Source organism: Ambystoma mexicanum, chromosome 1q, assembly GCF_040938575.1.
Source record: "Ambystoma mexicanum isolate Mex_15411 chromosome 1q, UKY_AmexF1_1, whole genome shotgun sequence".
NCBI classification, from domain to species: Eukaryota; Metazoa; Chordata; class Amphibia; order Caudata; family Ambystomatidae; genus Ambystoma; species Ambystoma mexicanum.
Genome location: NC_090922.1, coordinates 1140620336 through 1140692424, shown reverse-complemented (window position 1 = coordinate 1140692424; position 72089 = coordinate 1140620336).

The window sequence follows — 72089 nt, the reverse complement described above, 5'->3', positions numbered from 1 at the left end:
GGTTTGGTACTTCAGCAGATGTGCTTTTAAACTTTGCTATTTCTTTTTTGTACGTAATAGAAGGTTTCCATCTGCAAGGTTGTCGCTTCTCTGTTCTAAAGTTACTGGATTTTGTAAGTGCTCTATTTGCTTTGGATGTGGTCTATTTTTTCTAGGAGTTCTTTGGCTGTGCCATGAAGGAGAATGTGATGTAAATGATCCATTGCTAAAGCAGGACTATATGCATAATATATTCCCTGAATGAGATTTCATATAGTAGAATGGTGTGCTGGTAACATTTTGATGTGTTGGAAGGTGCTTTTGTAAGCAGCCCCGGAAATGCAGGCTAATGAATGTCCTTGCAGTCCTGTGTATTTAGCACTGGAGTACATGGTTTGTGAAATTTCCTTTTTTCAATTTGTCTTTGGCTTTCACATACTGATTGAGGAATTGCTGTAAAGATTTGAAGGATTTTTTTCGTACGTTACACATTGAGGTACACAGCCATTTGTAGGCATGATAGATTGGTTTGGTGCAATCGAGAGTTGATTGTAAGTTTGTTGGGGATATTATTTTAATCAGCGTTTCTTCTGCCATAATGGTTACCTTTTCATACTCTGGCCACTGCTATGTATGGCAATTGGGTTTGTTTGCTCTTGTTTGTATTCCTCTTCATTGAAATATGTCTCTCTGCGGGTTGTGTGAATCTACTCTCCTGCACAGAAGTTTGCAAAGGTATCTACATTGATATTGCGCATGTTGCGTAGTACTTTTTGTAGTTTATTAATTCATTTTGTTAGTGGTTTCATTCTGTTTAAAATAATATAAACCATTTCCTTTTGAGGAACACTGCACTGTCTACGAGAGCTTCCAGGATCAGTTTTCTGCAGTAAGTTTGAAGGGGTGACCGTGATGTCTCCCCTGTTTTTATACGGTTCTGATGGACTCTATGTCGGAAGATTTTTTGTAAAATTCATTTTTTGGAATGCTTATCTGTGTCTATGTTGATATTGGTAGATGCAGTGGTAGCACTATTGTTAGTTGCATTCTCCTTAATACATTTCTTTTTAGTGTTACATTTTGGAAGAGTGGTCACACTTTTTTTCCTGCTATCTGGTTCCGTTTTGCTCAGTGAATGTATTAGCAGTTTTGTTTGAACTTTTCATAGAATGTCTGCTAGAGGCGATCGCTATGCTACATGCTTTGACTTTTATCTGCTCTATTCGTGCATTGTTTTCTACAGAGTTTCTTTTTGGTCGGCATTCTCTTGTGTCTGTTGGAGAAAAAAGGAAAATGTGGGTTTGGAATTTGTGCAATGTATTTGTGTGCACTGTGTATGAGAGTTTGAATATGAGGGTAGGCATACATAGAGGGGTGTGTGATTGTGTACAGGTATGTTACTTTTGTTTGTGAAGGTTGTACTGGTATGTGTGTGTGTGTTTCTGTGTGAAAAGTTTGATTCAGTGTGCCTGAGGAAGTACAGACATTATGATGTTTTCACAAAACTAGTGGGTGTTACCATACTGGTGTGCAGACGACAATACCAAGCGTGGACCTGCTAAGGTGCAATGGGTAAAACTGAAGCAACTGATGTTTGGTTGTATGGCATTTTCTAGGCTACAATACACAAACATTGCACTGTCTGAATAAAAGGCAGAACACTACTACAGTACTACACTATATTTGTTGGGCGTGAAGAGTAGGTTTCTTCTGGGTTTTATCTTCTACTGGAGATGTCACTGGCTTTAATGAGGCTGTTCTTCACTGCAATTGTGAAATAATGAATTTAGTGGGTATGGTTGTTAATGGCAAAGTAATTGCACTAGGCGAACACATTATTTAAGATTGTAGTTGGGTTTGTTGGCAGAAAAAGTTAGTGTGTGTTCAATTGTACAGCACTGCATTGGCATGGGGACTTGGGAGCATCAGCATTTTAGCTATGGCGCCGTGGTGTATTGGTAAGTATGCCCTATGGGGATGCCCTTTTGCAAGTGTGTGAGTTGCTGTTGTACTACTTGCTTTTGAAATGTATTAGTGCAAGTCTGTTACAGTGTTTTGAATTTGATTAACTTTCCCAAACACACATGCTTGCCACATGAGTGCAGAAATCTGTTCCTGTTGTTTCATTTATTTATCTAACTTTACAGATAGCACTTTTTCCATGTACGTATTTCTTTGCTTTCCTTCCAATGGTGCATTTTGTCAATTGTGCAATGTATGTAGTTGCCATGCTTTCATAACATACACACAGTTTCTCTTTTCTGTGTGTATTGTGGCCATAGGATCTGGCACTTGAACTTGCTGTGCAAATGTTCCCAATGTGTTTTTTTTTACAAAGAAATCACAGAGAGTGCTGCTAAAATTGAAATATGTGGTTTGAAGCTGTTATGGAATTGGGCATTAAAAGAACACGTTGAAAGCACACAGCAATGTAAGTAACTGCCACTTGATGTCAGGAGATGGGACAAATGATTATTGAGTAGGTTATACAGGGTAAGTGGCAGGTACGCTGTTCAAATGCATGCAATTTATGTACTTGCTATGTGTTGGTAATATACATGCACTTTTTGTTTTCTGTGTGCATTACAAAATATATGCATTCCTGTAGTTTGTGCTGAAACATGTAGATGTGGATGAATCTGGAAATAGAAATCTTGGAGAGTTTTACAATACTTTTGGATGCAGGTGCTTGGGAATCACAGGAGATCTGCAGTGTGATTGTTTAACTGTACATCTGCAGTGTTGAACTGAGCTGACAGAGTTAGGTGTAGAGAACTGGGATGTGATTGGTGGATGGATGTGTGACTGCCGAGCCCCTGGAGACCAACTACATTGGTGATGGTGCCCTATATAAATACCTTTAACATTAACATTAACATTAGCCAAAGAGGGAGTGCTGCAGGAGGGAGTGTGAGGTGGAAAGGGTAGAAGGACTGCCCCAGTGTTACGAGTTCTGCAACCACTGCAGTATTTCGTGGATCACATGTGCCACATCCGGGGCTTCTCAGCATGCTAGGCATGGAAATGGGACTGTGGGGATTAGCCAATCACAACTTCAGGTGATGCTTTACAAGAATGGAGGGTCATATTTTTCTATTCATTGCCGTGTTGATTGTCTGGGATTGGAGAAAGTCAGAGACTTAGTGTATGGATAGTGGGAGATTGCTTTGTGACTGATATTGAGAGGTATGCAGATGCAAAAGGTGTTGCTAGGGATCTTGGGTTTCCAAGCCAGCAGGCTTTTTGCTACAGTGTGTCTGGCCGCAATCTGCAGCCACTGCTTGCTCTATGCAGAGACATGGTATATTTGGTAGTTCTGATGTTTTGGTACTACACTGTGCAGTAGCACATTTGGGCTACATCAGTGTTCCAAGTTTGGTTTAGGTACTGAAGTTGTTGGTGGAGGAACTGATGCTGCTTTTCCCTAATGCAAAGGTGTTTTTCCTCCAAATTACCACCTAGAGCACAATGGAACAATCCCAATGTCCTTTGTCCTCAGCAAATGCTGGAAGGTGCATTGTTAATAATGGCATGGGTAAATGTTTGCACCCTTCTCAGATGGCTGTTTTCTCAAATGAGAACATTGATACCCTTAAACTGCACTATTTCATACCAGATGGCGTTTCTTTGTCCATCCTTGGAAATGCTCTTTTTTCCGTAATTTAAGGGATGCTGTACAGAAGTTGATGTAAGGCAGTAAGGAGGAAAAAAGAGAACCCCCCCACCCAAAAATAGAAAACAAAAGGTGTTTCTTTAGTAGCACCAAAAAAGGCTAAAAAAGGCTATTTTCAGAGCCACCACCACAGAGGAGCTATCCTACCCTGGGTTAAATTTCCCTGCCGCCTCCTTGAATTGGCAGATTTATCCCCGAACATTGCGTTAGGTCAGCGATCGCACTTGCCACATCCAGGCCTTTTGAGGGTGGCAGGCAGGGAAATGGGGCTGTGAAGGCCAGGGGATTGGCCAGTAAAATTTGCTGGGTGTGGTGTGCAAGGAAAGAGTGTAGCATGAAGGCCAGCGGATTAGCCAATAACGTTTGGTGGGTGTGGTGTGTAAGGAGAGAGTATGGCAGAAAGCCTGTGTACTGAGAGGAGTGCAGATGGCTATGGCTATGGCTATGTCTTTTAGGAGGCAGAGTGTCTGGATTTTGGTGGACTCTTGGATACATTTGTTGCAGGTGTATGTAGAGCATTGTGTGTGGCTGCACATCTTGGATTCCATCATGTGGATGTGCACTGGTCTGGAGTGCATGGTATGAAGTGGGTAGATTTGGTTACCCTTTGTGCCACTTAGGTGACACATCATCATCCAGCCATTATTATTATTCATTGTAGAGGAAATAGTTTAGGCCACGTTATTGGAATCTCACTGCAGTTTGCGATGAAGGAGGCACTTGGGGAAGTCCTTCCACAATGAAAACATTACATTTTGTAGCACCATGCTGGCAATCAGCTTTTTTTTGCAAACATCCAAAATGCTTTGCAGCCCTGTCTGCAACAATAGCAAGCATTTCTGCAGTAAGTGTTGACTTTTTCAAACCTCCCAAAAACAAAAAAAACACAAAAAGGCTCTTTTCAGAGCCAAGACACAATCCCGGAAAAGACTGTAATGCTTTTGATGGTGCCACCACCCGTTTTGTTTTTATATGTCCGTGGACTACTGTGCTGTCAGCAGACTTCACTTGCATCACAGGGGCCTGCACCATTTCATTGGCACTTCTATTTTTAAACCATGGAAAGTGACTCTGAAAAGAGCCTTTTATGTGTGTTTTCTTGTTTTATATTATTTTTGGTATTTTTTGAATGAGACACACAAGGAAATGAAGGGAAGGAAGGGTAGGGAAGGACCACAGGGATAAGAACGTTTAGGCCAAGAAAATGTCCGAATGAGTGATTTGGCCGATCTATGGCCGTTTGAAAATTCAGAACGCCAAAAATTTCGACCAGATAACGCATTTGGTGCTGGGGGCTGCATGGGTGTCCCCACACACTTGATCACTATATTGTATTCTGCAGTCCCCCAATCAAAAAATAAAAAGGCTGCAGGGGCTGCAGGGGTGTCCCCCGCAACACCCAGCTTACTATAATCTACAGTATAGTGAGTGGGGGGACTACTCCACAGCTGACCTGAACAAAAGTAAAGGAAAGCGCCCTGCAGTGCCGGTTCCCGATCACAGGAGTGAAAGGGCACAGGCATTGCAGGGACATGTGAGACGGAATGCAAGGTAAGTAAGGGGGTGGGGTATGGGGGTGTGTTGGGGGTTTGGGTAGGGGTGTGGATGTGGGTGTTGGTAGGGGTTTAGGCACATCAGGAATATTCAGAGGAGAAAAGAATGAAGATTATTTCAAACAAATTATCTTTGTTTGTTTCTCCCTCGAACATTTCGACCTCAGTAAAACAACCCCAAATCGATAAGAAGGGGCAGGTGGAGAGACAAAGATGTTGGGTGGGCTTCGTCGAGGTAGGGGGCACTTTCCATCATGATCCCGGACCGCAACCTCAAAAGCACTGAGGAATTGCTTACCCTTGCATGGTATTGCGTCGCAGTATACACACAAAATAGTGACCTTTGAAAGGTAAGGGTCTACTGCGGTGTGTATGGCCTGCGAGGCTGTGTGAGGATTCCGCTGCCCCACAGGAGTGTCCCTTGTGGTGACAGGAGCAGATGCCGAGGATGCTGCAGATGAAGTCAACCTACTAACCTGTTCGAAGGGGACGGCCCTTCAAACTACTGCCTTATAATTTGACCTTAGGTGTCACCGCATGGAGGTAGTCTCATAAATGTACTGCCAGGTTTGCCACAACTGAGTATCATGGGGCACGCATTGCACAAACCTTGGCCGCACTAGCCTTGGGTTTAGCACCAACAGTGATAAAAAGCCTCCACACCCAAGACTCACTTCAGCCATTGGTAGTGGGGATTTCCACTACCTCATCCTCTTCTTCTTCTTGTTCCCCCTCTGCATCACCACACCTGTTCCCCTCCCCAGGCCCTCCAGAAGATTGGGGTGGGGGTGATGGTGGTGGGGGTGGTACAGCAAATCCAGCAATAGCAATGGAAATCACAGCCACGTGCTGTGAGCAGCAATCCCGCTACAGCAATGCCATTCACAGCAATGGAAACCACAGCCAAGTGCCAATTACGGCTTACTGCTCTGAGCACCAATCCAGCAATAGCTATTCCAATGACAGTCAAGAGCTCTGTCCTGGAAATCCCAAAACAGAATGAGGAGCAGCACTGGGGTGTGGCCTTTTATAGGGGTGCTGGGGAGTGATTCACGGACATTCACGTGCTTTGTGGACACTTCAAACCCGAAGGTGGGCTCAAAAAGTCCCAAAAAGTGTCTACATCGTCAGGGGCATGGTCTGGGGCAAACCTATGCAAGGCTGAAGTTTCACAGTAAAACTCATTGGATTGGCCCAAACAGCATGTTGTTGCTGTTTGGGGGACCTGACGCTGTTCGCGAATAAGGACCAATGCTCAGCGTGGGTACGGTCACATGGTGACGTCGCGAACGTTCGCAAATGGGACGGCTATCCGTAGGACACCTATTGCGCGGGATCCATTGCACAAATCCGCCTAGGTGTCCTATGGACAGGGTTAGGCTCCCCAAACTAATAAAAAGTGTGACACATGTGCGGCAGACAGTTCTGAACAGACAAGGTGTTTGTCGGACTCAGGGGATCAGATGTGCATGCTCCCAGGTGTCCACCAGACATCGGTGGGCCCCCCAAACTAATCAAAGTACGTCACTACTTTGTGGACATGCTGGACAGGCACGGTGTCCGTAGGACCCAGGGGGTGTGATGCGAATGTGCCCAGGTATCCACCAGACATGTGTGGGCTCCCCGAAACTAATTAAAGTGCCAGTGCACAGTGTCTGTAGAACCCATGGGGTGCGATGTGCGTACACCCAGGTGTCCGCAGGACAGTGTGGGCTCCCCAAACTAATTAGAGGTACGTCACAACTTTGCAAATATGTATGGACAGGTGCAATGTCCTATGGGCACCTCCATTTTGATTGTGGACAGCCCGCACAGGCGCAGTGTCCATAGGACACCTTCATTTTGATTAATTGCAAACATCCCATCATTCCTGCGCTCCCCGGACTCCTAGCAGGTCTTTTAAAAGAGAAAACACACACACACAGCAACAATATATGCATAGAACTTAATTTATACACATAAATACACACAATTTGGAAAGGGAAGGGGTAGCAGAAATGGAAACATATACAGGGGAATTGGAGTTTTCCACAGGTTGGTCATCAGGGGAGGAAGGGATTGAGGTCTCATCATAATGGGGTTAATTACGAGTTGGGCAGTAAGGGTTAACGGTCACCAGTAATGATGCCGATGCTGGTAAACCCTTACCGCCCTATTCTGAGGTCCATTAGCGGGTCCCAGCAGGAACGGCTGGTCTGACCAGCCGTTCTCTGCAGGTCCCGTTAAGGGACCTTGGAGCTAATAATGGGCCCGCAATCTGCGGGCCCGTTATTAGCGCCTTCCCCATTCCCATTGAGCCATATGGGGGCTCAAATGGAATGTGTCATGGTTAACTGAATGGGGACTTACCGGGTCCACATAGGTCGGAATTTGCCGGTAAATCCCCATTCAGCCAGACGGGACCCTAATAGCGCCATGGCTACCTCCAAACTCGTAATGACCCCCAATGTCTTTGCCTACTGAAAATTTGTGCGGATGGTTGGCTGGGCCAGGGGGAAGGGGTACAGGTGCAGGTGAGGCAGTGATATTTAATATTGTCCTTTATATGCCTCTGTACAAATTCTTTGAAGTCACCAAAACTGTTCATCAATTGGTGTTTTTTTCCATCCAGGCTCAATAGTTTATTTTGAACACTGTTAGTTTGGGTTTGTATGTGCCCATGCACTTGTGGAGGAGCTGCTGCTTCTGGGCCATTCCCTTCATTTTCCGTATGTACTGATAAACAAAAAACATGTTTTAGGTACATTTGAAGCAATATTTATTAATTGTCTTACTTTTCAAACTGCACAAACCCCATTGGAGTTACTGTCTTCACTCATATCATCACGAGGAACATTCTCCGCAAGCCACTCCAGGGTGCTTGCCATTTCTGTGTAAAAAAAGAGAAATCATTTTTACTAGTATTGTACGCAGAACAAACTGCACCGGTACAGGGAAAAAATATAATGTACTTATCATTTTGTAGCACGGTAGACCTGTAGACCTATTTCATTTTTCCTTACAATTCACTTATGTGTTGGTCTTTAAAGATGTTTGGCTACCATAATGTGAAACAACCCCTGAGCCATTGGGCAGTGTGGATGCTACCCTATATCCTGGAACAGCCGCATAGTCTGCGGATCCTGTGGTTATCAGCAATGATCCAGGGGGTTAAGTATGTTGTATGGTACATGTATGCACATTAAGTGTATCCTGGTAAAAACCTATCAAATTCAGTGAAAAAGCATTGTTAAAGGAACATTATGGTCAAAAAATAAAACCAAAAAACCTCAGAAATGTGCCAGTTATGGTAAGCTAAGCAACCATAACTCATGGTACCACTGTGCACTGCTAAGACTAACACCCATAACATCATCCCATTAACAGGCAAGTTTGAAGAAGATGAACTAAATATCAATAGGATTTATGGCTTACTACAAAGATGGATATGTATTAATGGCCTCTCTCTTAATACTGGCAAAACAGAGCAGATGTTAGTAGGGATTGAAGCCAAAACCTGGAAATTGGAGGCAGAATATGCCCAACTTCAGATTGATGGTTGTACAATTAAAACCAAAAACAAGGTCAAGCCGCTGGGGGTTTATCTCGATCAAAGCATGAATCTCGTCGGCCTCTTACTATATCAAGCTTTTGACCCACATACGCCCTTCCATCTGAAAAGAGAGTCAGGAAACATTAGCAAGAATTGACTACTGCTGTAGTCTCCTCATTGATTTAGCCAAAACAGAGGTCAATAGACTGCAGGTTTTACAAAATAATGCAGTCAGAGTCATTATGGAAAGCAAGAAAAAGGACCATATATCTGAGGACAGAAGTAGTCTTTGTTGGCTTCCGATCAAAGACAGAATTTGTTTCCGTCTTATGTTGACCACTTTTAGGTGCCTAAGAAGTACTGCAGCAGTTTATCTTAAGGATTTATTGGTCATAAAATCTAATACACACAATCGTAGATCTGATAATTCATTTTAATTGAAAATCCTGTCTTGTACACTGGTGCAGGCTAAGAAGGGAGCATTTTACACTGCAGATCCAGCTGCATGGAGTAGCCATGCGCTAAGTCTTAGACAAGAACCATCCATTATGACCTTTAGGAAAAGACCACAGCTGAACTGGACTCACAATTGTGAAAACAATTATTGTGGTTTGGATAACTATGAGAGATGGCAGCCACCAGATCTCTGGCTTATATTTGCAGTTTAATCTGCCAACAGGATAACACACTCCGAGTTTTGTCTTTTTTGGAAGAGGAGTGCATATATTAAATGCATCCCATGTGCTGCAGAAATGTGTCACTGCAGTCGAAAAGCACCTATGACTCCCAAACTTTCTCGGTGCTCTCCAGATCAAGGTATTATTCAGCAGGGCACAGGAGGACACTATGCTTTTACCATGTAGTTTGTGAAAGGGAAATATGTTCAGCAGATTTCACTTCCTGAAATAGAATTACCCACATCATTGTATTAATTAATTAATAACAATGCCAAAAGTAAGGGCTTACACACCCTTGCCAGGTGGCACTTCCTCACAGTCTGGTAGTGTAGATACCTTGTAATATACATAGATTTACAAATAGTGCTTGACATAATTAACCATGCCACCGATTTTTGTGTTTGGTTTAAACTGCATTCTTTTCCACATCTAAAGATATAGAAGATAGTGATCATTGTAAAGAGGCTAATCTATGTGCTCATTGCCAATTGCAGGGTAAAACAAGGGTTTGTGTTGTAGGTAACGTAGGATGGGCTTGGGTTTATTTCACTAATAGGGTACAATTTCTACATGGAATAGGTTCTGAAGAAGATGGCATGCATCATTTTATTATGCCCCTGTAAGTCTAAACATTTTACCCATTAATTTTTCTCCACTCAATATTTTCATCATTTACATGGTGGTAAGGGGGTGCTGATTGTAAATTTACAAATTCACCTCCACCTTCCTGTCGGTTAAACAAGTGTAACCAAATTTACGCCAGCATGTGCAGTTTATGCTGGCGATAACGCTATAGATTTCGATAGAATTGGTCTGCATTTTTACACCAGCAAAAAGAAGATGGATTCCATAGGAATGTATGAATGGCAGGCAGTGTTTGCTCAATTTGCACTATGGAGTGCAAAATGGACTACTAAGGTAGGTTTAGCGTCCATTTTACACCTCTCGTTTGCTCTTCGATTTCAAATGATGAAAATTGTGTGTAAGGGACATATTTTCACCTAAGTGGAAATGTAACAGCCCACCCTCCCGCACACGTAATTTATAGGCAATTCAAAAATGAACTCCACAGCATTATTGCCTGCATGAATATTTCATGATAGCATTAATGCTGTCAAATTTGTATGTGGACAGGATGGGGAGGCAGAATGTTTCCAAATATATGCAAGGTCCAGAACTTTATTAACAGGAATACTTATACTCATCAGAACATCTATTAAGTACACGAGGAATGCTTGAGGATTCTCTTGGGCGTGTATTGTGAAGTACAACATTCTTGCACATGTATACACAAAGGTTAGTATGGTGGATACTGTTGGGAAGGAACTGGTCCTATCCCACCCCTCTAGCCACATGATAAGTGGGTAAGCCAAAAGGAGAAATAAAAACCACCCATATGATAACTGTAAAGAGCCTTATAACATAGAGAATTAGATGTATAGCATTGCCTATGTGCTCGCACTAACACTCCATTTTGTATCAAGCCTAGACACCATGTTGTACTAGTCCCAGAAACCACCACTCTGTGAGGCTGCAGCACTCGCACCCCTGACCTCTCCCACACCTCTCATCAACACATCCGGCCTGCTCCGCACGAGCCTTGTTCCCACAAAAGTACACCCGTTCCTTGCTATCTCAATGTTGCAAATACCAAGTATTGTTTCTCAAAGAATGTGCTGTGCGGAGAGGGTGAGACAGAAACAGGCCCCAGGACAAATGCCCATCCATCTCCACTAAACTGCCCGTGTCCCTTCAACCCCCACCCTGGCAGGCCACAGCCCACCTGGCCCCTCCAACCCAACCCCCAATTACTTTCTTGCTGATAACTAACCCCGGCCTTTCGCATTTCAGATCTCCCACCACAGCTCTAAACCTGTGCAGCAATATATTTTCCCAATAACAAAACACCTCTCTTCGTATCATGAGGCACCGGGGAAGGCAAGCAATAGATCAAACCCCCCTGGGGAAGCCTTGGGTGTGGGAACTGCAGTATTTACGTAGCCCTGAATGTGGAGTTCAGCATGCCTTTATATTATTCTCTTTCTTCACAAGATCCCCTTTCATATGATGCACAGGTACCTTCCATTGGTCATGAATTACCAGTTCCTGATGTTAAGCTTAGACAGTTAGAATTTATCACCCTTACGACTCGGCCTTCAACACGGAGATGAGCCCAGCTGACCCACGTGCACCAAGATCGACTGGGAAGCAGCAGCCAATTAGGACCTGGCATCTCATATAGAGCAGGCCCATCCATATGTCCCCTGCCAACCAGCCACATGACTTTTTCCCTATACTAAATCATCACTGATGATGAGTTTGCCCTTTTTAATGTGCTGCCTGTGCAATTTTTTGGCAGAGAGCTATTGGCCAGCAGAGTTCTTTGCTGGCATACCAATTTTATATAAACTTTGTTTTCCTTGCAAATTTCTCTCTTGGTCTTATTCCCTGACAGTGTATTATTGGGACACGGGTTTAAGGCTGGTGCCTTCTATACACTCTTATTTGCATCAGTATTACTTGTTGAACTTCTCTGCAGGTGAGCTAGTGCATTACATAACTGTGGACAGATCTGGAGACTGAGTTAAGGTTTCTGGTATTTATTATTATATTTGTTTTATGTTACACCCATGAGTTCTAATGATGCTTCATATTTCAAAGGGATGCCATTGTGTCTCAGAAAAGTGTACAAGTTCCCGAGAACCACATTGCAGCTATAGCCAGGAGATCGATGTCACACTCTTGTAGAAAATTCATGCATTTCGGAGGTATGCTTAGCAGCAGAACTGGTATTTAACATTCCTATATTTAGGAGTGATTTGGGTATGAGATATAACAAAGGAGACAGCAGAGCGGTGTGCTCCACATAAAATCTGGTTGGAGGCTCCCATATGGAGGCCTGGAATGTGTTATTCAGGGGGGCAAGAGGCACACTCCTCCCTATACTGTTCCTTATTTGTTTCGAAGGTGAGGTGTATGACCCAGGAGAGACTCAATTGTGTGGGAGGCAGAGAGAATAGGCATGAGGTTGGAATAAGTTAAATGGACAAGTAAGGGGTGATTGAATTGAAAGGCAGGTTATTTTTGTGGCTTCCTTAAGCTATAATTGTTCCATTGTTGTACATGGTCATTGTAAATCTCATGCCAGGACATGCTACACGCAAAATAGATCATGCCTTTGATAGCGCAGAAATCTGAGACAGTGAACTTGCCCTGAAGGGTGTGGAACCATGAATGAGGGCGATGTAATCATAGCTTTTGCATTTTTTAAAGATCCTCCTTTGTGGTGAAGATAGTAGTGTGATTTACTGTATAAAACAGTTTCTTAATGGGGATATGAAAGTGTTAATAATGAGTTAAGTTTGGATAGGAAACAGAGTAGACATGAGTGCAGTTCAAACATGGTATTTGGAGAATATGGGAAAACAAAGTTCCTGTAAAACAGTTCAGATATAAGAATGCAACCCAGAAGGTAAAATGGCATATGTTTTCACCAGCTACAGACACTTGCCAGCAGTATTATGCAAGAATACAAGTTGCAGGTTATACAACACACTGCTTAGAATGAGCAGAGCACAGGGCAAGTTGATTTCTTTCTGTTGGCTGAATGTCTCGTTTTACCAAGTTCTGCAGATATTTATTTTTCTTGCCATTTGTGATTTTGTTTATCTTGCCCAAAAGGCAACTTGGAATGTATCATACTTTCCCATACATTCTTCTTCTGTTTGCAAATGTTTGGATACATGTAGCAGGGTCATCTAGTAGAACTTGTTTTGCTGTACAGATTGGCAAGGTAGTTTTATAAGGTTCATTAAATTGGCTTCTACAATTGGCCTCCACAATTCTCGATCTACCTGCTGTTTCATCTAGAGAGGCATGTTCTTAATGTGTAATATGGCTTTAGAGACTGGGTGCAGGGTCATTCATTTGGGATGATGACCTACCACAACATAATAGTCTGAGGCAATGTTGAGGGCTATAAGTTGGGTAATTATCCCAACCATATTGGCCCTCTGGAGATCTATAAAGCTATTAGCACATAGTGGTAGTGGCAGTAAATGCTATGAGGTTTGGTGGTGAAGTAAAAATGTTCCTTCAATAGTGAGTAACTGTGCTCTAGGACCTTGAAGCGCTGTTTGTGCTAGATGGACATACAATGATACATCTTAGACCAAATAATCAGACAGACTCAATGAACACTACTTTATTATCAATTGAATAAAGCAGGGTCAACTGGCAGACATCAAACTGTTGATTGCACATTCACTACCAAACTTGATTACATGGAGGTCTTATCCCCCAACATGCGTCATCTATGATGTCATTCTACGTGGTAAAATACAAAACCTATCTAGGGAATGGATTGGTGAAGGGAACATATCTATGTGTATAACATATATGTTACTCGGTCATCCAGGCCTGGATGGCACAGGACAAACTTTGCCTTAACGATGATAAGACTGAGCTCTTACTTTTAGGATCAAATCATCGGCTCAACAAACTAGACCAAACCTACAAGTCCTTCATTATTGATGGCAATGACATTAAAGTCTCCAAAGATACTAAGACGCTAGGGGTCTATCTTGACTCCTCGCTTTCTCTGAACAGACAAATAAATGCAGTTAGGTCAGCTTTGGCCTATACCTGCAAACTTATGTCTGCCTGTAGACCCATCCTAAACTCCACCAACTGTATCACACTCGCCAGAACTCTTGTTATGGCCTAAATCGACTACTGTAGTGCTCTTTTCCTAGGGACCAGTCAGTCTAACCTTAATAAATTGCAAACTGTACAAAATAATGCCTTAAGGGCAGCCTTAAACATCCCGAGACGCTCTCATATTTCCTCTGTCAGATCGGACTTACGCTGGCTCCCGGTAAAACAGAGAATTGCCCTGAAAACCCTAGCTTTGACTCACAAATGTCTGAGCAACAATGCCCCACCTTACCTGTCCGCTCGCTTGTCACGCCACACCTCCACTCGACCTACCAGAGCAGCCCAAACTCACAGCCTCATCGTGCCTAGATGCAAACTCCAAAAAGCTGGTGGGGTGAGCTTCCCCGTCCTGGCATCCAAACTCTGGAACACCTTGCCCACACCTATCAGAATTGAACCATCATTCCACTCCTTCAAGAACAATGCTAAAACATGGCTGCTCTACCAAGACTCATGAGACCTTGACACAGTCCAGACTCCATGTGGGGTACAGGACTGAATATACATTTTCTCTCTGCTCTGTCCCTGTATTATACGCTGTTAATGGTACCCTTCACTACATGTATATATGCTGTATATTTTTGTAACTCACTGTAACTACTGCTTTTTGTAACATGTTTAAGAGTATGTACATGTATATATGCTGTATATTTTTGTAACTTCTGTAACTACTGCTTTTTGTAACATGTTTAAGAGTATGCGCCCGGTTGCCCCTGGGCCTGGTTTTTTGCGCTTTATAAATCAAATCAAATCAAATCAAATCAAATCAAAATATAAGGATTAGTGCATCATTAGCTACCCCTTATCTGTAGGGCACACCTTCAATTACCTCTAAATACATATAGTACTGAATATAGTGGACATAACAACAGCAGATTGGCTCCTGCAACATTATATGTTAGGTTGTCCACCAACCCCACTGATTGATTGGCATATTATCCCAAGCTTGGACTTTTGGCTCATTAGCAACATGTATGTGAAACGAAACCTAGATGTCCCATCAAACTACTCCCCATTTTCTCAATTAGTCAGTCATCTCTTATCGGCAGGACATCAGCCAAAGTCTTCTGTTTTGTATTTGACCTTGTGCCTGGTCACTGTCCTGGAACATTCTAGGGAGTGTGAACACACCACTAGCTTAGCTTATGGCTCTAGTGAATAGCTTTTGTTTTTGACTTCTGAGGGACATGGGAAGAGACCATGGATTTGTCTATTTCATCCTTACATTACTGCTATTTGATTCAATTTATGGAAGGTGCTGTTGCTCCTCTTCCCCTCTAGAGACTTGCTCACTCTATCTCATATGAACTTTATACACTTTATTTGACCAACATGTTGGCTCTCACAGATGTTTGTGTCTCCTTCCATCAATTGAAGAATGTCCCACATTCAAAGCTTATCAATGTGCTCCCTTTGCGCCCTGTGCTTTTCCTTTGAAAATAGCATTGTTCACACAAGGCTAACCTTGACTAATCGTCGGCTTTGCAAATAAACTGTTTTCATGTGTCTCCTAATTCTCACAGCCTTTCCTTTCTCTGAGGTAGCTTTGTAATGTTCAACGTGAGCCAGTGTGCATTTTCCTTATATCGCTGTCCTTGCCACATTATATATTGCCCTATACCAAGCTTCTTTACGTTGTCTTTCTACCTTGAATTACTCCATATTTACATGTATTGTTCAGGAAGTTCCTTTATTTCATTTAGATCCTCGTTTACTTAAAAGTTAGGTACATGTTACTCTTAGTGCTTCATTTACATCATTACTTAGTATTTTCATATCGTTTCAACATGGGTTCATATATCTCCTTTGTGGCATCACTTTGTCCTTTTCAGATTTCATCTTAACGTACGTCCATGATGTCCACAGATGTGTTCTGTCATCTTGGCAGGCGACAGTCTGACACATAGCATACTTCCATATGACATCATTCCACACTTTCAGTGAGAGGGTTAATTCTATTTGGCTGTTTGAGTGCATAACATCTATCATACACTGAATGTGGTATAGTAACAATTTAGGGGATCACATCTCTGGTTCTTCTCTGACTGTTCCAATAAGATGGTCGCAAGGGTTCGGGAACTGGCAGGATAGTGTCTACCTGCTCCAATACATAATGTAAATAGACAAACTCAGTTAGCAAATGAGGGGTGCTTTGCAATGTCAATATACCAAGTGTGTCTTCATAAATTAAGTATTTTAATTGCTAACTTGGTTAAACTAGTGTCCATTATGTGTCATGAAAAAGTAAACTCTAAATCTCTAAGTAAGTGCATGCATGTTCCAATGTTTTAGCTTTCTCTTTGATGTGTTAAATAGGATGTTGCCAGGAAAAAAAAGGTCCTCATAGAAAGGATGTGTTTTGTCGAAAGAAATTTTGCCTGGAAATTGCATTACTGCTCCATGTATACTTTTGAACACAACATTTTCCAAATGGAGTCAATATGTATTGACTGCACTCTAAACATTCTGATTGGGTGTGAGGAGATCAATAATGACCTCCCTGTGCTAATATTGAGTTATTTCACACAAAAACATGCTTTCCAAAGTAGTCAATTACAATACTTTTAAGACTGTCTTGACTGTTTGGATTTTGTGCAGTTGACATTCAATTTCTTGGAAAGACATTACTACTCTATTTCAAGATAAAGCTATACCATTGCTTACTCAGATTGTTTTCTCTGATCTACCATAGAGAGCTGTGGCTTTTAAACAGTGTGCCTCTTTGTACAAAATACATCATCTAAGGGGAGAATTTTTTGTCAAAGCTGAATACCTTTTGAGAAAGTGATCTCCGTTCTTTTCTACATATGCACGTGTGTATGCAATAGTAGGATTGTAATCATTAATATACTTGGAGGCTTTGCCTCTTTTGTTTTGTTTGCCTTTTAAAGAGACTGACCTGTTATGCTATGTCTGACAGCAGACATGAAACTATATACCTAACCATTGGATAATACAGGTTTGGGGGATTCAAAACGACATGTGATGTTTTATTTGCAATTGTTTCATTAGAGTTAGCAGAATTTACCACAGGTATGTCCTTGGAAACAGAAGAATTTTGTTCATATGTTTTTTTTTTATATCTTCTGATGGGATGACACATATAATGTATTTTTGCGTGAATTGGAAAACATTGTGATCAGTGTCCTGGGCAAATTTGAGAGAATATTTTATCTGCAGTATCATGTAAATATGTGGAGATCTACTTAATGTGTACTAATTTCTCCTAAAGCATGCTATACTTCTCCACGTGGATGGCAAACGTTGTTTCAGGAAAACTGCAACGTGGCAATACAACAATGGTGAAAGCCACTTGAAATATGCACTAGTCCTAGTGAACAGAGTTCCCCTGTAATTTTTAAATCTGTTCATTCTTTATTTTGTCATATGTTGAAAGTCATGTAAATATTCCTAAACATATTATTCTAAGAGCAACACGTGTCAGCATGATGTCAGAGCAAATATTCATGTGTGCCATGCGTATTTGCCAAGATATTAATACGCTTTTTTGTCCAATACTTACTCTTTGTCTTTTATCATTTGGAGTAGCTCACTTGCTGAAATGTTGAGAAAAATAAGTGTCAGTTTTGAGTATATGGGCAACATGGCATAAGGATGCAGGTTAACTTTAAAACAACATGAACAATGAACTCAATAGTTTGATGAAAGTTGGATCTTCGAAGTACATTATGAGAGAATGATACATTGATGCACTTATTTGCAAATGTCTCTCACTGTGTCTGCCTCCTCTTCCTGTACGTACAGGTAGTGGAAACTATGTGCTTCTTTCGTTTTTTAGCATATTCTTATGAGACAATCTATTGTTTGAAACATGGGGTACATTTCTAGAGCATCTTGCATGATGACTCATGAATACAATGGGTGGATTGTGTGGTGGTTATACTTGTCATCCATAATATTAGGACCTACGTGCTCATGTTGACCAGTTTGTTGAACGTCTTCATATATTTGAATGGCTTTGTTTATGTGATTGTCCATGTAGTATTTATTGTACACTTTGAAATATTGTGGTCCCCTTTTTTGTTAAAAACAGCTAGCCTTTGCTGTTTTTGTGTTGTCTTTTATTAGCATTACCGCTGAGCAACTTAGTTAACAATTGACTTAGTTGATGGCCTACTCATATAAGTTTAACATCTTCTTTGAGGTCCTGTGGTAAATATGCAAACACCCCTAAGGAAATACTTTGAGGCAGAAATGCCTCTAAGTTATTCAGATGGAGGCAATTTGTCATTGTTGGGTTGTGATGATGTGATAGCTTGGAAAGGGTGCATTGTTTTAATTATTCTCTCATGTCAGTTTAGTTGTTTGAGAGCTTTGTGAAGTGGGAACACATCTCAGTTTTTGTTGATGGCTTGAGAGGGCATCTGGCTGTCATCACGCTATTTATGGCAGTATGTGAACAATAATAATGGATTAATTAAATCATAATTATCTTCTGCTCTGAGGCCAATGTAAACCATTCAGGATATGTATCATTTTCTATTTGAAAAGAAATGTCTACAGATCATGGACTTTTCTTGTAGAATGTTCAACAACATATCACTAATTTTAGTTAATGTGATATAAAACCTTTGTCTTTTCTTTTTGATATGTAGCACAGATGAAGTTATTGTTTGCAAACTCGTGTTTTCACTGACAAACTCGCTCGAAACCCATCTCCCTCAACTCAACAAACTTCACTGCATTCTTCCTTCTCATATGACACAAAAAGCTGAGTGTTGCTTTTTCAAAGATTTCCGGATGGGCCATCTATAGGTAACATTCACAAGATTGCCCACACAACGGAATGCCTCAGCCCTTTTGGATACAATTAACCACTTCACTTAAGAACAGTGTACACCCACATTTCCTTAACATCGAAAGTCAAACCGTCCGCATCTTGACGCATACATGAGTTTGCCACCAACACATGCTTGATCAGATCCCTTGAAAAGCAGTGATGCAAGGACTGTACATGAGATAATCTCCCATCCCTCAGTTCCCTGTACACCCAGCAAAGACACATGAACCCAACAAATAAGCCAGCTTTCTACATTTCCACACTTGGTGCAACCTCTAACAAGAGTAAAGCCTTGTTCAAAGTAGTCAAACACAACACCAAGCCATGCCAGTCCCCAAGGAGCAGGCTTCAAAAGAGAAGTGTGACAAAATAAATATAATCTTCATTAAGAAAATTAATAAGATTGGACGTATCATCTGACTTTACCTGCCTCTCTGCTAAGGATCTCAAAGTCACACCCATTTACCCTAAACCTACTGCTTACATGGATGACTTCCTCTTGGTCACCCTCAATAACCAACTCACTGGCCCAGTGCTTGACATACTCCTCTTAATATGAACTTATCCCACATTGAAGTTGTATTCCCAGACACATTTAATACATGCCTCATATAACGCCTTCTCAAAATACACTTGCTCGAACCAGAAGACATAGCAAACTATAGACCTATCACAAGCCTACCGTTCATTGGGAAACATATCGAAAAAGTAGTGGTGACCCAGATACATGCTCATATCAACTAGCATGGCCTCCACCATGATTAACAGTGGGGTCTCTACCTCAAATTCAGAAATTAGACCACAACTATCCAAGTCATTGATGATGCACTTTGAATTTCTGACACAAGGTCTCATGCCACCTAAGCCTCTTAGATCTCTTAGCTGCTTCAACACAGTTGATCACCTAAAACTCCTCCCTCTCCTCAGACACAGGATGGGCTTTTCCAGAGCCATACTAAAATGGTTAGCCTCCTACCTATATGGCAGACCTGAGGCCGTATTGACAGTGTCATTCAGATCCAGCCCACTCCCAGTCACATGTGGGGTCCCTCAGGGTTGCATCCTCTCTCTAATCATCATCAATATTTACATGGAACCCTTGGGAACTCTCCTAAATGACCACAGCATAACCATCTATCAGTATGCTGAAAACAATCAGTACTACTTTAAGATCAGTGCCCTGAGGGCATTGCTCGCCTCCGTTGAAAGTGAGCAGTCACCCAAAATACAATACAAATCTCCCCAATGAGAGTCAATAACAGACACACCCCAGTAGGGAAGGAGACCAAAACCCAGTGCGGGTGAATTTAAGAGATAAGTTTATCCAAAATATAGGGCATACAGAGGACTCTGCATACTCCAAGATCGCTCAGCACACAATAGAAAAACATTCATATTCATTACAAAATCACATCATCGATGATGTAGAATATCGGGGGCACATGAGTTGTGGGGATTGTATGGTGAGGACTGGACATTATGTATTCTTTAGGCCCAGTGCTCCAGGATTGGCAGAGGTCCACGTGGTGCCAGTGTGGGGTGCACGGGTCAGCTGAGCTCTTCTGCGTGGAGCGCAGGGTCAGATGATGTCCAAGCTGTTACAATTTATGCAACTTAACAATGCCCTTTCGCCACACATACTCTGACATTTATTGGCATATCTCCATCCATTTAATATAGCTCACACTCATACATTATATACACTTAAAAGTGTTACTTTATAAATCAGGTGCTTTATCTTGAGGTTACATTTTAGGGCTATCTGCATCAACTCCTTTGTTAGATCTATTAGGGGACAGCTTAATAGTGTGTTAGTACAAGAGAGGATATATTATCACTTGGAATTTGAACTTTAGGGGTGAGCTGGAGTGGTACTTGATCAAGGGGAACACAACTGGCACATCAAACAGAACTTAGGGTTAGGGGGCCATGTCTCTGAACCTGGGAGTTTGCTGGTGCTGATTCAGAGTTATGGAGATGGAGGGTTTTTCCCAGGGCAGAGCTGCAGCCCAGTTCGCTCACAGGGCAGTGATGCAAAAGGAAAGACAAAGGATACAGCGTTCAAAGTATTACTTTTTACACTCAGCTGTCTGTGAGAATGAGCTTGCTGTGGAGGCACAGGGGACGAGGAGGGGGTTTTGGCTAGCTAACTGTGCGTGGACACAGAGGGAGAGGTGCAGGACTGCATGCCAGCACTTCTGCGTGGCCTACTAGAACTCTTACAAAATGGAGTCGGTGACCATCCAAAATGGAGTTGATTCTCTGTGTCGCCACAAGGCTGTCCTGAACTGTGGCCAGTGGCGCATGGCCAAAACAGACCTTTCCTCCCTTACATTCCCCCCTTTCATTACTTAAGTAATTAATATTGTAACTCTCCCAGCCTTTTACGTTCGTTTTCTTCTGCTATTGCTTCTACCCAAGTGGGTGTTCCCTTTCGTGGTATCCAGGCCCTGAACACTGATCTTAGGCTTACCCCTGCTTGTGCTTACTCATCAGGGGTGCGTGCATGTCATATAGATACAACCCCCATCCCCAAACCTCATCATACCATTGCAATTCATGGGGCTCTTTAATTGTGGTGTGATACAATGGGTCTACAATATACCCGGTGTTATATATAGCTGTCATTCTATATTTTGGCTTTGAGTCATCCCTAGATTGAACTTGTGCCTCAAGTGTCATCTGCACCACTCCTGTTGCACGGCCCATTGTCACCATCATCATTGCACTGTTAGGTGCTGCATTTGCGCAGCACCTAATTCCTAATTGGCACACACAAAAAATAAAAATAAAAAGATGATGATGGGTATCAGCAACTTTACAGTCATCTTGAGCCAGGACGGGACCCATGAGAACATATTGTCGAACCAAGTGCTGGGCTGCACTCCTCCTTCTTGTTTCATTTGTGCGCCAAGATTGGGCACTGCTGCTATTACGTGGGATAGTGTTCTGTTGTCCTTGTCTGCAGAGGGTATGAATGTGCAACATGCGCTCCTGATTTTTCGGCAAACACCACCGTCCATTGCTGTTAACAGGTCTAGAACATACCTGTTCTGCATTGTCATCGGACACAGGGCTTGTAGCTCCACCTTTATCATGTTGAACCATTCTTCTGTGTCGTTGGCCAGTTGGATCAGCTCCCAGCTAGTGATCTGGAGCCATTTTGCGTTTGCTCGTGCCTGGATGCTCGGACTGAGGGATGCGAAAAACGTTTCAGCAGGCGTAAAAAGTTTGAAGCGATCAGGAACTTGGGCCAAGAGTTGAGAGGATGCTTTGGAAATGTAGTTTGATGGTCTTTGCTTTTGCGAGATTGTGCTTTGCAGCTGTTCCTCAGGGGAGACATATGTGGGGGTTTTTTCAGTTGTTGACAGGGGCTCAGAATACTTGGTTGCCAGCAGCCTCCTCCCCCTGGGATGTGGCTCTCAGGTATCACCATTAAAGCGGAATTCAGCATTTCCAGGGCACATGTGCCCCTCCAAGATTGTCGAAGGTGCAGGTATGCCTGTTTGCCACAAACCCAGTAAGTGTCCATCAGTGCGGCCGTGCCCTTTTTCATGTCTGGGATAATGAGGGTTTTATTGCAGTTCTTATTTGTACCCAGAGGTGTTCTTTCTTCTCCATGGGAACATAACTCATACCAGATTTCTCGTTGCAGCTTGAGTGGCTCTTCAAGGGCTGTGACCCACGTTAGTTTTGTGATATGCTGTGACCATATTGGGGCACATATTCTTTGAATACACTGCAGCTTTTCATCTGAGAACCCTTGCAGTGCTTCTGCTTTGCACATTATTTGTTCTTTTTGCCATTTATTGTCCACAAACAATGTTCCTTTTATTATCAGGAAAGGCTCCTTCAGGCAGACCACTCCTTTTGGTTTGTGGTAACACATCTTCTCATTCTGCAGCATTTCGAATGAAACAGTGTGTGCTTGAAAAGTGTTTTTTATTCTGCACAGTGTGAGATGTAGTAGACATTGAGCCTCTGCAACAGGTGACTCTTGTGGCAACAGAACTTTAGGAGTTCCTGAGGCAGGGGGTATTAAAGAGCCCAAATAACAGCTTCATTTGTCGTCTGCTTTGCTATTGTACTCATGTCTGCGTACCATTTGTTGAATTGAAGTGGGTGCTGGGGGTCTTTTATCATGTCTAACTCCAACCCATGATATTCATCATATTCCTCCCATCACGCCCCCCTTTTTCTTCTTCTTTTCCTCCCTGGACCGTTTAATCTCTCCCTTTCTCCCCCTTGTCCCATTGGAAATATCCCACCCATTCTCCCCATGTCCCACTCATTGTCTGTCCCAATATTATTGCTATAAGTAATATCACTTGAGGTAGATTGTGTGGTGGTATAGCGTTCGTCACTGGACCAAAACCAAAAAGATACCACAGGGTCCGGCTCATTAATTTCAGAAATGTCAAACTCAGAGTCTTTTTTTTTTTTTTTTTTTTATTTTGGTTGGCTGATTATATCAACCTTTCAAAAGGATCACTCTTGAGTTACATAACAATTCTTGACATATGACAGATATGTAATATTAAATATATAACATTTACAATTGTTAACTTGCAAGTATTTACATCAGAGTGAGAGGAAGAATAAAAATTTCATTCAATGTTTACATGGTCAGTTAGCACACATGCATTGACAAACGGTCATCATTATCATAAAAATAGTAAAAAAAAAATAAAAACAAGCAAAACAGAAACCAATTCACATTTAGCATCTGACAACAGACTGTCTAGTTGTTTGGCAATATTGTTTTTATAAACTGTGTGAGAGCAATGTGGATTGTTGTTCGATTACTCGTGACTAAAATAGTCCAAATTTCAGATTCAAGATGATTACAAGTCAATTGCAATACATTACTAAAATAGCATTCGCGCAATCTGTTTAAAGCCGGACAACTTACCACTAAATGCATCAAGGTTTCTATTTGTTTTTGATTTAGGCAAAATCGACAATATCGATTTTCTTTAGCGATTATGCCTCGTCTAGCAAGGATTTGATTTGTTAGATGCAAATTTAGACGTGTTCGTAGCATTTCAACGCGAACGATGTTTGATGGACACTTCAAAAGATAACAAGCCATTTGCTTATATTTTTTTGGTGGAAAAAGGCTCGCATCATAGTCCATATATTTAGAGCATAATTGGTGAGTTGTAATCCAGTCATGCCAGTAAATTTTTTTCTTTGCCTTGTCAGGGTTATTTAGCAACAGCTCAATTGAAATGTCAGCTTCTACCAACCAACCCAAGATGCTCTTTACCCACTCCTTCGGAAAAGCATCATGCGATAAGCGCATATACAGTGCTAGCGTACGCAAGATATTTGTGCTGTCAAAACCAAGAAGACATTTGCGATAAAAGTTACACATTTTCCACGCCACCACTGCAGACAATGAAATTAAGCCCAGCTCGTATCTTAAAAGGCACATCGGAGTGCACTTGGGTAAGGAGAATATAGCTTTCCAGAATTTGCCCTCAAGTAAGTCCCAATAATCCCTACGCCGTGGCTGGAAAGTTTCAGCTCCATAGGTGATAATCGGAGCAACTTTTTGATTATAAAATGTAACTATGTGAGTTGTGGTAAATTTGCCGTATCTGTGCAAAATTATTCTTGCCTGTGATGTTAGCGTCAGAATTTTTGTTCTTAATGTGTCAAGATAAATTTGATTTTTCACGGTGCCGGAAAAGGGTAATCCCAGGTATTTGTAGCTATGGACAAGTTTTAAGGGCGAATTCTTCAAAAGCCATTTATACTTGCCCATTTTTTTATCTTTACTTTTTTGGCAGATCACTATTTGTGTTTTGCTAACATTGATTGTGAGATTGTTCTGGTCAACATACGTCTCCAGTTTGATAAGCAAATTCTGAAGCCCTCGCGGTGTTTGCGATATTAAAACCAGATCGTCGGCATAAAGCAGCCATGTGATTTTTTGCGTGCCTAGTTTGGGAGCGTCAGAGACTGTTTCTTCAAAAGCACCGCCGATATCTAGCAAGAAAAGATTAAATAAAGTAGATGCTAAAATGCACCCTTGCTTAAGGCCCCTTAAGGTGTCGATGTTTGCAGACAGGATTCCTTCAATTGACAGCCTCACTTGCATGGATGTATTTGAATGTAACATCTTGATCACTGTTAACACTGATGACGGACAGCCATAGTTTTGTAGCTTTTGGAATAGTAATGCTCTGTCTACCGAGTCGAAAGCAGACCGAAAGTCCACGAAAGCCATGTATAATGGTTGATTTAAGTGGGCGTATTTAGATTTGATCATATTCAGCATTATCAAATTTACCGAGGTCCCTAGACCTGCCACAAATCCAGTTTGAAAAGGATCTCTTTTGAAGGAAGTCGCTGACCACCTGTTTAATTCTTGCAGAATGATGCGACTATATAATTTGCCAGGCGCATCTAACAATGCAATTGGTCTATAATTCTCAGGTAGAGAGCGGTCACCTTTCTTGTGGATCGGTACAATGAGAGAGTGCTTCCATGACAGAGGGATTTTCTGAGTAACATTAATGTTCACAAATATCTGATATAAAATCGATGTCCACAAAACTGGATGTTGTTTGAATGTTTTGTTTGACAACCCATCAGGTCCTGGCGCTCTAGATTGACTAATTTTGTTGATAAAGTAGAGTATATCAGTTTTGGAAATGTTAATGTGAAAAGATTGGTGAGGCAGTGTGTCTAATTGCACGGAGTTAGGTGGTAATGCATACATTTTGGAAAAATAGTCAAGCCAAATTACTTCCGGTACACACTGAGTTTGTGAAAATGTTTGGATCGGAAATAAGGAGTTGGCTATTACTTTCCAGATTTCCGTCACATTGCTGTTGCGAGTCAGCATTAGCATTTGCTCGCCATCACGCTGATATAGTTTACTACGATGCTGTCGCCGCCAATTTCTGTATGTAGTCTTTACTTTGTTAAGTGCTTCAAACCTCCTGTGCAAGGGTAGTTTTAGTGCGTCTCTTATTTGACGGCGATATTCAGTTTTTTTGTTTCTGATTTCCATATCAAACATATGTGTGTGCTTAGATACTCTTGGCTTGCACACTTTAGGGTTGGTGTAATGTTGCATAAGGTCATAATAAGGGACACAATTAACTTGGGAGCTATTACGCGAGTGACACAAGGATGTGCGCAAAGCGTCATCAAATTTCCCAAGACTGGTTTCATTCCAATTTAGGCGGTTTAAGGAATTGGATACCGTTAGGTGCCCCTGATCGATTTTAGAAATAGTTCTTAGAGGGGTGCCATCAACTGCCCATTCAATAAAGAGTATGCAGTGATCGCTATCCAAATTCTGCTGGATTTTAAAAACCTCAATTTTGGAGAACAGCCTATCGTCAACATAGATATAATCAATAGTGGCTTTTTTCCAGCCCTGTTGCCACGTATAGGTTATTTCACCAGTGTCAAATTTGCTTCCGTTTAACATACAGAACCCTCTAGAACGCATTAAGTTCTCCCACAGTCTTTGCCTGCTGTTTTCTTGCGGATTATCATCATGTAAGCAATGCAAATTTAGATCTCCAGCAATAATAGTGTGCTTGATGTTAGGTACCAGTATGATGAAATCTAACATGGTGGATAAATCAAGTAAGAAGTTTTGCATCTCAATACCTTTGGGGTTCCAGTACAAGTTAATAATCGCATACAAGGTCTTTGCAACGGATATGATAGTTAGTTGTAAAAAGGAGTTTGGAGCAAATGAGAAAATAATTCCAATTTGTGAAGATATTTTGGCGGCGGTCATGAGGCCAGACATCGGCCGGCCCTTCACACCTTTAATTGCTGGTACGAAATGTAAACCATGGTTATCCCATAAAGGGGCAGATAGAAACCAGGTTTCTTGCAAAAGGATTACATCAAACTTTGATAAAGGGTCTTGTGTGTTATTAATCAGATGACGATGGCCACGAGTATTCCAAGACCCTAAGGTTATAGTTCGTGCTTTGTTGACCTTGCAAGGAAGTTAACTTCTGGAATCGCAATTACAACGGCATTGATTTGAGGTGACAACAGCAGTATTAGTCTCAGTAAAACTTTGTGCTTTATTAATTTCATTTGACGCCGTCTTTACCCAGGATTCCGCACACAAGGAGCCATTAGTGGGCGTCACAGGACCTAGTAGTAATATGAATCCAAGTTCGAGTAATTGGGCTTTGGCGTCCCATATCAGATTCCTGATAACACGGGACGTCAGCCAAATGCAGGCTGTGCTCACTACATTGTCATTGAAGAACTCCACCTGTGCAATGTCGGCCGATCCAATATCCTGTAATATAGGAATATCAGAGAAGATCTGTAAGATGCTATGTCTATTTAGTACATATTGAGGAAAGGGAGCTGGCCGACAGCCCATCACTAAAGCAATATTAGATTCTTGATCTCTTTTTGTTTTAAGTATAGATTTTATCTGAGGTTTGTTAGGGGCAGAAATTAAGTTGGTGGGATCAGACTGTTGAGTTTTAGACCGTAGAGAATTTATTAGCGAAGCAATTTCCGCTTCCTGACTAGGAAATGATGACTCAGCTGGGAGAGTTGATTCATCATCAACACATTGAAATGTGACCGTGCGTTCAGATACCTGCGGGATGGAGGTGGTTGATTTTACAGATTTGAGTATGGGGGCTTTAAAAGTTGTTGACGTTGAAAAGGCACTCATATAGGCATCCACTTCGTTCCTAATTTCTAAACGTCTTCTTGCTAGCATCTGTTGCTCGCAGCCATCCAAGGAGGTCAGTGAGAGTGTAGGAGACTGCGTCGAGGAGCAGCTATTACTAGTTTCTCTGGACGTGCCTTGAGGTATCACCGCTTTAGAATTAGTTATATTAGAGGAAGACTCATGTATAGACCCAGCTGACTGCTTGGATTGTAATGATTGGGCTTGAGGGTGAGCTTGGTGTTTTCCTGCTAGTTCGTAATTTTCAACAGCTTGCACTAAATGATCTAGTGGCGCATAAGGTTCGGCTGCAATCAGATTTTTGTTGGCACAATCAAGTTTGAGTTTACGCAGCTGATTCAAATGTGCATATTTTTTTGTAATGACGCAAGAGGTTTTCTGAACCTGTTTTTTTGGTAATGTAAGCGTATTAAAAAAAGATTTAGAGCTTGCTGGGTTGGGTATTTCTGTGTTTTTAATGTTCTTGGCTTTTTTAGATAGTGCAGGTTTCGTTTTTTTAGAAGGTTCCTTGTTTGGCAAACAGGTCTTTGAACTCAAGATGGAAGATTTTTTGGTAAATATTTTAAATTGAGCTTGAGGAGCTTCAATTGGCGTTATGTCTTCAACGTCATCAGAGGCCTCTGTAGTAGCCTCTCTAATAATCTGACCAATATAAGGAAGCGAGCACAAGATTCCAGAGTTGTCCACGGTGATTGGGGACAAAAGATCAGCTCCTTGTTGGTCCATGTTCACATTTGCCACTGAGTTTTGTGACAAGGTTGGCTGTACAGAGTGAGGAGCAGAGGTTAAATCAACTATAAGGTTGGGGGCCAAAGTTAAGTCTACCAACGGCGGATCAGCCGCAATCATAGGAGCTGAAGTTAGGTCCACCCCCGGTGGATACATAATGGGCGAAGAGCACTGATCGACTGTCGTCCTAGGATTCCCAGGGTTTATTTTTGGAATCACATCTTGATTAGCCCAGATTATATCTTGTTTGGCTTGCCACGCCAGTACTGAAAGTAATTGCGTGCTTTGTACGTCCAGTTTGGAGTTCAATGTGTTAAATAGAGTTGTTAAAGTTTGCATTGTCAAATTCATAGCACCCAAAGTTAGTTCCAGCACTTTAGACATGTTTGAGCAAGGAGGAGCTTGATTCACTGGAGAAACTTTCCTTGGAGTGGGATGAATGAACGAAGAGGTTAAGTTTGATCTAGTGCAACCCCCATCAGAGAATAGTTTTGGTGAAAAGGATAAACCTTCCAATGATTGATTTAACAAAAAGTCAGAGTCAGGGGGCGACAGATCGATAAGCACCATTTCCTCTGAACATTTCGTAACCTCATGATTATGTTTCGAGGGTGGATAGTAAGCTACAGATTCACTTCTTAACACTGTGCTGTCAGAGAGTGAGACATGCACAGTAGAACCACACACTTCTTGTATTTGATTGGAAGTATGGGGGCCCACTTGCTTAGCACTTAGAGAGGGATGTGGAAGGGATTTAGGATTTGCACAGTCCGCATAAAAGAATCTAATATCTTTTGAACTTGTAGCATTTTTTTGTCTTAATGACGAAGTGTTACGAGTAGTTGCTCGTTTTTTACTTTTGGCTGCTAGGTTGGCCACGGGCCCGGCCCCTGTGGCTCGTGGAGTCGAGACACAGGGGACGGCCTGGCCGTGTAATTTGTTCACAAGCAATGGTCCAGACGCCATTTGAGGCAAAGCTTTTTGTAAGCTCGAGTCATTCTCACACATGGGCATAATACCAGTGGTGGGATTGGAGGGTGGATTCACACCGCTTTTTTTGACAGACAATTTCGGCAAAGGCAATGGCGGCATTCCAGTACGTAAGGTATAAATATTACGGCTCATGATGTTACTTCAAAGCTTCACTGCCGAAATGCTAACGAACCACAATAGATAAATAGTTGTGGTTCTGTGAAATGTGAGTTGCTCGGTAATATGAAGAGGGTTCCCAAAAAAGAAAAACACTCACTCCTCTCAGAGGCCCCTCGCTTTGCTCGCGCCGCAGCGGCGAAGCGGCAAAGCGGGACTTCACGGGACTTCGCCGGTGCGCGCGCGCGGTGCGCGCGCGAGTCCTATTTTATAGACACGCCCACAATGGTACTCAGACGAAGTGCCTATAAGTAAATAAAGGCCACAATAAGCACACGTATAAAGTTAAACATATATATATAACCCCAAGTCCATGTATTGCAGGTCAAGGCAAAAGCAGTCTTCACCTTGTGGTCAAGGTAGTTCGAAGTTGTCCAAAATCAAATGGAGAGCAGAGCAGAGCAGCGGGCAAAGCGGGACTTCACGGGACTTCGCCGGTGCGCGCGCGCGGTGCGCGCGCGAGTCCTATTTTATAGACACGCCCACAATGGTACTCAGACGAAGTGCCTATAAGTAAATAAAGGCCACAATAAGCACACGTATAAAGTTAAACATATATATATAACCCCAAGTCCATGTATTGCAGGTCAAGGCAAAAGCAGTCTTCACCTTGTGGTCAAGGTAGTTCGAAGTTGTCCAAAATCAAATGGAGAGCAGAGCAGAGCAGCGGGCAAAGCGGGACTTCACGGGACTTCGCCGGTGCGCGCGCGCGGTGCGCGCGCGAGTCCTATTTTATAGACACGCCCACAATGGTACTCAGACGAAGTGCCTTGTGGTCAAGGTAGTTCGAAGTTGTCCAAAATCAAATGGAGAGCAGAGCAGAGCAGCGGGCAAAGCGGGACTTCACGGGACTTCCCCGGTGCGCGCGCGCGGTGCGCGCGCGAGTCCTATTTTATAGACACGCCCACAATGGTACTCAGACGAAGTGCCTTGTGGTCAAGGTAGTTCGAAGTTGTCCAAAATCAAATGGAGAGCAGAGCAGAGCAGCGGGCAAAGCGGGACTTCACGGGACTTCGCCGGTGTTGTAAGCAACAATGGGACCAGTAAGGAGCGTGTAATTGACATTTTATGTGGCATTTTTGTAAGTCCTGTGGGCCCAGATTAGTTTAAAACCGTCTCATATCAGATGGGATCCTTGTTTATGAGGTCCACTCCTCCTCCCCCTCCTTTATATCTATTGATATAAATGATACTGCCTAATATATTACACGACCAAACATCATAGAGAAGAAAACAGTTGCACATAAACACAATCCACACTCATATGAATATATTTTTAAACTATTTATCCTTCTACTATTTCTATCTACTCTTATGCTGTTGGCACTAGGGGCCCCCGTCATTGCCATTGATGATCCTACAGAGTGAGATATAAAAGGGTTAAGTACACATTTCTCACTTATTACTTCATCTTTTATCTTTTCATTTAATTTTTACATTGCTCTTCATAATTCATTTCAGTTTTCAACAGGGCGAGGTAGAGAAAGGAATAGAGAGAGTGAAAGCAAATGAAAATTTGTGTTGCAATTCATATTAGACTTTTCATCCTTTTTTTCTTCTACATTGCACATTTCTCTCTTACACATATGTGCTTCTTATTTTTCTTTTTTATATCTTTTTCATTGCAGCCTTTTATCATTCCTCCCTTTCTTCCTTTCTTCCGTTTGTGTAGTCCTCTCTGTAATTTCTTGTACTTCTTCTGGCATTCCACTGTCTTAATCCTTTTGTACGTCGGATAAATGGATCCAGTATCTAAGGCCCTTCACCTTCACTGTGGTGGGTGTGCAATATATTACTTCATAAGGGCCATGGAATCTGGGTGCATTCCACTGTCACACAAAACTACGTACGTATATCATTTCTCCTTGCATCAATTGGCATTTTGGGCTACCTGTGGCTGGTGTCATAGTGTCACTCTCATTCTCCTGTGCGAAGGGAGCAGCTAGCTGTTTTGCTATCATTCTTGCTGCCTTGGTCAGTTTTCTTAAGTATTCCTGAATTTTTTCCCGCAACACCGTGGCACTCCTGTGTGCATCTGATTGTCTATGTAAGGGGAAGAGGGCTGTGTGCATACGGCTGCCTATCACTATCTCATGTGGGGACAAGTGGTGGTATTTACTGGACTGGTTTCATAACGCAAATAGTGCCAACGGCAAGCAGTACACCCAGTTCTTCTTTATGGTGTGGCATCATTTTGACAGTCTGCTTTTCAAGAGGACGTTGATTTTTTTCCACTACGCCGTTTGCTTGCAGGTGATAAATCGAGCATAATTTGTCGGTTATACCCAACATCGTTGTCACTCCTTTGAACAGATCATTGACGAAATGCGTTCCGTTGTCGGAGCATACGACATCACAAATTCCCCAGCGGGGAAACACTTCCCTCACTAAAAACTTTGCTGCACATTTTGCATCCTGGTGTGCGCAGGCACCCGCTTCCACCCGAGAAAACGGTCAGACCAGCACTATCATGTATTGTGACCTATTGCAGCTTTCTCCCATGTCTGCGTAGTCAATGTGCAGTTCACGTAATGGTCCAATGGGCCGGGTCAGTGTTCCTCTTAGTGTTCTTAATGTCATCCCTGAATTGTACAATTGACATGTAGTACATTTGATAGTCATTTTAGAAACATGCTTGTGAAATCAGGGCATAAACCAGTTTTCTTGTATCTCGGCAGCAATACGTTGTTTTGCATTGTTGGCTGGGAATTAGAAGTGTTGAAATGCTATCTCTAATAGTTTAACTGGCATCACCACTTTACCTGTGTTGTTTTGTCTTCATAAGAGGGCCGTTGTTGACTGACTATACCCTCTTTTGCCCCATAATTCCTTCTCTTGAGGTGGTGCTTCTTGCTGCAATTCAATTGTTTACAAGACTGGCATTGAGTTACACCCTTCACATTGCCCTTCCTCTAGATGCTTTTGCAGTACAAATTCGCCGTTCATTTCCTTTGTAATATAAGTGGCTTCTTTCACGGCGGCATCCGCTGCCGCATTCCCTAGTGAGATGACATCATTATTATTTGTGTGCGCTTGGCATTTTACCAATGCCACCATTGTGGGTTCTTTTGGCTCCTCAATTAGTTCCATAAGTAGCTCAGCATGCTGTACTGGGTACCCATCCGCTCGTCTAAATCCTCACCTTCCCCAACGCGCTAGTCCACTATGTACTATTGTCGTCATATATGCCGAGTCTGTGTATATTGTTACTGCGCTTCCTCTAGGTGTGTGCAGTGCTTCAATTAGTGCCACTAACTCGGCCACTTACACCGAGTAATGCTCTGGTAGTCTTTTTGTTCAATGATCTTATACTCTCCCTCCTCCATTCTCACCACTGCTGCTCCTACATGTCTTTGACCTGTTTCACAATTCATTGATGCTGATCCATCCATGAAATACACCTCTCCTTCTCTGAGTGCATCTTCATTTTCTGTGGGTGTGTTCTCATCTTCCCCCCTGTATGTGGCACAATCATGGTTGTGCATGTGCTCAACTGTGCATGCCTCTGTAAGGAATGTTGCTGGGTTTACTGTCTTGCATCTCACTATGTGCACGTTTGCCGTAGACAATATTATCTCATAAGCAGTAGCTCTCTAGGTTGTCAATGTGCTTTTTGACCTGTCGAGGTTTGTGTATAATAAGTGCTCCACGAACAGTGTCACGGACCACCCCATCAGCTTTGTGGTGCTTTTTTTCAATGGTGAATGCTGAAGCTGTGAGAACCTGTTCGCATGCGAAATGTCCTTGCATAACTGCATTAAGAGTGTCGCTGTAAAAGGCCAATGGCTTGTCGTCCTGTGAAGTTTTGTGCGTTAGTACTGCTGTCATTGGTGTTCCATTACAGTGTGCAAATAAGTAAAATTCCCTGTCATAGTCTGGTGTTGCTAGGACACGTGCTGTGGAAATATATTCTTTTAGTGTGTTAAAGGCAGAATGCATTTCTTGTGTGCAACTGAAGGCAGTGTTCTCTTTTTGTGCTATTTTAAGTACGTACAATAATGGTTAAGTGTATGCTGCATAATCTAGTATCCATGCGTGGCAGTAGTTGCACATGCCCGAGAAATTTCTGCATTTCCATTACTATTTTGGGTTCACTTACTGCTCGCACTGCAGCCGCTCTGTCGGGTATTATCCGTTTACCATCCTCTGATATCAATTGACCCAGATAAAGCACCTCAGCCAGACAATATTGCAATTTTTGTTTGGCCACTTTATATTCCTTGTGTGCTAACAAAGTCAATAATGCTATTGAATCTTGCCTGCACTCTCCTTCATTCTCTCTACAAATCAACAAATCATCCACATACTGAATAATGGTGCTCTTAGTATCAATATTGTTGAGGTCTTCATGCAGTATTCTGTTGAAAATACTTGGCCTCTCACAATATCCCTGAGACAATCTACAGTGTTCAAATCTCTTCCCACCCAAGGTGAATGCTGTCAGGTATTGTGCATCAGGGTCTAGTGGTACCAAGAAAAAAGCATTCTTCAAATCTACCACTGTGAAACATGTTGCTGTTTTTGGAGTACTGCATAAAATTGATGCAGGGTTTGGGACAAGTGGAAATTCTTTTTGCATGATGTCATTGAGAGGGTGTATGTCCTGTAACATCCTCCGCGCCCCTCCCTTTTTTTTTTAGAACTATTTTATTAAGAATTCAGGATTTACAAATAGATATCTCAGTAAACATGCATCACACTAAATTACATGAATCAACAATCGGTAATTTTGGAAAGGAAGGAAGAGAGAAAAAAAATGGTACATATTGTCATTTCAGATACACAAGAAGGAACAGGTGACACATGTCATCAACAAATCATCAAGCGCACAAAATTACAAAACAGTTGAAGCACAATGCAATACATTATAAATCAAATAAGTAAGGGAAAAAAAAGAATATTTATCTACATGTAACAGAACAGTACGGCCCAGATTATCACTTAGACTAAATCTGCATCCAAGAAGACCCCCCAGATCTTTTCAAAAGTGGACCTCTTCTTATGCACAGAGTAGATGACATTTTCAATTTTACAAATATGAAACATCTCCTTCAGCCAACTGTTGACGGACAGATAATCAACAGATTTCCAGTTTCGCAGAATTAACTTCTTTGCAACCATTGCCCTTCTCAGAAACCATGTGATCTGTTGATTATTCACAGAGTCCAAACGAGAGGTTTCTCCCAATATCACAGTTTCAAAATCATAGTCCAGATTCTCATCCAGCACTTTGTTCATTGTAGATGTGATCCCACTCCAGAAGTGTCTCACTCTCTGACACTCCCATAACATATGTTCCATCGTGCCTTGAACGTGACCACAACCCCAACAGCAGTCCGATGTCCGATATTGCCAAATTCCGTTCCTTCATCCTCACTGGTGTCCAAAACACTCTATTCAAGATCATAACTTGACGAGTTCTTTCACCCACATTCAAGGACTTCTTTTGGATATTTCCACATATAACACTCCATCTATCCGGTGTCATCTTTTCCCCCAGACACCTAGACCAGACACACCGGATTCGATCATTTCCTCTCAAAAAGCTTTCAGAAAATTATACATTCTAGATGCTGAGTGCTCACCTTCGCCAATCTTCTTAATCATGGACAATACTTCAGATTTGACCATGGATGGAATGTTCATAGCTCTTTTCAAATTTCTGTATTCTCCATATGTGCATCCAGACAGATCATATTCGAGTTTCAGTTCACGAAACGACTTCCATCTTACGCCATCAAATAAGTCCCCAATCCTACTAATTCCTGCAGCGTGCCAATCTGGCCAGTATATGACTTTATTGTTCACTTTGATCGCCGGATTCAGCCAGATGGAGGAAAATTCTGATTTGCCTGGAGATACCTTTGTTGCCACTTCATAAGACTTCCAAGTGGTTCTGAGAAAATTTGTTAAAACAGAATTTCCATTCCGTTCCATGGGGACCATGGAGAGAAGGACTCCTGAATCTAGAGGGCCAGAGCCCCTGGCCTCTGCCTTGGCCCATTCATCACCATGTTCCTGTAAAAATGGCATGACATAATGTAAGGAAACGCCTGGTGATACAGCTCAAAAACTGGAACATTCAATCCTTCCCTGTCGCCATGCAATTGCAGTTTCCAGAGTTTTAATCTTGGCTGTTTCCTATTCCATAAGAAGGTTTGCAAGATATTGTCCACCTTTCCCCAATCATGTTTACTGACAGGAAGAGGAAGCATGCTCAATATGTAATTCAATTTGGGGCCGAACCATTTTAATTGCATTCACCTTGCCACCAATGGATAGGTTCAGTTCATTCCAGCGGTCCATTTCCGTTTTCATCCTCTGCGCCACCATTTCCAGGTTTAGATGCATCATCTCTTTCATATTCATTGAAACCCAGATCCCTAGATACTTCATCTGTGTAGGACACCATCTGAAGCCCATATCTCTTAGCAGCGCACTTCTAGTCAGGTGCGAACATGACAGAGCCTCTGACTTAGACCAATTGATTTTGTAATTAGATACAAGGCTGAAATTTTCAAGCAAGAGCATTAACTCAAGGACTGAAGAATCAAGGTCCTGGATGACCAACAATAAGTTGTCTGCACACAGCCACAATTTCTGGCAAACACCATTGTAGTTAACTCCCATAATTTTGTCATTGGCCTCAGCTAAGGGTTCAATTGATATTACAAAGAGAAGAGGAGACAAGGGGCAACCCTGCCTTGTTCCCCGTTTCAGTTTGAATTTCCCAGATATCACTCCATTTGTGTTGACCTCAGCAGTAGGCTATGCATAAAGTATTTTGATCCATCTCATAAATTCCATGCCAAAGTTCATCCTCTCCATAGAATCAAACAAGAAGCTCCATTTCACACTATCAAAGGCCTATTCAGCATCAAGAGATAAAACCACTGAACCCAATTCAAGCTTCCGGCACTGTTCCAGGGTGAGCAGGAGACGCCTCATATTCGAGGAAGGAGCTCTACCTTTGATAAAGCCAGCTTAGTTTCAATGAATCAACTCTGGCAGCAACTTCTCCAGCCTGTTAGCCAGGATTTTTGAAAGTATTTTAGCATCACAATTTATTAGGCTGATTGGTCTGTAGCTGATCATGTCCATTTCTGGGTGACCTTGTTTGTGTATAAGAGAGATTGTAGCATGTCTTAAAGAAGGAGGCAAGATCCCATTCGATTTGCTATTCACAAAGACCTCTCGCAAAAATAATAACACCTTTTCAGGCATTACGCAATAGAATTCAATTGGAAGACCGTCAGGTCTAGGGCATTTCCCTAAGCTCAGCCCCCATATTGCTTTTCTCAACTCATCCAGGGAAATCTCAGAATCCAAAAAGTCTTTATCGGCATCTGATAATTTTTTTATCTGCATAGATCCAAAAAACTGGTCTAAACGATTCATGTCCATTTGAGATTGGTCATTGTAAAGGTCTTTGTAAAAGCGTGCAAAAGCGTCATTGATTGCAACAGGATCACTGGTCACACCTTTGTCCCCTCTAATGGCAACTATTGACCCATTCGCTTCCCTCAACCTCAGCCTTTGAGCCAATTATCTACTACATTTTTCCCCTCCTTCGTAATATCTACATTTGGACCTAAATATTGCAAACTCAGCCTTTTCGCTCATAATCTGGTTCAAATCATATTTCATTTTCATCAACTGAACAGATTTCCCTGCTTCATAATTACACATTAGGTCCTTTTCCAGATATTTGATAGATGTCTCTAAATCCTTAGTCCGCTCATCCCACTTCTTTTTTCTTATGCCAGACAGTCTCATGGACACACCACGCATTACACACTTGAAGGCTTCCCAAGCAGTGTCCATTCCAACTTCACCATTCACATTAGTTTCAACATATCCCACAGCTTCGTCCACCAACAGATCCCTAAGTTCATCATCTTTCAAAAAAATGGTGTTTAGTCTCCAAACCTTAGATCTATTACTCGAGGTACTGAGAGACAGGTCCAATGAAGTGTGTGCATGGTCAGAAATGATGATGGAGCCTATTTCACAACTAACTACATTCTGAGTAACCCGACCTGATGTGATCATGTTATCTATACGTGAGTAAATGTTATGAGCACTAGAATGAAAGGTATATTCCATCCAAGTGGGATGTTGCAACCTCCACACAACAGACAAGTCAAAATCATTCATCAGCAGACGCAGAGCCTCCCTATCTATTTTCCTGCCATCCCTACACATACGTCTGTTTCTGTCAAGAGCAGGATCAATCACCATGTTAAAATCCCCACACACAATCATATCTTTCACCCTCGTGTCCAACAGATGTCTGCCCAAACTATTGAAAAAGACCCTACAGTTTGTATTTGGTGCATAGATGTTACAAATGGTGAATTCTAAGTTTTGAATCTGGATCATCAGCCATCGACCATCCTTGTCTGATTTGGTGCTGACCACTTTCCCTTGGAATTTTTTTTAAACAAGGTCGACACCCCTCTTGAGCTCGAACTGAAAACAGAATGGAACATCTGTCCCGTCCAACATCTTTCAAACCTAGTGGCCTCCACCATTGACAGATGTGTCTCCTGTAGTAATATAATGTCAGACTTAAGATGCCTCAAATGAGCCAAAACTTTCTTTCTTTTAATGGGATTATTTAGCCCATTAACGTTCCAAGCTACTACTCTTACAAAGTCCTTAGAAGATCCACTTTGATCTGCCATTATAGACCAACTGGAATTAAGCCCATACAACTCAATAGGAAAAAGGAAAAGAATAGTGCAGTAAAAAAATAAAAATAAAGAATTATAAAGAGACCAATCACGTAACTCAAGAAATAAAGAAAGAAAAGAAAAACAATATATGCAAAACTATTTCTAAAGAAACCACTATACGGAGCTGTACTGAGATTAAAACAAGTAAAAGAACTGTGTTTCCCTCTCCTGCAAGGAGCAAAGACTCCCTATAATCCAAAACCAATGAAACAATCTGATAACATTATAACCCCCTATCTTGAAAACATAATAACCAACTAGCAACCCTAAAGCAAGAAATAGAGCGCCATGCATAAACACCCATATTTAAAATTCTGGCAAATAGCTGTGCTAGCCGCAATGCACATCACAATTAAACCCTAACCGCGGAGACCAAAAAAAGAGAAAAAATTAAAGTAAATAAATAAATAAATACAATTAAGTGCAAATGTGCGTACTCCATGAACCTTCACGAAAACACAAATCATTCATATTCAATCTTGAAAATAGAAGCACACCAAACAAGGCCTAACACCCCTGACTCCTTAATTGCTGTTTGCAACGGCATCAGCGGAAAGATATAATACTGCTAAGTACTGTTTCAGCTATAGAGAAAGGACTGCGTTACACATAGGAGAACAGGACTCAATACCATAATGCAGTGCTTCCGTGCAGGGCCTTATAACATCCAAGCGAAAGTAAATGTTCCCGATATTCAGTATATTTGAGGTTAACATAAACTGCGCTGAGCCCTATTAAGACATTAATAAGAAAGCAATGTTAATAACAGCGCACTCTCGACTGGACCTGGCATAAGACTAGGGAACTTGAATATTATATTATATTATATAGGTTAGAAACTCAGGTTGAATGCCCCGAACGAGCCCCATTACCACATACCTTCCGTCCACACACCTTACATTCTTCCGGACACAACTGCAGGCAAGACTGTATTACGCTCGACATGTTACAGCGTCCATTCACGCAATATTAGAGAAAAGGACCTAGAGTTCCTCGTGACTAGAACAAAACAAAACAACCCCAGCACACGCGCAAGCATTCTAAAACATTATATAACGCTAACTAGATATTGGGTAAAAATGTATTTAAATTCAGGTTATAATTAAAAAACAAATATAATAATCAACATACCAAAAAGATCAAGCGGATATGTAGCATAACATAACACTAAACAAACAAACAAAGCATGGCTCTCCCAACATAATGCAAACACATCCGCTTACTCAAAATGAACATGCACACCTCCAAACTAACACTTTCTAGCTGTCATAAGGCCCAATATAAGCCAAGATCCATTTTTTTGCCTCTTATGGATCTTCTGTTGCTTTCACACCCGATGGAAAGTATATTTTAAATATTGCAGGTGTGACCAGAATAGCCTTTATCTCTTTTTCCTTTGCCAGTTTCTTGACTTCCTGGAATATTTTCCTCTTCTCCACCAAATCCTTAGGGTAATCCCGAAATATAGTCAATTTTGAGGCATGATAGACCACCTGGCCGCTGTCTCTGGCAGATTTAAGTACTCTTTCCTTAACACTTGCTTTGTTAAACACCATAAGAATTTGTCTTGACTTAGCATTGGTTAGCTTTCCAACTCTAAAGGCACGATCCAAATCACCTGGTGAGAGTGTACCTTGGGCCATAAGCTTCAGACAAGATTTTAACCAGGGAATTCTCCAACTGACCATCTGCAACAGCCTCCTCGTGAAGCCCCAAAAGTCTAAGATTATGGTCCCTGGACTTCAGATCCAGCATCATATTTCTAAGCTTCAAGTCCTCCATTTCTTTTTTTATTCCGTTATATGCTCTGTAACTGCAAGAGATCTCAGAAGAAAATCCAGCCAAATCCTTTTCCAGTTGCCCAACCCTGATATCCAGGTTAGAAACTTTCCCATTAAGATCCGCCCTCATCTCCCCTAGCTCCTGAGACACCTTTAGCAGCAACAAATAGATGTCCTGGATACTGGGAGTTTACACCATGTCAGCTTTGGTCTTCTTGGAGGCAGGGTTCTCGAGGGTATCAGTATATGATCAATTATCAGGGAGTCAGGAGCTCCAGCTTCAGCCTGCTGCCTGCTCAGCCAGCATTCTGGAATCTCTACTCCCTTTGCTTTTTTGATCGGGAAGATAAGTGTTACAAGGAGAAGTTGATGGTACAATGATCCCTTGCTGCAATAACGCATGGATTGTCTCTTTTATTCCTTTTTCTGCCTCTCTTGACAGGGGATATTGCTTCACTCGGGGCAACAATGCTCCTGAGTTGAGTTTTATTTTGACTGGGGTCACCTCTCTGAGCAGTCCTACATCACGGGGCCAGTTGTCCATAGCACTTGCGGTACTCGCTGCATGTCTTCACTAAAAAATGCTGGAGGAGCACTGATGATGGCCATGAGAGGGAGTGGCTCTTGTCTGTGCTGGATCATTATCTCACAGGGGGTCGATATTTCCATTATATTCTCCCCATCAGTGTTGGTACCAGTAAACAGTTCCTCATATGAAACATCCTGCGATGTTATGTGGGGTTTATACACAACATTGTCCGCCACTCATACCCCTGCTCATCCATACCAATGACAATGATTTGTTGGGTTGACACTTGCACTCCCTGCAAATCTATAGACACCACTGATCCTGCTACCACTTCCGGGGGTGCCACAGGTCGGAACACAAATTCAGATGGCACTTGCCACTCGTGGCATGTAAGTTCGGCTACAACGTGTGCCAGTACTTTCAGTCCCAGGAGGAACATATCTGGGACAACTTGTATCCCACGCACTTGTTGTGCTGTATCCTACGTGTGTATTACTAGCATGGCAGGCATGGCACATATCCCAGGTATTGAGCACACTATCCCTCTCTCTGTGAAGGATATAGTCATGTTGAGCTTGCTAAGGAGGTCCCTCACCAGTAAATTTATTGGCGAGTCTTCGTAGTATAGCAGGGGTGCTCGCACCGACTTCCCTCCCACCGTAATGTCTAGTTCTTCTGTGTACGGAACCTCAACCACTGCCCCAGAAAGCCCCTGCGTCTCCATTTTATTATTTGACAGCGGAAACTGGCCTTCTTTTAGGCATGATTTTTCCGCTCCCGAATCCACCATAAAGATGAATTGTTTGTTACCTAACTCCGCCCCCACCAATGGTTCCTTGGCTGCATTGAGGGTCATTGACAGCACTGGAAACGCAAGTGCTCTCTGTTTGCTGCCCTATGCTGAGTATCTCATGTTTTCACCATTTCTGAATACATTGACCTCAACCATTATTGTCCCTCCAAAGGGTACTGGTGCGTCGTTGGCTGTGGTAGTGAAGGGATTTCCATGTGCTGGTGGCATGTGTTCCTGGCATTGTGTGTGTTGTTGTACGTTCTGTGTGTGAGTTCTCTGTTCATATGTGTACCTTGGGTCAGGTTGTTTTCTCTTCTGGAACCACTCATGGGCAAGCCATAGGGGCTTCTGGGGTGGGGATGCCCATACTGTTGCTCGTTTTTGGTAAGGGGTCATGGGACAGCTTCAACACTCTCTCGCGAAATGTCTCCACCTACCACAATTCCAACATGTCCCCTGTCCTCCTCCTCTGCAGCCTTGTCCTCCATATTTGTACCCACCCCATAAAAACCCTCTGTGCCCAGCTCTTCCTCCTCTTCCATTTCTTCCCCGCCATTGGGCTCATCCTTCACCGGCCCACTGTTTTTGCTTGTTTACTGCCCAATTTGCTGCCATCCTTGTATGTATTGCTATTGAACCTTCCTCCCCCTCTCTTTCTCTGTATTTCTGGCCAGCCCTTGGCTTCTATCCCAGCTATTTTATCAAGAGCTTTTTGCACTTCCTTTGGGAGCCCTCTTTTAATTATTAAATAGAACAGGGAGGTTGATTGGTCCCAAGCTGTGCCTGTCTCCGCGATCCACATCTCCTGCACACGAAGAATGTAAGCAGGCGCATCTTCCTAGTCCCCCATTGTACACTGCATCACTGACTGTAAGTTAGGTGAATCTGGGAATATCTCCCTCAACGCATCCCATACTCTTGCCCTCACAGTGTTAAATGATGCCCCATCATGGCAATCACAGTCCAGCGTTACCCCAGGGAATCCTGCCTTTGCCCAAACACTGTTAGCTTGATCACCCCCTGCGGAGACCAGCAAACTTTTGACATTGCCGAACACTAAGGGGACCCCAGCAGTATTTTTCTCAAATGTGTATATCCATTTGCTCGCCCCTCCCGAAAACGTGGGTAGTGTTTTCAGCAAGTTTGCTTTATCCATTTGGGCCCAAGGGACATAATGGGGCTTTCCTGCTCCCTTGTGTGTTAACGTAGCTGTAACTTGTATTTTTCTTTTCCCCATACCTACCTTTGCTCCGTTCTTCCCTAATACTGCCATTCTTCCTGCTCTCATCCTCAACCTTCAATGCCATTCATTTTCTATTGCCCTTCCAATGGGTGACACTTCCATCTTCCAGTTGTCCTCCCCCGTTGGCCCCTCTAGTCTCTTGTCTTCTTCTTCTTCTTCCTTTATATTGCACCAATATTCCTCGTCTCTTTCTGACACTACACTCCCATCTTCCACACTCACCTGTCCATCTACCTGATCTATCTCTATTACTTTAGTGGGGGTGTCATTTATTTGGAACGCTATTTCTCCCTTTTTCCAACCTTCGCCCGTTACCCTGTGGGGTGTCAGCGGTACTTGCGTCTGCTCTGCTCTTGGTGTTGGTGAGCAGCTCTTTTGACATATATATCTCAGCCTATTCAGCTCTGTTTAAGTCATTGTTAGCCTTGATTAGAAATCTTGGGCAAACTTTTCTATATTTCCAGTTGATGTACTCACCTGCCCTACTGCTCCTCGCGAATCATATGGGGGAGGTGCTGGGGCTGTTGCTTGGGGTGCTGATGGGGACATGGGCTTAGATAGATACACCAGGTCACTGTACCCCTCAGCCAGTTTTGTCAGGAGTGGGTATAGCCTCATTACTTCGGTTCTCCCTTCCTTGTTTTCCCCTTCTCTCTCATCACTGTTTTCTGTCGGGGGAGATACGCCTTGCCCCTTGCTTTTATTCTGGGATATTTCCTCAAACAGCCTCCACAAATCCAATATTTCTCTCCTGTTCTGTAACAGTTTCCCTTTGTATTTTACAAATAAACATGTAGCTACCATATCCAATACACTCTTATCAAACAACCCCCCTTCTGGCCACACCTGAGGCAAACCTTCCCCTTTTAGTTCTGTGATCCACTGATCATGATACTTCTTAATTCTATCAGAATACCTGGGCAAACTCTGAGTGGTGTCTCTGCACCCATTCTGCTTTAACAAAACAATGTGGGTCACTGCACTAATGCTAATCAATACACTGTAATGATTTACCACTTCATATGTCACCTCTGCTACAGTATATTTAACCAACCACAACTAAACACACTGTTACACTCACCTGCTCTTTGCAGGGACGTTGTGGCACGGTTGCAGCCATCCCTGGAACTGGCTCATCTTGGTCAAGCTTCTTCCCCTGCTCTTGTGTTGTGGACTGAGCTGGTTGCTGGCACTGCCCCTGCAAGAATATGAGAGGCCATGAGTATACTGTGATATGACTGTGGTCCCCCTCGAACCCTTCTTCTCAGAATGTCGTGAGCATGCGTCAACCCATATAGTCTCACCTGTTTAATTATGATGGCAAGCTCTCCGTCCTGCTTCTCACTGCAGGGTCGTTTTAGATAGAAAGAGTTTCTTCACTGGTCCATGTGCATCACACCAAATGTAAGTATCCTTTCAATAATGATTATTGTCTGTATCCTTTTGTAATATCTTTCCTTGATTGTTGTCTGTATCTTTTTGTAATGTCTTTCCTTTTCACCAATAGGTGATATGAGGCCCGGCGGTAGTTGCAGTGCAAGAAGCGAGTGTAACGGCAAAAAAAAGGAGTTCACAATGTCCCAATAGGTAGTAAGTTTGGTTTTGAGGTCAAGCGCAAGGATTGGTCTAAGCTCGACCTTGGCATAATGTCTTTAACGCTTTTCTAACCGTGTTTTGTCTTTTTCTCTTGCAGGGTTTGTCTGACGATGTGGGACAGAAATGATTTTATCCGAAGATCTGCCAACAGGTGAATGATGCCTGGATCCACAATGATGCTGGCCGACAGTGGACTCCCGAGTAAGTGCTGTGGCTGGGAGCCGGAATCAGGTAAGGATGCACTCCGACTGCGGTTGCTGCTGGAATCAGGTAAGGATATGCTCTGACTGCGGTTGCTGCTGATAACAGGTATGGATGCGGTCCAACTGCGGTTTCTGCTGGAATCAGGTAAGGATGCGCTCCAACTGTGGTTGCTGCTGGAATCAGGTAAGAATGCGCTCTGACTACGGTTGCTGCTGGATCAGGTAAGGATGCGCTCTGACTGCAGTTGCTGCTGGAATCAGGTAAGGATGTGCTTCAGGCAGCGGTGAGCATGGTGGTCAGTGATAATCTTGAAAAAAAAATGTCGAAAGAGAAAAATGTTGAGAAAAAAAATGTTGAAAAAAAAATGTCGAATTATTTTTTTTTCTATATTTTTTTTGGCTCTAGTATATATAAAATAGGTAAAAACAAAAACAAAAATAAAAAAGGGGGTTGGGGCGAACCCCTCCATTTTCAAACAAAAAATGTCATTAAAAAAAATTTGACATTTTTTTTTCGACATTTTTTTTCTCGACATTTTGACTTTCGAGATTTTGCCATTCGAGATTATTATCACTATGAACCGGTGAGCATTACATTGCTATAAGCAGATTACCACAAAGTGCCTGCATGCGCGCGAGGCAGGCTTAGATAGCCTGGTCCTGGCCACGCCCATTTGTTCTGACTTGTGGCTCCACCCTGCAACTCCTAGAGAATGCTGCACCTGCGGCCCCATTCACACCTATGACCATGCCCGACCTGGAGGCACGTGTAGGCCCTGCAGGGGGAAAAAAAGCATGTACACCAGAATGAAAGTGTGCAGAGCACACTTTCTCATGAGCCTGGCACAAAAAGGCACCAGGACTGGGTCCAACTGGACCTTTTATGTAGTGGAGCTTGTGGTTCTTGCCCAGTGGCCATTACAGCACTCCTCCACAAGGCCCCTCACATGGTGCTCTTTCTCCTGATCCTGGCCTGGAGGGGTTGTTGTGATGGAATTGTCTGATTAGTCGTGGAGCATGGACAAATTCACTAGGTTCCCATGTAGGATCTTGAGGTCCATAACCTTTCCAGTCTATAAGGTAATACAGTTTCGATCACACTATCTTGGAATGCAGAATAGTCTTGATCTAGTATTCCGGTTCTCCTTCTATGATGTTGGGCTCAGGTGTTGCCTCAATCTGAGTATCTGGTTTCATTGGTTTTAAGAGAGAACCATGGAACACCGGATGGATCCGCATATTAAATGGTAAATCCCATTTCATGGCAGCAGGGTTAATTATGGATTTTATGGGATAAGGTCCCAGGTACCTGGGATGGAAGGCAATTGGTCCTTTCAAGGGAATGTTCTTGGATGCCAACCAAACTTTATCCCTGACCTGATAATGTGGAGCCTCTCTTTGGTGTCAATATCCACATTTTTTCAGTTGTTCTTTGGCTCTTGTCAGATTTTCAGCTGCTTCTTTAAGGGTTCGAGTGATAGTTTTGTGCAAGGTTGTAACTGCTGGCATTTCTAATTCGTCAAGTGAATCAAAAAAGGACGTTCGAGGATGTCGCCAATGCACTGTGTAGAATGGGTCTGTCCGGCGCTAGCGTGGATGGAATTATTGTACGCGAATTTGGTCAACCAAAGGATGTTTTTCCAGGACTCCTCAGTTTGTTGTAACATACACCTCAGGTATTGCTTCAAGGTCTGGTTGGTCCATCCGGTTTGACCATCGGTTTGGGGATGATGACTCGTGGATAACCGGAGATCAATTTTAGCTATTTTGCAGCACCTCCTCCAGAGTGCTGAGACGAATTGTGTTCCCCGATCTGACATCAATATCTATGGGAAACTGTATAACTTGACAATTTGCTCCAAAAACACGGTGGCAAGGGTGGAAGCAATGGGAAGCCCCTTCAATAGAATAAAATGGGCCATCTTGGAGAATAAGTCTACAATAATCAGGATTGTGTTAAATCCGTTGCAAGGAGGAATATCAGTGATAAAGTCCATAGACAGTTTATGCCATGGTGCTGGTGGTACAGTTAAGGGACGTAGAAACCCTTCTGGACTTAACTTCTGAGATTTGTGTTGCGCGCAGACATTACAGATCACAATGAATTGGGCAATGTCTTTTCTCCAGGTTGGCCACCAATAGCCCTTTTGTATTTTAGCTCGAGTCTTGGCAATCCCTGGGTGCCCTTCCACTAATGATTCATGGTAGTTTGCTAGTATCTGGTCTTGTAATTTCTTGTCCTGAATACATAGTCTCCCTTGAAAATTGGGTAAATCATTTTTGATGGTGTATTGGTCTCCTCTAGCTGGCCACTCCTGTTGTGCTGTTTGGTTCATCCACGATTGGAGATCGGTTTTCAAATCATCCAAACAGGTGGTTGCAGCAATTTGGTTTTGGATCCGTTCTTCAGGAATGATGGCCACAGGCTGTGATGTGGTGAAAGCTTCTTTGTCCTCACCCATGCGTGACAGAGCATCTGCTTTCCCATTGCGTACTTCTGGTCTGTAAGTAATGACAAAATCATATAAAGCAAAGAAGAGAGCCTATTGAAGCTGGTGTGAGGATTAGGCCTTGGCAGTCTTTAAGTATTGTAGATTACGGTGATCTGTGATAACTGTGACCGTGTCTTGCTCCCATAAAATAGTGTTTCCATGTTTTGAAGGCTCCCTTAATCGCTAGCAGTTCCTTGTCAGTGATTGCATAGTTAAATTCTGGCGCAGAACATTTATGGGACCAAAATGCTATGGGATGTAATTGGCCGGTGTCAGGGTCCTTTTGGGATAATACCGCTCCAATGGCTATGTTGGAGGTGTTTGTTTCGACCACGTATGGCAGGTCTGGTCAAGGGTGTCGAAGAACTGGTGCTTTGGTGAAAGCAAGTTTCAGCTCCTGGAAGGTGTTCTCCGCTTCAGGAGACCAGAAGAATTTCTTATTTTTTCTCTATAGGGAGGTAATTGGATGAACTATTTGCGATAACCTTGGAATTAACTGACGATAAAAATTGGCAAATCCGAACACACTCTGTACTCCTTTTGTGGATGCTGGTGATGGCCATTGAAGCATAGCATCCACCTTGCGTGTGTCCATGTGTACCCCTCGTGGTGTGAGCATGAAGCCCAAAAATTCAATCTCCGTAAAATGGAAGAAACACTTTTCTAATTTGGCAAACAGTTGATGCTGTCGAAGCTTTTTCAAAACTGCTCTTACATGGCCAACGTGGTCCTCCTGGGAAGCCGAGTAAATAAGAATGTCATCTATGTAGAACGTCCAATAATTCATGAAGCACATCGTTCATAAAGAATTTAAACACCACCGGGGCATTACATAATCCGAAAGGCATGACCTGATACTCGAAAAGCCCATATTTGGTTTGGAATGCTGTCTTCCACTTGTCTCCCTTTTTAACACTCACAAGGTGATAGGCTGCTCATAGGTCCAGTTTTGTGTAAATTTGAGCATTCTTCACCTGATCTAGAAGCTCCGGGATGAGTGGCATGGGGTATCTTTACCGTGATTTGGTTAAGCGCTCTATAATCTATACAAGTTCTTAAGTCGCCCTCTTTCTTTGGTATGAAAAAGAGAGCCAAGGAGGCAGGCGACTTAGATAGATGAAGCCATTAGCTAGGTACTGATCCAGATAAGATTTCAGATGCTGGTTTTCTTGCTCAGTTAGAGTGTAAATTCGACAGCAGGGAATTTGTGCTCCGGACACCAGATTGATCTGGCAGTCGTAAGGTCTGTGTGGAGGCAGGGTGTTTGCTTGCTCCTTCTGGAACACATCCTGGTAATCCAGATATTCAGGGGGTAGGGAACCAGAGAACCCCAGGATAGATTTTGCCTTGAGTTCCCAGCTCGTCACATTTTTGTGGTAGCAGAAGTTAGCACATTCTTGAGGGAAGGTCAGCACTCATTTTTGCTAGTCAATCCTAGTGTTGTGGGTTTCCAGCCAATGCATTCCTAAAATCATCTGGAATTGAGGAGATCCAATGAGATCGAAAGAGATTTCTTCCCGATGAACATCCTGACACATCAGCATGACTTTTTCGGTATGTTCCATTACTGGCCGGATGACAACTGAGACCCATCCACTACTGTGACGTTTTCCGATTTTAGCTTTTGCTGGTGACGAAGGCATATTCGTGCATCCAGATCTTCATCAATATCATTTCCCACTGCTCGGCTATCAATATATGCCTCGAAGGCATGTACCTTTGATGGTTGTTGGTGGTTGACCAAAAGTACCGGGATGACCAGATGTGAGGTCTGTACAGATTCTTTCTTTTCGCTCGACAAGTGGACCCGTATGCTTGTCGGGCATTGGAATTTTCCGGATTTTTTTGCTTTTCTTCGTTGCCATCGTCCGTTGCACCAAAAGCTTCTTGGGGGGTTTTGCCGGGCATTCCCGGAGGAAATGTCCTGTTCTTCCACAGTATAAGTTGTTGTTGTCTTTTTTTTTCTCGCTCAGCATTGGAGGTAGGACTCTGTAATCCCCCAATCTGCATTGGTTCAGTTTGTAGGTTTATGTTTGGTTGTCCCGAGGTTGGATATAGACCAACCTCCCTTCAGTACTTGTGCGATCCATTTTTCGATTCTTCAGGTTGATGTATTGCTGTTACGCTCACCTGGTTCCCACAGGGGCGTCGATCGGACCCGGACAGCTGCGGTCTCCACCAACGTGATGAGTAGTGAAGAGATGACAGTCTGGACTGGCCCGCCTAATCTTGTCTGCTGGACTCGTAGCAGTATTCTCCTGCAAGTGGAGAAAGGGATTTAGCCACCCGTGGACTTCAGTGATGCCCCCCCCAACAGTTCTCGTTCTCCCCACTAATCACCTTCGATATCCCCTTTTGGTAATCTCACCTTATGTTTTTAAATGATGAGCTCTCCATCCTGCATGGCATGCAGGGGCGCGTAGATACCAGTTACTTCACTGAGTTGAAGGTACTGGAGGAGTTCCGGAGGAATATTAACTCCAGTGTCTATAACGTTCAAAGAGTTCAATATGTCCGATGTTCACTCTTGTTCCATTCCCTCGTTAGGTTGCAGCTGGGTCCAAAAGAATATTGCCTGGAGGCAGCTGATGGCATTCAGGTAAGAGTCTGTATTACCAAACACTGTCCGGTAAAAGTTGCATGAGTTTAACTTGCTGTTTTCTCTCCCTTTATAGGTGTGGCATAGGAAGGTGCGGCAAATTAAAGAATAATACCTCCGGTGGTAAAGCAGGTAAGCCAATGGTGGCAAAGAGATTGTCTTTGTTGGTTTTCTCGGTTCACCTTGTTATTCCCTTTGTTTTACTCCCAGGTGCTGGATTTCAACGAAGAAAATGATGGAGGCAGCGCCGAGTCGAAAGATGCGGTTGACTGGTGAGTATAACGCGGCACTGCTGCTGGCGAAGCGACGCATGCTGAAATAATGTCCTTTCCAGGCTCGGAGATGTGCTAGGTCCGGAATCAGGTAAAGAATCAAATAATGTCCGTGATCTAACCTCTTCTCCTTTCTTTTCCTTTTGTCTAGGAGCTCCGGATTCGAGGCGGGCATGGTAGAAGACTGGATGCTGACTTGCAGACACGGTGAGCGTCACGCTGCTGGATGCAGAATAACGCGAAGCATGGGTTTCTGTTCGGGCGTGGTTTAAATAGCCTGCAAAGTAGTCCCAGGTAAGAAGTTCCCCAGAACCACACCCGAGTGAAAAATAGTCCCTGTAATAAAATAGTCCCATCCAGGCCGCACGATGCCTTGGACTTATTTGCAACATGGTCTGCATAAGGTAAGTAAAGTCTATGAGCCTGGCGCCTATGGCGCCAGGACTGTTTTCTATGATGAGCCTGGCGTCTAAGGCGCCAGGACTGAATCCAAACAGCCCCCAGCCCGGGCTGTTGGGGTTTTAATGAGTATCTGGATGTCTGCTCCCGGGGCTGATGGACACGATCCGGATGCCCGGGGGTAGGCATCATGACAGCACTCCCCCCCAAGGCCCCTCCTAAAGTTGTTCTTCCCCTTGGCCCTGGCTTGTCTTGGAAGCCCTGATGGAATTTTTTCACCAATCGAGGAGCATGAACGTGGTCACTAGGTTCCCATGACCTTTCTTGTGGTCTATAACCCTTCCAGTTGATTAAATAAAAAAGTCTTGATTTAACCATTTTAGAGTCCAGGATGTTTTTTACCTTGAATTCAGGTTTCCATAAATTAGGATGGGGTCAGGTGGTTTGGTTAATCTTGTCCCGGGTTGAACTGGTTTAGAAGTGAAACATGAAAGACAGGATGAATCCGTATATTAGAGGGTAGTTCTAATTTGACGGCCACCAGGTTGATAATGGCCTTAATGGTGTAAGGTCCCAAATATCTAGGATTAAAAGTCTGAGTTCCTTTCAGAGGTATATGTCTTGTAGCCAGCCAAACTTGATCTCCAATTTGATATGGTGGGGTCTCACTTCTATGTTGATCAGCATTTTTCTTGTATTTCTCTTTTGCTTGTTTCAAATGTTTTGTTGCCTCTTTAAAGGCTTGTGTAATAGTAGAATGCAGATGAGTTACTGCCGGCATTTCTAAATGCTGGGGGTAATCGAGTTCTGAGGTTCGAGGATGATGTCCATATATGCTATAAAAGGGGCGTTGTCCGGTTCCTGAATGTACAGAGTTGTTGTATGCGTATTCAGAAATCCATAAAATGTCCTTCCAATTACTTTCGGTTTGGTGGAGCATACAACGTAGGTATTGTTCAAGAGTCTGGTTGGTTCTCTCCGTCTGGCCATTGGTTTGGGGAGGGTGACTGGTTGATAACCTTACGTCGATTTGTGCCAATTGACAACACTTCTGCCAAAATTGCGAAATGAACTGACTACCTCGGTCAGAGATCAATACGGAAAGAAATCCATGTATTCAAACAATATTTTTGAGAAATTCCTTGGCCACGATTGAAGCAGAAGGTAATCCTTTTAAAGGGATGAAGTGGGCCATCTTGGAAAAAAGATCCACAATAGCTAGAATGGTGTTGAATTCATTACATGGCGGTAGATCTGTAATAAAGTCTAAAGACAAAGTGTGCCATGGTGCGGGTGGAATATGTAAAGGTTGTAAAAGACCAGTTGGTTTCTTCTTTTGACTTTTGTTCTGGGCGTAGATGCCACAAGACAGTACAATTGACTTTACATCTTTTCGCCAGGTGGGCCACCAGAATTGTCTTTTAATTTTAGCTTCAGTGTTTGCAATACCTGGGTGCCCTGCCATCAGAGCTTCATGTTAATTGGAGATGACTTGTTCTTGTAGTTCCTTGTGTGGTAGAAATAGACGCCCTTGATAGTAGGGTAGGTCATTGACAACTGAATAATCTTGGCCCTTTGTAACCCAGTCCTGCAGGGCTGGAAAAAAAGTTGTTGGATCTTTAAATGAATATCTTCTAAGGTCTGTAGAGTAGTTATCCCAAGAATTCTTTGTTCAGGAATTATAGGCACCGGTTCCGGGTTCGAATAGGCTTCTCCCATCCTGATTCGGGACAAAGCGTCTGCCTTACCATTCTTACAACCTGGTCGATAAGTGATCACGAAATTGAATTCGGCAAGGAATAAGGCCCATCGAAGTTGACGGGATGATTGGGCCTTGGCTGTTTTTAAATACTGCAAGTTCCTGTGATCGGTGAGTACAGTAATGGTATGCCTGGCACTGAGAAGATAATGCCGCCAAGCCTTGAAGGCGGATTTGATGGCTAACAACTCTTTATCGGTAACCGCATAGTTTAATTCGGGGGCTGAGAATTTTCTGGACCAAAATGCTACTGGATGAAGTTGACCGTTTTCTGGATCCTTCTGGGAAAGGACAGCCCCCATGGCTAAACTGGATGCATCGGTTTCAACTATGTATGGGAGCTCGGGGCATGGATGCTTTAAGACAGGTGCCAACGTGAATTTCAATTTCAGTTCTTGGAAGGCTTTTTCAGCCTCTTCGGTCCACAAGAAGCGTTTGTTTTTTTGCAAAAGTGCTGTGATGGGGTGTACAACATATGAGAAGTCAGGAATACATCTGCGGTAGAAATTAACAAACCCAAGCATGCTTTGCACCCCTTTAACTGAACTGGGTGATGGCCACTTGAGAATTGCATCCACCTTTCGAGAGTCCATTCAGACTCCTTTTGGAGTCAGGATAAATCCAAGGAATTCAACTTCTGTAGCATGAAAAACACATTTTTCCAATTTTGCATATAACTTGTACTGGCGTAGTTTCTCAAGGACTGCACGAACGTGCTTAACATGGTCTGATTCTGAGGAGGAGTACACTAGAATATCGTCTATGTATACGACAACACAGACGTCAATAAGTTCACGAAGGACATGGTTCATAAAATACTGGAAGGCTGATGGTGCATTGCACAACCCGAAGGGCATCACCTGATATTCGAATAATCCATACTGGTGCGAAAAGTGGTCTTCCATTTGTCGCCCTTCTTTACACGTACCAGATGATATGCCACTCGGAGATCTAATTTAGTGTAGATGCAAGCATCCTTTACTTGGTCTAGTAGTTTGGGGATCAGAGGATGTGGATATCGGTTCTTCACCGTGATCTGGTTTAATGTGTGGTAGTCTATGCATGTTCTGAGGTCACCTTCCTTTTTGGGCACGAAGAATAAAGATGCAGGGGATTTAGATGGACGAATGAAGCCATTAGCAAGGTATTGGTCCAAGTATTGTCGTAGGTGATGGTTTTCGGGTTCCGTAAGGGCGTAGATTCTACTGCATGGAGGTTGTGCACCGGGTATGAGGTCGATTTGACAATCGTATGATCTATGAGGTGGTAAGGTGTTTTCCTGTTCTTTTTGGAAAACATCCTGGAATTCTTGATATTCCTTAGGTAACTGCATGACTGGATTAGGGACTGTGGCCAGGCTTTTGTTCAAGGTTTTTTCCAGGTAACAGGTGTGTGCACGCTCCGGGAAGGTTACTCTCTTCTCTCGCCAATCAATACAAGGATTATGTGTTTCCAACCAAGGTATCCCCAGTATTATTTGGAACTGTGGGGCTTTGATTAAGTCAAACACAATAGTCTCTCGATGCCCATCTTGACCCAACAGTGTCATCTCTGTGGTGGAATTAGTTACAGGCCCAGAGGCAATTTCAGTTCCATCGACTGTGGTGATAACATCCGAAGTGGTCTTTTTGCACAGAGGTAGATTCATCCTAGAAGCCAATTCGTGGTCCACATAGTTTCCTACGGCCCCACCTATCAATGTATGCCCTAACTGCATGCACACGTGATGGCTGCCTTGGATCAATACGGACCATTGGTATGATTAGGTGTGATGTCTGAGTGTCCTTCTTTAAGCTCAGCAAGCGGACCTCTACGCTTGTCGGGCGTGGTCGTTCCAAATCAGGCTCTGTTTGATTTCTATCAGCAACTCCGACTACTTCCTTGGATGGTTTTATAGGGCAATCTCGTTCTCCGCACTAATCACCTCCAATATCCCCTTTTGGTAGTCTCACCTTATGTTTTTAAATGATGAGCTCTCCATCCTGCATGGAATGCAGGGGGGCATAGATACCAGTTACTTCACTGGGTTGAAGGCACTGGAGGAGTTCCGGAGGAATATTAACTCCAGTGTCTATAAAGTTCAAAGAGTTCAATATGTCTGATGTTCACTCTTGTTCCATTCCCTTGTTAGGTTGCAGCTGGGTCCGAAAGAATATTGCCTGGAGGCAGCTGATGGCGTTCAGGTAAGAGTCTGTATTACCAAACACTGTCCGGTAAAGTTGCATGAGTTTAACTTGCTGTTTTCTCTCCCTTTATAGGTGCGGCATAGGAAGATGCGGCAAATTTAAGAATAATACCTCCAGTGGTAAAGCAGGTAAGCCTATGGTGGCAAAGAGATTGTCTTTGTCGTTTTTCTCGGCTCACCTTGTTATTCCTTTTGTTTTCTCCCCAGGTGCTGGATTTTGACGGAGAAAATGATGGAGGCAGCGCCGAGTCGAAAGATGCGGTGGACTGGTGAGTATAACGCGCCGCTGGTGCTGGCGAAGCGACGCGTGCTGAATAATGTCCTTTCCAGGCACGGAGATGTGCTGAGTCCGGAATCAGGTAAGGAATCAAATAATGTCCGTGATCTAACCTCTTCTCCTTTCTTTTCCTTTTGTCTAGGAGCTCCGGATTCAAGGCGGGCGTGGCAGAAGACTGGATGTTGACTTGCAGACACGGTGAGCGTCCCGCTGCTGGATGCAGAATAACGCAAAGCATGGGCTGCTGTTCGGGCGTGGTTTAAATAGCCTGCAAAGTAGTCCCAGGTAAGAAGTTCCCCAGAACCACACCCGAGTGAAAAATAGTCCCTGTAATAAAATAGTCCCATCCAGGCCTCACGTTGGCTTGGACTCATTTGCAGCATGGTCTGCATAGGGTAAGTAAAGTCTATGAGCCTGGCACCTATGGCGCCAGGACTGTTTTCTATGATGAGCCTGGCACCTAAGGCGCCAGGACTGAATCCAAACAGCCCGCAACCGGGGCTGTTGGGGTTTTAATGAGTATCTGGATGTCTGCTCCCGGGGCTGATGGACACGATCCGGATGCCCGGGGGTAGGCATCATGAGAATTCCTCACAATCCTCAGGAGTATTGACCACTTGGGCTAGAACATCCTTTAGTTCCCCACGCAATCCCTGATAAAAGAGTGTGGTCCACTTCTCTTCTGGCTAGTTTGTCTGTGCTATGAGACAATTAAAAGTAGCGCTATAGGTCAGCAGATCTTGGTTTCTCTGCCTGACTGACAATAGTTCATTGTCCAGGGCTTGTCCTTGAGTGTGCCTAGCAAACACTTTTTCCATCTCCTGCTGGAATTCCCCAAAGTTTCAGAATAGAGGGACATCTTGGTTTACTAATGGTATCGAACAGTCTGCTGCACTGCCTCCTAAATATGAAAGAACAAAGGCGACTCTTGCGCTATCATTAGGAAAAGCCCCAGGGCGACACAAAAAGTGGAGACGACATTGGTTAATGAATATAGCGTACTTATTGGGGTCACCGGTAAAGCATTCGGGCGGGGCCAGTGGCAGTGCTCCTGTAAGCACCACTTGAACTAGTGCTGATGGCTGCGGCATAGGAGGATGGGAAAGCCCAGGTAATGGAACCTGACCTGCGTGGGTCTGAAGCATTTGTCTTGCCACGTTGTCAGTTCTTTCTCGAGCTACAATAAAGTCCCTTCTTAAGGCATTGGTTTCTTGTCTGGAGTTCTGCCTGTAGTTCCCCCAGTAGTTGGGCCAACTGGTCTGTTTCCGAGGTTTCCATAACACCCAGACAGAGATTCGTAGAGTCTTTGCGTTCTGTTACGCTCACCTGGTCTCTGTGGGGACGTTGGGCCACAGTTGCAGCCCTCCCTGGAACTGGCTCCCCTTGGTCAGGCTTCTTCCCCTGCTCTTGTGTTGTGGACTGCACTGGTTGTTGGCACTGCCCCTGCGAGAATATGAGAGGCAGTGAGAATGCTGTCATATGACTGTGGTCCCCCTCAAACCCTTCTTCCCAGAATGTGGTGAGCATGCGCCCACCCATATAGTCTCACATGTTTAATTATGATGGCAGCTCTCCGTCCAGCTTCTCACTGCAGGGGCACTTTAGATAGACCACGTTTCTTCACTGGTCCATGTGCGTGGCAGCCCATACCGGCTGTGGCAGAACCACTCAAAGGTAAGTATCCTTTCAGTAATGATTATTGTCTGTATCCTTTTGTAATGTCTTTCCTTGATTGTTGTCCATATCTTTTTTAATGTCTTTCCTTTTCCCCAATAGGTGATATGAGGCCCAGTGGTAGTTGCAGTGCAAGAAGCGAGCCCCAATGGAAGAAAAGGGAGTTCAGGATGTGCCAATAGGTGGTAGGTTTGGTTTTAAGGTCAAGCGCAAGGCTTGGTGTAGGCACGACCTTAGCGTAATGTCTTTAACGCTTTTCGAACCTTGTTTTGTCTTTTTCTCTTGCAGGGATTGTCTGGCGATGTCCGACTGGAATGCTGTTATCTGTAGATCTGCCGGTGGGTGAAGGATGTCTGGATTCACGATGATGCTGGCCGAAAGTGGACTCCTGAGTAAGTGTTGTGGCTGGGAGCCGGAATCAGGTAAGGATGTGCTCTGACTGCGGTTGCTGCTGGAATCAGGTAAGGATATGCTCTGACTGCGTTAAAGCTGCAGGAATCAGGTAAGGATGCGCTCCGACTGCAGTTGATGCTGGAATCAGATAAGGATATGCTCCGACTGCCGTTGCGGTTGCAAAATAAAATTACATTCTTACAGGCCATGAACAATAAGGATGTGAAATTAACTATCGTACTCAACCTGACAACATTTCAGAGAGTGCAAGAGCTAAGACAGAGATAAGGGTGGGAGGGGGAGAGTGGGAAGGAAATGGAAACAGACAGGCGACTACCCTACTAGGCCTGACAACATCTCTGGTAGAGCCGGAGAAAAACAAAAGGTGAGGGAGAGGTGTGGAGAAAGGGAGGGGAGGAACAAAACAAACGACTATCATACTAGGCCTGACAGCATTTCAGATAGTGCTGGGGGGGCAAGTGAAGGGCGGGGAGAGGAGACAGACGAGTTTGTTATCATACTAGGTCCAGGGACAATTCTGAAAGGGTAAGTGCATAGAAGACATTAAAAGGAGGAGGGGCGGAGATATGAAAATAGAGAAATGGAGGGAAGAACAGAGAGTAAGCAGTCAAATAGAGTGGAGAAGCAATCAGTGGTAACACATACTTTTGCAAGCCAGGATACCAGATGAAAGGAAGTCCAGAATGAGAGTTGAGAAAGGGTGACGCACCGTGAATCAATGAAGTCCATACAAGTCAAATACAGCATTGGCCACAAGATGGTGATGGTGAAACCAGAATGTATCAGGACAGACTCCTGAAGATGTAGGTTGGAAGTGTGGGGGGGAGCTGGGTAGAAGAATCAAACAGAACTGGCAACACCTGTGTGTGAGATGGGGGTGGCACAAGGGAATATCACGGGGGACCAGAGAGGATGGGGATGGCCTGTGGGGACAGAGGGAGTAAACACATGTTGGTGCATGCTTACCTGCTGTCTGAGCAGGGGTTCGTAACCAGACTAACGTGAAGCGCTTGCATGCGGGCCGGGCAGGCTTAAATAGCCTGGTGCCGGCCACGCCCATTTGTTCTGACTTGTGGCCCCACCCTGCCAATCCGAGAGAATGCTGCATGTGCGGCCCCATTCACTCCTATGGCCACGCCTGACCTGGAGGCAAGTGTAGGCCCTGCAGTGGAAAAAAAACAGCACGTGCACCAGAATAAAAGTGTGCAGAGCACACTTTCTCATAAGCCTGGTGCCAAAGGTGCCAGGACTGGGTCCAACTTGACCTTTTATGTAATGGAGCTTGTGGTTCTTGCCCAGTGGTCATGACCCACCCTTATTTTGTCAGAACAGGTTATGAAACAATTGTGCAGTGTTACTTTTATCATCAACTGATCACCTGAATAGCGCGCAGTTGACATAGAGAATACACATTACACAACAATGAACATTAGACATACACCATTTAACATTTAAACATGAATCCTCCCTGTCTGTTTTTCTCTCCCCTTATGTTTTTCTACCTCGTGCCTCTTCCCGTTCACCTGACTCGCTTCCTTATGGACCACCCTCTCATTTACCAGAGTCCCTCTTTCAGAAAGAAGAAAAGAAAAGAAGTGTTTCTAAATACTATTTCGAGTTCCTCCCTCTACGTGAGACTCCTAGCGTTTCAACATATTTTCCTCGTCATCTCCTGCACTAGTCGAGATAGTACTAATGCAGCGCCGCCTTCTACCCCCTTACTGAGCTAGGTTCCCGTACCTCTATTCACCTTATAACCTCTGTATTTCCCCTAGTGGCCATATGCAAGAAAGAAGAGTAAGAATAGCTAAAGAAAAGTTCCCCTTAAGTGGCTTCACCCTCTATTCTCCCACCATACAGTCCCACAATTCCCTCTATCTGACTCCCTAATTCCCTGTTTCTCTCCCACTATCCTTTAATGTCGCTCGCACTTGATACTCACGTGTCCGTCTTGATCCAAGACCCTCCGGACCCGGTCTGTCAAGGCACTGCCCCACACTCAGTGGCCACACCCGACTCTGGCGAGCAGTACGGTGGGTATTTGCAAAGCCGGGACCCTTTGACCCTCTCGTCCTATTGCTGACGCACAACTAAGGGTACCGGTTGCCGTAGGTGGGCAGCTTTGAGGGACATGCCCTGGATCTCTGCTGTGGCCGGGGGATGTCTTGTGCCAGAAGGAACGAAAGGAACGCAATCACGTCGGGGTCACCAATGAAAGTGAGCAGTCCCCCAAAATACAATACAAAACTCCCCAACGAGAGTCAATAACGGACACACTCCAGTAGGTAATGAGACCAAGACCAAGTGCGGGTGAAGATAAGAGACACGTTTATCCAAAATATAGGGTATACAGAGGACTCTGCATACTCCAAGAGCGCTGTGCCACACAATAGAAAAACATATCATATATTTATTACAAAATCACGTCATCAATGATGTAGAATATAGGGGGCACATGAGTTGTGGGGATTGGACGGGTAGGACTGGACATTATGTATTCTTTAGGCCCAGTGCTGCAAGATTGGCGGAGGTCCACGTGGTGCCAGTGTGGGGTGAACAGGTCAGCAGGGCTATCCTGGGTGGAGTGCAAGGTCAGATGATGTCCGAGCTGTTACAATTTATGCTACTTAACAATGCCCTTTTGGCCACACATACTCTGACATTTATTGGCATATCTCTATCCATTTAATATATCTCACACTCATAAATGATATACACCTAAAAGGGTTACTTTATAAATCAGGTGTTTTATCTTGAGGTTACATTCTAGGGCTATCTGTATCAACTCCTTTGTTAGATCTATTAGGGGACAGATAATAGTGTGTTAGTATAAGAGAGGATATATTATTACTTGGAATTTGATCGTTAGGGGTGAGCTGGGGTGGTACTTGGTCGAGGGGCACACAACTGGCACATCAAACAGACCTTTGGGTTAGGGGATGGGGGCCGTGTCTCTGAACCTGGGGGTCTGCTGGTGCTGATTCAGAATTATGGAGATGGATGGTTTTTCACAGGCCAGAGCTGCAGCCCAGTTCACTCAAAGGGCAGTGATGCAAAATGAAAGACAAAGGATGCAGCGTTCGAAGTGTTACTTTTTACACTCAGACATCCGTGAGAACGAGTTTGTTGCAGCAGCAAAGGAGAGGAGGAGGGGGGTTTGGCTGGAAAACTGTGCATGGACACCGGGGGAGAGGTGCAGGCCTGCAGGCCAGCGCTTCTGCATGGCCTACTAGAACTCGTACAAAATGGAGTCGGTGACCATACAAAATGGAGTTGATTCTCTTGTGGGTGTTGCACGTGTATGTGTCACCCGAAGGCTGTCATGAACCATGGACAGTGGTACATGGTCACCCGCGGGACGACCATAGTGTGCATGTGGGGATAGGAATGAAGGGGAGGGGGCCAAAAAATACCTTTCCTCCCTTGCACCGTTAATGCCTAGCTACTCTCCAAACATAGATGTCAAATGGCTAGTACAAAGTGAACCCCACCATGATTTAATTCTGTTGCACCTCTGCACCACAGGCACAAGAGTATGCTGAAGCATGAATACAGCATGTCATTCCTGTCATATTTTTTCTTGGGATTTTTTTGATAGGTATTATGAACAACAACTTTTCAACTTCTACCAAAGGTTTTGATAGTGCAAGCGCTCAATCACATTACACATGTTCTCTGTTATGAAAGAAACATCTGTTCTGCTGAGATTACTTGATGCTTTTGTGATTTCTTGAATTCAGAGTGAATGTGATTTGTATGTGTAGAACACAAAGTAAGGAACCTTTTTCTTTCTCATTATGACTGCACACAACCACAGAACCATCCCCAATGCTCGTTTGACATTATACACATTATAAGTGGTCCGCTGTGGTCTCTGTGCTGTGAATATTGTGATTGTCCAGGAACATGTAATTCATATTTGCATTGTTGTGATTTAGAGGTAGAGTTAAATATTTGGAACATCAGACAATCAAGGGTTTTGTTTATGAAGTGAGAGTTAAATATGAAATGATTTTTAAAAACTCCACATTTCATTCTCTGGATTGCTAAATGAATGAGCTCATCTTAGATACTGGTTGGATCATTAATGATCATTGATGACACTTATGTTTATTGGTTGGAGGTATCTGCAAAGAGACTTTATATTTCTAATTGTCAGGTGATACCAATGTGGAGATACATGTTGATCTTCAAACACTAACAAATGGTCATTATTCATTGTGGATGTAACACGTTAGGGTGTTACTGGCATATCCTTGCAACTGTACAAATACCTTTGCATTTCTGATGTCCCTTGTATTGGCGTATCGCATGTGTGTTTCCCAGAATCCTTCAAAGACAAATGTAGAAATAATTGAGAGATGTATTTTCACAAATTGCGAACGCCAGTCATAACGTCAATAAAGCTATCATTGCATTTCTTTGTGATTACGGTATGGTATCTCTGGTGAACATGTACATGACTGAATTAATGTTTTCCAAAGAGGTGGGGCACATCTCACTGATCACTAGAATTAATTGTTCCTGTGTGATATTCAAAATGCAGAATACACGCACACACACACACACAAATACATATGCATAGAGCCATATCACAAACAGTGCACAAGTAACAGGTATGTGTGTCCCAATATTAAAGTTTTGTGCAAAATGCACGGTTCAGTCAATCCAAGTCCACATGCACTTTTAGCACTGGGGAGTCAGCACAATGTATTTTTCCCTTTCACAGAAACATTCGGCAATGCAGGAAATTAGCCCTGCACCTGTTCCAAGTGCCGGTATCTCAGTTATCTGGCCTTGCCATTCCGTACAGATGTTGGGCAATTGTGCACTGGCATTTGACATTGTCATTTTGCACTTGTTAGTCTATGTAAATGTCATGTTTTCTGTAGTCGACTGGTGCACATTCTATACGTGAAACAATTCCCTGTACTCATGCAAAAGTTCCCTGAATGAATGCAACATTGACCAGCCGCTGGTTTTGTATTCCATTGTGTGTCATCCTGGAAAGCCTAACATTTGAATTATCCTGGCCTGAAATGTATCATCAGCATCTGCACCAGGTTACAGTGAGAGCACATTTATCTGCGTGGAGTATCTGGCAAACAACGAAAACATTTTTTAGTCTATGGATGTTAAAGCAACCGTCAGTCTTTCCAGCCAGCTACTGATTGTAATCTCTGTACAGAAATGGTATGTTATTCTCTGTGCTCATAATCATTTTGCTATCTCATAAAGTAGGATTATAAATCCTAAACTACAGAGCTTGAATGTGCAGGTTTCCAACATGTTGCATCCTAAATACTGCTATCCAAACTTTTAAGCATTCCCTTAATGAAAAATAAATCATGTTTGTCCCTTGATGGTGTATGATACCAAGACAATATGATCTCCATTATAATAACCTACTTTATGAGGATTAAACGGTTTTGCAATGCAAACAAGGCAAAATTGGTTTTAAACAAAGCCAAACACTGCTTTGCTAGTTCTGGATTTGAATAGTGGAATGAGAAATCTCTTTTATATTGCTATTGTGCACTGGTCAGCTAAAAAGTAATTGCTTTTTATAACGCAAATTTGCTTTGACTTTTCTAAGGTAATGAAATGAACCTGGAAATTTTCCTTGGAAATCAACCTCACTATCACGTAAATGTCACCAATAAAATTCCATCAAATAGTATCAGCAAACACATAATGGGAGAATTCTGTTAGGGATTGATTGACAGAATTCTATCAGGAGGCCTTATAAGGCAATCTTTTATAGTTAACTTGGATGTAAATCAATACTGATCTGCTTCCTGCAAATATGATTGAATGTAATGCACAGGAAGTTAGGCTTGGAAATAATTTGGACTCAGGAAATTCATTTGCACCGTATGATGCAAGAAACACAAAATGCTATCTATTATTCTCGATGTAAAATGGAAGGCATGAGTGCCTCACAACCTACTGCAAGCTTACACACTCAATACAATGCATCCAATAGTTATTGAAGTACGGTTAGGGACTAGTGTCTCTATGCCACATACAGAGGAATATGGCACCCATTTGTAAACTCATTGGTTGACCATTGAGTACACAGACAAATTAGTGTCCAAGATAATACTTCGCCAGCAGACCCCACAGATCAAAATATCTGACAAAAAAGCTGTTGCACTGCACATATACATGCAGTTATTATGTGTCATAGTAGAGATTATAAACACATAATACACATAGGGTGTGCGTGCATGACTGTATTTGCGTGAATTACGTCTTCTGGTGAGTGTTTTGTGTATGATTGAGAAGACGCTGTATGGGTGTCTAACTGCTTGTGTGGATGCTGTGTGTCTGTATATGAGGGCGTGATTGTGAGCTCTGTGCAAAATAATAAAAATTGTGTTCCATTTTATTTATTTGTTTTTTTTATACTGCTCACTCAGCCCTGGGGGCATGGAGGCGGTGTTACAGAATATTTTTTTTTTTGTCTTAGTTGCATATTTTAACACGCTTAAATGGGCATGGAAGCTGTTACAGAATTAGTATTTATTTTTTTATTGTCTAAGTTGCATATTCTTACGCGCTTAAATACCTCCTAAGCGTGGGCCCAGGGATCGAACCTGTGTTGTTTTGTGACATCTTGCTTCCAAGGCGAGCACGTTGCCACTGAGCTATCCTCCCTGGATGGTAAGCCCTGATGGTAAGACACTTTTATTATTTTACAGAAGGCTTACAATCAGTCCCTGAATGTGTGTGCCTGTGTAAGTGTTGTATATGATTGAGAGAGAGGCTGTATGGGTGGGTGACTGCTTGTGTGGATGCTTTGTATGTGTATATGAGGGCATGATTGTAAGCTCTGTGTAAAATAAGAAAAGTGTCATAACGCAATGGAAAGGCACTTTTATGATTTTACACGAGGCTTGCAATCAGACCCTGAATCTGTATTTCTGTGTAAGTGTGCTGGTTGGTGCGGAGTACATGATAGAAGGAACTGGAAGAATGCATGACTTCGTGTGTGCATGTGTCTATATTAATGTGTGCACACGCATGAGTAAAATGTTCTGCTGGGTGCCATGCGAAGGAATCATTCACACGGCGCCCAGCAGAACACCTGCTCAGGTAGATAGACATATTCATATATACGTGCACACAAGCAGAGACACACAAACACAGCTTTTCTCAATCGTTCAGTGATTGAGAGAAGCTGTATGGGGGTGTGACTGTGTGCATGCATACATGCGCGTGTATGTCTGTGCGAGTAAAGTGTTCTGGTGGATGCCATTTGCATGTTTGAGAGAGGCTGTATGGGTGCATGTGTATATGGGTACTACCTCACCAGGATACCCCATCCATCTCATTATATGAGAACATAGATACGCTATTGCAATGCACATTTATCAATACATTCAGTTATTATTTGTCGTAGCAGAGATTATACACACATACTACATACATTCATTTTCATTCCAGAAAAATACAAATTGCATGTAAAAAAAAACACATGATTAACTTAGCTGACATGGCATACAAAAATCACATCGAGCACATCTGCTGCAATTTTTACATCAGTGTGGGCAAACGGGCTACAATACATCCATATGAACACAGCAATAGAGAATTATTTGCCAGGCACCCTGTCCCCATTCGTCTTGCTGACCACAATTAATGTTGCAGTGCACCCGGAAAGGATCAATAGACGGTGCCAACATCCGAGATTCCCTGATTGTATTGGCCGCCATTTGAAAAGCATCTGTTTGAACCATTTTGCTTATATATTTTTGTACAGAGATGGAAGGAAAATTGTGTAAGTGATGCAGGGCTACTATGAGCTAGGCACTGCAGGGAGCATTTAAATATCCCTAAAAGGTGATTCCCTCATTGACCAATGTCTTGCAGCATATCAGGCTACAGGTTACTACCATTACCTTTCCCAGGTTTTCGCCCTTATGTTTGTGCCATCGATGTGGCGTTTCGTCTGATAATTATTCCGCTCGCCACTTTCACGACCACCTGGAAGGGTTAATAGTTATTTTCCAATTGTGAAAGAGTACGCTTTTATAATTCTTGGGTATAAAAGCAATGATGCATTTTCTATGTTGTTGTTCTAAATGCCAATTACAGAGAGTTAAATGCTTCTTTCCTGTCTGTATCTTGGTTATATGCTTGTTTTTGCATTTGGCAGGCCAGAGATTGCATAGGAGATTTGCTGAAATGGTAGGTCCTTGACATGTTGTACTGGGCATCTTTGATAAGGAAAGCATGATAAGTGTTATTATGTAGTTAGACTGGCATTTTGGTGCATCTAGTTTGGATATGCTTTCATACTGTGCCGTGCATTTTAAATGGTAAAGCCAATTGGAGCATGCCCATATGTTATAGTACCATATATTGGCAGAACAAGCATGGACATGGTTTCTTATAATATCATTACTGGTATTATGCGCAAAGCAAACACGAGTGCATTCTTATTTAAAAATTCTGGTATATATTGGTTCAGCCAGCATGAAAATGTATGGGCGCAGGTGGCATGGACATGTTTTTATAGTTGCACATATTGTGGACAAAGGCGTCATGAATATGTGTTGGAAAAATTCTCCTTTGTAGTTGCACGTGTTACATTTTTTCAGGAGTTAGCCTATAAAACCTATTGCAAACTGTTCAGCTTTTTTACCCAATTTTTAAACAAGTGGCCTGAAAAATGCACCATTATAACCCATTATTTTAAAGGTTTTCTCAGGGTGAAAACCCTACTGAACCCCTCTTAAGAGGTTTGGGCTCTATTCTTACGCTCGGTCACTAGGGCATATTTAAGGGAATATTAATGGCCCGACACTTTAAAAAGAAACACTAGCCTCTACTGCAACTTTCATGCTACGTACATTGGTCACCGAGCTAGAGCAGCACTGGACCAGAAGTAAATCCCCCTCCCATATTGTTTTACATTCCATATTGTTAGCACACAATTCCTACCAACGGAGTCACACCAGAAACACCCAACTTGTAGCTCTGTCTATGGTTTAGATTTCCTCCAGGTGTAACCTGGAAACAATTTTGTTTGAAGGCTTGCCAGGACAAAAAAACATGGTGTCAAAGTCTGCACTAAGTGAATTGACAGAAAGTTCACTGCACATAGTTTTACATTAAACCTATTGGTGATGAAAACATAGAGACAAGTGTGATGTCATCTTTGATATCCTGGGTGTTAGTCTTAGGAGTGCATGGTGGTGGCATGAGTTTGGTTGCTTAGCTTACCATAACTGGCAAATTTGAAGGGTTTGATCCTTGTTACTGCAACTGCAAAAGGACAGATAGTTGCTTGGCAGTCGTTCCAGATGAATGTTATTACATATCCATTGTTAATAATTATTGCCAAAATTTTTTTGAAAAAGGCGTCGGCCGGTAGACTGTACCATGACATGCACATGTCAGGATTGTGCATCTATTTAAAATGAAGAAGTCAAAAACATATGTCAGTAACCACTTTTCAGTTAAATATAAACAGTACATTCTTATTTTGCCTATACATTTCAGTGACCATTCATACGTACCAGGTCTAATCTTTAACTCAAATTGAATATTCATCCATCAGAATGCTCATCATATGGCACATCGTACACTTTCAATCCACACTTTAACAAATATTTTAAAAAATCTTGCTTACATTGTGTTTTGCGAATCCATTCTTCCAATGTACCAGAGTATCAACCGCTTGAAAACACAGTTTTCCGAAAGAGAACATTGACTTTCCAACAGCGGCTTTTAATGTAGTCAATCTTATCATTTCTTTGTGGATTTTTGACACATTTACTCCTTCAAATACTTAGTGCACTGTATTCAAGGACACATAACAATGAGACTCTTCAAGTACCGCTCACAACCTGCCCACGTCAGTTCGTTTTTACAAACACATGCCACAAAAATGAACAATATTACTAACAGTCAGTGCACTGAAAAACAACCAAATATTTCAGGTAAACCACATAGCACAATATTTACTTCCATTTGACTACTATCGATGCACGTGTTCTCAATACATTCATGTTTTATTTCAAAAATAACCCAAGGCGCGGTCCCCAGAGGCACAGATATCCCCACATGCCAATCATTATATGCCCCCTCACTGCTACTGTACATGGGAAAGTAGTGTAAGAACATATGAAAAGGGTAAGGTTTACAAATAAAATACCTTTTGATTTTTTTTAGTTCCTGACTGTCAGTGAAGAAAACCACCTGACCTAAATATGTCAGCGAACAAAAAAAAGGGAAGCAGACATGTGATGTGATCAGTGATGTCATCAATGACATTTGTGATGTCATGCTTGATGTCATGGGTGTTAGTCTTAGCAGTGCACAGTGTTGGTGAGAATTATGGTTGCTTAGGTTACCATAACTGGCAAATTTCTGTGGGGTTTTGGTTTTACTTATAATCATAATATGAATAGGTTGTTATTAGTGCAAAGTAAGTGTAATATTCCTGTCAAGTACTTGTTGCACTGAATTTGATAGGTTTTCTTAGGGCAACTGAAACATATTGTTCCTTTACAAACTTTTTTTTCAGTGAATGTCATAGGTTTTTAGTAGTGCAGCTCACTCATAACGTCCCTTTAGAAATGTTTTTTGTGATTGAATTGCATAGGTTTTTACAAGTGCAACTTAACCATAACGTCCCTTTAACAACGTTTTTTTGTCATCAAATTTCATAGGTTTTTACTAGTGCAACTTAAGCATAAGGTTCCTTTAGCAATGTTTTTTCAGTGAATTGCATAGGATTTTAGCCGGATACCCTTACTTTTTGAAGATGTACTGTACAACAGACTGAACCTGTGGGCACCATGTTAATGCGCACAGCAGTCTTGGAGTATGTGCTGGTCGCGGACATCGGGTGGCATTCGACCCGCTCAGAAAGGCAGGGGCTCTCTTACAAAGTGGTAACATTCAGCAAACACAAGGAACATATGCAACAAGCAGCATGTACATCTATTGCAAGGTAAAATACAGTAGGTCTGCAAACTGTGTACTTCTGAATCAAACAGCACAATGGCATAGGGCCTACACTATAACGGAATGCACCAACAACAGAAGTGACGTCTCCCTTCAAAAATCTTACCTCACTGCTACTGTGCATGGGAACAAAGAACAAACGGCCAGAGTAAGGACGGGAATGTACTAAGACCAGAATATCACTGCAACATAGGAAGCACAATACAGTTTGTCTGATAATTGCACAGGTGGTGCAGTATACAATAGTACAGAAGCATAAGGGGTTTTGTGTGTACGAAGAAATGGCAAGCACCTTACAGCAGCTGGAAGAAAAATTCCCTCATGACGCAATGACTTACGATACTTACCCCACTGGAACAGTCTCCTTGCCACTCTTAAACTTGAGGAGAACCATCTCCGGTTCCGGAAGTGCCTCAAGACCTTCCTCTTTACTTCTGCTTTCGCTCCCCCTCTCCTCTGCTGATCAATCTGCTCTCTCTTGGCACTGTGTACCTGGCCACCCTCTGTTACCTGGGCCATGGTACCTGCTCAACCTGCCACCCCCTGCACTGCCTCCCAGCCACCCCTTGCACTGGGGACTGTATCTGTACCCATACAGTCCCCCACCCCCATTTTCTTCTTTTTATACACTTAACAGACTTACCCAGTCTACTGCTGTAAACACAGCACTTGCCACTTGCAGGCTGCACTGCCACTGTTTATTGCCTCCATTATCTATTTATTTTTTATTTATTATTATTTATTCTGTTTCTCCTCTGCTCCACACTTTCCACTCTCTCCCTTCCATGCCCTTTTCCCCTCTCCCTTTCCCATGCTCTTACGCATTCTCAATGTCACTGGGCCAAGCAAGATCGTTGTTGTGCTCTCCCCTATTTCCCTTCCCTTGCCTTGTCGCGCTCTGAAACACTTGTTTACGAGCGCTATACAAATAAAATATCATATCATATATCATATCACAGTAGTGTGAAATGTAAATTATGTAATATATATTTCTTCATGTACACCTACCACATTTTCTTTTCTGTACGTGAACATATTGAAAAGGAAAGCAAGGCAGAACAAGCGGCTCCCCTTCCATAACAGCATACGGGCATATGAAAGGAAAGCAACTCTGTAAATATCAAAAGCCTGGAAGCCAAAATGGAAGAATTGGTGAGCAATTGTGGCACCTTAAAAAATGGGCATATTATGGACAAAATAAAACAGCACTGCCAGACCTGCACGTGTACCCTTTCCCCATGTCGGAGCCCGCCATCCACTCAATATCTGTGTGATGGGAGACGTGACGATGATACCTCAATCCCTTCCTCCACTCACAACCAACTTGTGCAAATCCCCAATTGCCCAGAATAAGTATCCACTTCTGTTACCCCTTCCTTTCCTGTAGGTGTGCATTAATGTGTTCAAGTAAACGTTGATATTTAAATTGTTGCGCAGTGGACATGTGGTATTGTTTTTTCTTTTAATGCTGTTATGACTGAGCGTCACACAGTCCTCATAGGAGTGACCGCAGTTAAGCAAAAGGTAGGTGTCCTATGGACACCGCACCAGGGCCTATCTGCAATGACAATGGAGGCATCCATCCATTTCTGCATGCTGTGCACCACCTATGATTAAGTGTGGGAGCGGACGTTTGTTAGTTGTGCAAGTACACATGTGTATCTGTTCCTCTGTGTCCTGGTAATACCACCACTGTGCAGCATATGCAAACCAACTTTATTTAGTTTGAGCGGCCCACCCAAGTCCTACAGGTAGCTATACAGATGAACATCCCACCTGCTATACCCTATAAACACCCAGCATCCCCCAAAATGGTCGGTGCACGTGTCTCACACTATTGCTCATTAGAGAAGTGGCAACGGTGTGCATAGGACACCTATGCACATGCGTACAACGTATTCCACCCAAAACATGTCCTGTGGACTGCTGCCCCAAGGGAGAACAGTGGCAACGTCATCATGCGACCGCACCTACGCATGGGCCCTTAGTTTGGGGACACAATCCGGACCCTCAGACAGCAGAAAAGTGTTGTGCAATGTACAGAGTGTTTGTCGGAAAGTGCACGCTTACAAACACACAACAATTTGCCATTACACATGTATATATGTGTTTCAACAATGTAGGCCTGCTTTCCAGGTGCAAGTTCTCCACAGCAGCCCTACAAAAGGCCACAACCCAGAGCTGCTCCGCAATCTGTTTGTAGCTTTTCACAACAGATTAGCAGGCCACATTGGTTTGCCCTGTAAATGATGTTGCACCAAATCTGCGGAGCTCCATTGCCTTTGCAAGTAATGGAAACCATGTTATCCTGGCTCAGTACGCACAGTAATGAAGAAAAGTATTAACAGTCCTTCCTGTGATCCACACCCTCAGTTGCGTTAGTCCCCACTGTCCCATTCCCATGGGTAGCATGCTGAAAATGGAATGTGGCAAGTGCTTTTCCCGAAGTACGGCAAGGGCCGTTCCTCAATGAAGTAAAAATATTCCTTCTTCCCTTTCCATTTTCTTCTTTCCAGCACGCCATCATTGGGTACTGGTAACATGTTCCACACGCATCCACCAAACACATTGATGAGCTCTCCAAACTTGTCAACGCATCCTTCTCCACAGGCATCATCCCAGCCAATTTAAAACATTCTTGGGTGCTCCCGTTGCTCAAAAAGCAAACTCTAGACCCTCTTATCCCTACTAACTACCGTCCAATCACCACAGTTCCATTTCTGTTGAAGATCCTGGACAAAGTGGCCTACATACAGATTCAAAATTACCTTGAACTGCATAAGCTACTAGGATCTAGACAATCTGGCTTCCGCCCACTACATGGAACGGAAACAGCCCTTATTGACTTAAAGGCCCAAATAGACAAACTGAGAGATCAAGGTAAGACAGCCCTCCTCCTCCTACTAGATCTCTCAGCTGCGTTTGACCTTGTGGACCACAAGGTCCTCTGTAGACATTTGGACTCTGCCGCTCACTTCTCCACCAAAGCTATCAGCTAGATAGAATCCTTTCTGAGTGAGAGAACTATGAGAGTCTTTTCCCCATCGGCAGCAGCAGACCCCATACCCATCACTTGTGGAGTCCCTCAGGGATCCTGCGTCTCCCCGACTCTTTACAAAATATTCACCAAACCTCTGTTCGATGATTTGGACAATCTCGGTATCACCTACACCAACTATGCAGATGATACACAGATTCTCTTTCTACTTTCTGGGGATCATATCAAGGACAGGGAGTTGGTGAACAGAGTGTATCTCATCATTCAGGCATGGATGGCTTCTCACGGTCTCTGCCTGAATGATGGTAAGACAGAGTTGATCATTCTGGGCACACAAGCCAATATTAACAAATTGGGCCCGGACTACTCAGCTTTCAGCATAGATGGAAATGTCATCAAAGTCTCGAGGGAAGTAAAAACACTCTGTTTTTACCTCAACTCTACCCTGTCTTTCACTAAACAGGTCAACTCCCTAGCTTCCACTACTGCCTACACCTGTAAATTGATAAGAGCAGGCAAGCCCTTCCTGTCCAATACCAGTTGTCTAATCTTGGCTAGAGCCTTAATTCTATCCCGACTCGACTATTGTAATGCCCTATACAGTGGTGCCAATAAAGCCACTACCCAAAGACTCCAAACTCTACAAAATAATGCTCTTAGAGCCGCATTAGGCATAAAGAAGAGGGAGCATATCTCCTCGATTAGGCGGCAACATAAATGGCTCTCCACGGATAATAAAATCCACCTAAAAATGATCTCATTGACCCATAAGGCCTTAAACAATGCTGCTCCTAGTTACTTGACGGACAAAATAAAAAGAAAAACTTCTAATAGACCCATGAGACTCGCCAACTCCAATTGCTTGGTAGTACCCAGATTTAGACTTGCCAAAATTGGTGGTGCTAGCTTCCCTGTGAGAGCTGCTAACTTGTGGAACGCCTTGCCACCCAACCTAAGAGTTGACCAACCCTTCCCTCACTTCAGAAGGAACTTCATCAAACATATTAAGGCTAATAACCCTTATGTTTATAACTGCTAACTCTGTATATTGTTAACTGTACATTCATGTAAATACGGCAACTGTTAATTTGTACATTCAAGTAATTTTGTAATATTGTAAATTCATTCATATAACATTGTAACATTGTAAGTCTTGCATATACTTGTTGCTGCGCCCGGTAACCTAAGGGTCTGGAGCGCATCATAAATAAATAAACAAACAAACAAACAACCAAACAGTATCAGTTCTTTACAACAGTTCTCTGCGTAGACAATACACCCAGAAAAGTTATTGTGGAATACCTATGCCACCAAAGTCCCATTTCCATGGCAATCCTCAAAATCTCCGGATGTGGATTTCGTGCTGCATGCAGGTGTGGGGTGTTAGGCAGAATCCTGTGCAGTGCCCTTAGGGATCACTACACACAATTAAGAATACAGGTGGCAATACAAGTTTTACCTTTGGTACAAGTCTGTTCTACTATCTTAAAGTGGTAGCAGTAGCAGAGAAGCCAGGCTTATCTCAAGAGCATATGAGCAATAGCAGAGATTACACACAGGTACCAAAATTACTGTAACTAAAGCAAACACTGACTCAAGGTTTCAGGTATAAAAGTATAAGTGCATTTATTTTTAGACCATTTGTTATAA